We start from the raw sequence: 64827 nt of genomic DNA, 5'->3' as shown, positions 1-64827 counted from the left end.
AACTTCTGTTTTCCTCAAATTCCTTGCTTTAAAATGGGAGTTAATAATACTTGCAATACTTGTTCTACTTAGCCACAAAGCTGTCTTGGCTATTAAAGGAAATAACATACATAAAGATGTTTCAAAAATAGTACAAGTCTAAACAATGGTGAAATATTATTATCATCATGGCTGTTTAAAATCACTATTTTAACTGTATATAAAGTTATGCCAAGGAATCTTATTTTTTCATATTCTTTGCACATGGCATACCCCATTTTGAAAAACAATATCCAAATAACTCATGTATTTTTTCTTCAAAATGTAATAGGAAGAATTGTAGAGAATAGGCATGTTTTCCCAGTATTGAGCTTGTTTTCTCATTCTCCCACATGGAAGCCCTGGGTCTTCTAAAATGGAGGCAGTTGTCTCTGCTATTTACCTCTCAATCTGCATTAGTCCCACAAGGACCCACCATAAGGGACAAGTAAACACAGCGAAAGAGAAAACGCCATAGAAGCTAAATTTTGTCAATATTGCTGAAAGGAGGCTTGTTTTAAAACACATAAACACCCTCCTTCCACACACACAAAAAAATCAAAACCAATTAAGACACAATGTAATATAGTTTTACATTAATCTTTTCTAAAATCTTAACTATTGAACTTGGCCACATGAAATAATGCTAACAATTTTTATACAAAAACTTTGATTTCAAACACAGAAATTAATTAATCCAGGATGCTATAATAATTCCAGAAATTTAAAAAAATCCAATGCAGATTGAATCCACTAAAGACACCTCACTAGCAGTCCTCTTACACATCAGGAATCTGGCCACTGACAGACAGTACATCAAACAAGCCATCTATAAAACAGAACTGAACTTACCGATACATCATGTACAGGAGGAAGAATATGATCTTGCAGGTCTGCACCCACTGAACTCAACTTTCTAATCAACTATGTGACATCTCTAGATGTATTAGAAGTCTACGGCTCAAAGAAATAAGGAAACAAATTATAAGTAGTTGAAATGAAACTAGTTTGACAAGTCTGAACAGAGAAGTTTCAACCCATAGAAGGCCTTGAAGAAAGCCAGAGACAGCATAGTCCCAACAAGAAAGCAATATTTTTTTTAGTATGGACTAATTTTGTTAAAGGAGGAGAAACTGGTTACAAAGATTAGAATGAGAAATACCTTAGGAATGTACTAGAATTAAGAGTTTAAAGAAGATTGTGGTAAGTATATAAGTATCTTTAAAAAACTGTCACATAAAAGCTCTAGATAAAAACAAACAGATCTTAAAATCTAAATATATAATAAAAATATAACTCAAGAAATATTCCGTAAATTCATGTTGAACAGCAGGTATCTTACAGAAGCATAGTGAATTTACTAGTACATAATAAATTTTTAAATACTTCTGAGAATACAGGCAAATAAATTAATATAAAACTATATGTTTCCCCAAATGACTTAATGTGATAAAACATTGAGAGACATTTATCAGAATGAAAAAAAGAGAAGAAATAAACATTTTCAATTAGACAAACAACATATTAATACATGTTCTTTGTAAAAAATGAGACTAAAACCATGTTTGACCATGTCCTACTCTTGGTCCCTTTCCTTCTCCCTCAGAAGCACCTAGTGTTAGGAGAAGGGGTGTTAATGCTTATAATGCATAAAAAACATTTATGCATTTTAATTTAAAAGTATCACATTGTATACATTATTGTGCAGTTTGGTTGTATTCGTTTAACATTGTGAATATCATTTTGAGGAAAACAGATCTCCCTTATTCTTTTTATTTTTGGAGACGGGGTCTCCTTCTGTCCCCCAGGCTGGAGTCCAGTGGCCCCATCTCGCCTCACTGCAAGCTCCGCCTCCTGGGTTCATGCCATTCTCCTGCCTCAGCCTCCCAAGTAGCTGGGACTACAGGACCACGCCCGGCTATTTTTTTTTTCTATAGTTTTAGTAGAGACGGGGTTTCACCGTATTACCCAGGATGGTCTCGATTTCCTGACCTGTTGATCCGCCCGCCTCGGCCTCCCAAAGTGCTGGGATTACAGGCGTGAGCCACCGCGCCCGGCCCAGATCTCCCTTATTCTTTTTACCAATTGCATGAAGGACGAAAATATTTAGTGTTTAGCCTTGATCATACCTTATAACCAAATGGTACCCATTTAATGGGGAACACTACTTTAAATAGAGGTTTTCCAAGTCATTGCTTCTAGCACTTGGAGAAAGCACATTTGAAATCTTTTTACACAATACAGCAGAGTGCTTTAAGTGCATAGGCTCTCTAGGAGTGCCAAGGTTCAAATCTCAGAAGTTTCCATGTCTGTAAAATAGGAATAATACTAATTATTATCTTTTAGGGTTTTTGTGAAACATATATGAGTTAATGCTGTGCATGTAAAATGTTTAAAATAGTGCCTCATGCAATGGAAGCACGACAGAAACATCGGCTATTATTATTAGGACTGTATTTCATTTGCATATATTTTCTTACCTAATATTTAACAGATAAAACCTTAGTGAAGGTTATTCTAGTGAACTATACAAGGAACACACTAGGAACATTCTTTCCTTCCTTTTCCTTCCTTTCCCTTCCTTTTCCTTCCTTTCCCTCTTTTTACTCCTTTTCTTCTGGCATAGTGCTTCATGGAATAGTGAATAGGGCATGGACTTAGAATGGAATTCTGACTCTGCTAGTTAATTTGAGCAGGTTGCTTAAATCCCTTGAGCATCATTTTTCTCCTATTTAGAATGGGTTGATGCCATCTATACGCAGGACCTTTGTGAGTATTAAATTGCATAATGTATGTGAAACTGTCTAGCAAAATGGCAATAAAAAACAGCTTCCATTGTGAATGGCAGAAGTCCTCATAGACAGAGCTCTAACTTTGGATAGAGATACACCGACCTGCAAATCCTGGCTTTACTCTGTAGCTGCTGGTTGGCATTTTTGTGTCTTAACTTCCTTGTCCGTAAATGGAATTAATAATAGCTTTCCAGACTATTGTAGGAATTATAGGAAACAATATATGCAAAATGCCCCTCACACTATCTGGTACAAATAAGAAGGGAATCATGGACTACATTAAGGTAAAATGATGACTGCTCTGAATGTCAGTGTGGCAGAACATAAGAATTTTGTTCAGAATCTCTCTGTGCATCCTAATACAATCTGGCTTCTTAGCTTTCTGTGTATTTCATTGCAGGAGTGTAGAAGACTAAATGTCTGAATATCAGCATAAACTCCAGAATTGGCAGTGGGAGTTTAATAAGCTATAGGCCAACAGGAGACAATATGACATAGCAAACAAGAAACATACAACTTTGAAAGAACCAGAACCAAATTTCTGTCTTCTAATAATTATGGATTTGAGTAAATTACCTAACTTTCTGTACTTAATTTTTCTGCTCTAAGAATAGTAATATATGTACAAATTAAATGAGAATAGCTCAATGGTGTTTTGCTGAGTAAAAGAATCCAGATTCAAAAGGTTACATATTGCATAATTCCATTCATATGACATTTCTAGAAAAGGCAATACTGGAAAGACAAAAACAAATTAGAGGTTGCCACAATATGATGATGGCAAAGAGGGCCTTTATGACAAGGAAATTTTTGGGGAGATGAAATTTTTCTGTATCTTGTGGTGTTGGCTTTAAGACTATATGTGCTTGTCAAAACTCATAGAACTATTCACTAAAAGGGTAAATTTTATTTAATGTAAGTTATACCTCAATAAAATTTATATTCAAAATAGTAAAACAAATGAAATTATAATTATTGCAAATAAACAGTACTCATCAAAGGCCAGCCATTGCCATCACTACTTTACATGCATTATCTTATTTAATACTTCACAACAGCCCTTTAATGAGGAATTAACCTCGTTTTACAGAAATAAAAACTGAGGCTCACAGATGTGAAATAATTTGACTAGTCTCATATGTCTGTAAATGATAGAGCCAGCATTTCCTTCCAGGTCTTTCTGACACCAAAGGGTCTCGTCTTTATCATTTAGAATTACTGTGTGAATGGTGCTTGATATAAATCTAGCTCTACAAAATAATAGTTTTTTTTTCCCCATCACCAGCTGATTATGGAAGTTGGCGGTGGCGGGGAATAGCAGACCTTGTCTGCTATTTAAGTCTATCTTTTATGTTGTATCCCCTCAAACAATTACAATGTCCCAGTATAACTTCCCTGATGTGATGGGAACAAAGATGTAAACTAGTATGATTGTCAACAATCACATTTTCAGTATGGAGGTAATTATTTTTTGTTTCCCTTTAGGCATCTACTTGAGTAGCTCTCAATAATTCATAATATGTATAAATCACCTGGACTTGTTTATGCCTAAACCTTACTTGTACAGTTGAAATTTATTGCAGAAAATCCTTCTTAAGATTGTTTTAAATTGTTAATAATGTAAATAGGCATGCTACTCCTTTCCTATTATCTCATATTAATGTGCCATTATAATGAAAAAATACTACAGTGCATAGGAATTATATCATGAGACAATAGCAATATACTTTCCTTGAGGAAGATGTAAGATACTTCTCTGATTGAGATTTTTCTTCAACTGATGTTATTGTCGTCCCTGAAAAGGAGAAATTACAAAACTGACACCAGGTAACAAGTAAGTATTGTCATGTTGTAAATGAAGAAGCGGGAAATAGAACATAGATTAGGAGTCATTGCACATAGTAGCTCAGACCCTATCGTGTTATGGTGTTTCAGAGAAGCCTAATATGGTAAATGTCATGGCATTCCACAGATATTTGTTCAGTTCCTATGATATTCCTATGATATACTTTAAGATTAAGACAGTAAAACAAACATCATTAAGATCTGCTCCTTACATGTATATCATCAACTCTTTTTTTCTTCAACTTTTATTTTATGTTCTGGGGTACATATACAAGATGTGCAGGTTTATTACATAGGTAAATGTGTGCCATGGTGGTTTGATGAACAATCAGCCCATCACCCAGATATTAAGCCTGGCATCCATTAGCCATTCTTCCTGATGCTCTCCTTCCACCCACCACCCCTGACAGGCCCCAGTGTGTGTTTCCCACTATATGTCCATGTGTTCTCATAGTTCCATTCCCACTTATAAGTGATAATATGCAGTGTTTGATTTTTCTGTTCCTGCATTAGTTTGCTGAGGATAATGGCTTCCATCTTCATTCATGTCCCTGCAAAGGAAATTATCTTATTCTTTTTTATGGCTGCATAGTATTCCATGTTATATATGTACCATATTTTTTTTAACCAGTCTATCATTAATGGGTATTTGAGTTGATTCCATGTCTTTGGGCCATTGTGAATAGTGCTGCAATGAACATACACATGCATGTATCTTTATAATTTAATTAAATCCCATTTGTCAATTTTTGCTTTTGTTGCAATTGTTTTTGGAGTTTTTATAATGAAATATTTGCCTGTGCCTATGTCCTGAATGGTATTGCCTAGATTTTCTTCTAAGGTTTTTTATGGTTTAGGGGTTAACATTTAAATCTTTAATCCATCTTGAGTTAATTATTGTATAAGGTGCAAGGAAGGGGCCAGTTTCAATTTTCTGCATATGGTTAGCCAGTTCTCCCAGCACCACTTATTAAGTAGGGAATCCTTTCCCCATTGCTTGTTTTTGTCAGGTTTGTCGAAGATCAGATCTTTGTAAGTATGTAGTCTTATTTCTGAGTTCTCTATTCTGTTCCATTGGTGTGTCTGTTTTTGTACCAATACCATGCTGTTTTGGTTACTGTAGCCATGTACTATAGTTTGAAGTCAGGTGGCATAATGCCTCCAGCTTTGTTCCTTTTGCTTAGGATTGTTTTGGCTATTTGGGCTCTTTTCTGGTTGCCTGTGAATTTTTTTTTTTTTTTTGAGACAGGGTCTCATTCCATCCCCTAGGCTGGAGTACAGTGACATAATATCATCTCACTGCAGCCTCCACTTCCCAGGTTCAAGTGATTCTTCTGCCTCAGCCTCTGAAGTATCTGGGATTATGGACAATCTGGTGGGTGTGATTGATGTCAAATTTTGTTGAAGCGTTTTCTGTGTCAATTGACATGATTATATGTTTTTCCTTCTTTAGCTTGTTAATATGGTGTATTACATTAATTGATTTTCAAATATTGAAACATCCTTGCATACCTGGAATAAATTCCATTTCATCATGGTGTATTCTTCTTTTTATATACTATTGGATTCAATTGGCTAAAGTTTTGTTTAGAATTTTGTGTCTAAATTAATGAGAGATATTTGTCTACTGCTTCCTATTTTTGTTGCTCTGGTTTTAGTATCAGGATAATACTGTCTTCATCAAATGAATTAGAAATTGTTTCCCTTTCATCTGTTTTTTTTTTTTTTTGGAAGGGATCATGTAAAATTGGTGTTAATTATTTGAATATTCTGAAAAATTCTCCAGTGAAACCATTCATGCCTGAATATTTTTAATAGAATTTTAATTACAAATTCAATTTATTTAGTAGTAGGAATATTTAAATTACCTATATTATCTTTGCTGAGTTTTGGTAGTTTGTGGTTTTCAAGGAATTTGTCCATCTCTTTTAAGTTGTTAAATTTATTAATGTAAACTTATTTCTGGTATTCCTTAATTAACATTTGAGGGCTGCTAGCTCTTTTGTAATATTCCATCATTTGATTCCTGATCCTGGTGATTTCAATCTTCTCTATTTTAATCTTTGTCAGTCTTTCCAGAAGTTTATAAGTGTTATTGATTTTCTCTTAAACAGTTTTTTTGTCACTAGTTTTTCTCTGTTGTTTCTTTGTTTGCAAATTTATTAACTGAGGTTTTTATCTTGATTAATTTTGCTTTTTATTATTTCCTTCCTACTCCTACTTTATGTTTATTTTGCTCTCATTTGCTTGTTTCTTGTAGTAGAAACTTAAAGTATTGATTTTTCCCTTTATCTTTCTATAATGGGTTCCCAGTTTTACTCCATTACAGACAGAGAACCTACTTTGTATTATTTTAATTCTTTTAAATATGTTGAGGGTAATTATCCAGAATATGTCTATCTTGAGAACTGTTACATGTGTGCTTGAAAAAAAAAGTGTATCTTGATGTTGAGTGAAGTGTTTTATAAATGTCAATTGGACCCTATTGGTTGATAGTGTTATTTAGATCTGTATCCTTGCTGATTTTCTTCCAGGTAATTCTATCAATTATTGAAATCAGAGGATGTTGAACTTGCCAACCACATTGTACATTTTTCTTTATCTCCTTTTACTTCTCTCAGTTTTTGCTTCATATATTTTGAAGCTCTGTTGTTTGGTGTATGAACATTTAGAATTGCTAAATATCATTGGTGGATTGATCCTTTTAGAAGTACGTATGTGCCTCTTTGGCCCTAGTAAGTTTCTTTGTTTTGAAATTTACATGTTCTGATACCAATACAGCTATTCCTTTTTAAAATGGTTTTTATGATTTATCTTTTTCCATCCTTTTATTTTCAACTTATCTATGTAGCTATATTTGAAATGAGTTTCTTTTTTGTCGATTAAAAAGTAAAACTTTTTTTCTTCAACTTTTAAGTTCAGGGGTAGATGTGCGAGATATGCAGGTTTGTTTCATAGGTAAACATGTGCGATAGTGGTTTGCTGTACAGAACAACCAATTGTCTAGGTATTAAGCCCAGAATCCGTTAGCTATTCTTCCCTCCTTCCATGCCCCACCCTCCAACAGGTCCAAGTGTGTTGTTTCCCCTTATGTGTGTCCATGTGTTCTCATCATTCAGCTCCCACTTATAAGTGAGAACATGCAGTGTTTGGTTTTGTGTTCCTGCATTAGTTTGCTACGAATATGGCTTCCAACTCCATCATTGTTCCTGCAAAGGACATGATATTATTCCTTTTTATGGCTGCATAGTATTCCATGGTGTATATGTACCACATTTTCTTTCTCCACTCTATATTTAATAGGCATTTGGGTTGATTCTGTGTCTTTGCTATTGTGAATAGTGCTGAATGAACATACGTGTATGTGTACCTTTCTAATAGAATGATTTATATTCCTTTGGGTATATACCCAGTAATGGGATTGCTGGGTCAAATTGCATTCCTGCCTCTAGATCCTTGATGAATTGCCACACTGTCTTCCACAATGGTTGAATCAATTTACACTCCAACCAACAGTGTAAAAGCATTCCTTTTTCTCTGCAACCTCACCAGTATCTGTTGTTTCTTGACTTTTTAATAACAGCCATTGTGACTGGCATGAGATGGTATCTCATTGTGGTTTTGATTTGCTTTTCTCTAATGATGGGTGATGTTGAGCTTTTTTTCAAATGTTTGTTGGCTGCATGTATGTCTTCTTCTGAGAAGTGTCTGTTTATGTCCTTTACTCACTTTTTAAGGAGTTGTTTGTTTTTTTTCTTGTACATTTGTTTAAGTTTCTTGTAGACTCTGGATATTAGACCTATGTCAGCTAGATAGATTGCAAAAATTTTCTCCCATTCTGTAGGTTGTCTGTTAGCTCTGATAATACTTTCTTTTGCTGTACAGAAGCTCTTTAGTTCAAGTAGATGCTATTTGTCAATCTTTGCTTTTGTTGCAATCGCTTTTGGCATTTTCATCATGAAATCTTTGCCCGTGCTTATGTCTTGAATGGTATTGCCTATATTTTTCTTCTAGGATTTTTACAGTTTTGGATCTTCCATTTAAGTCTTTAGTCCATCTTGAGTTAATTTTTGTTTATGGTGTAAGGAAGGGGTCCAGTTTCAATTTTTTGCATGTGGCTAGCCAGTTCTCCCAGCACAATTTATTAAGTAGAGAATCCTTTACTCATTGTTTGTTTTTGTTAGGCTTGTCAAAGATCAGATTGTTGTAGATGTGCAGTCTTATTTCTGAAATCTCTATTCTGTTCCATCAGTCTACTGTCTATTTTTGTACAAATACCATGCTGTTTTGATTACTTTAGCCATCTGGTATAGTTTGAAGTCGGGTAACATAATGCCTCCAGCTTTGTTCCTTTTGCTTAGGTTTGTCTTGGCTATTTGGGCTTTTTTTGTTCCATATGAATTTTAAAATAGTTTTTTCTATTTCTGTGAAGAATGTCAGTGGTAATTTAATGGGAATAGCATTGAATGTATAAATTACTTTGGGTAGTATGGCCGTTTTCACAATATTGATTCTTCCTATCCACGAACATGGATTCTTCCTTTCCCCAAGTTTTTCCATTTGTTTGTGTCCTCTCCAATTTCTTTGAGTAGTGGTTTGTAGTTCTCCTTGAAGAGGTCCTTCATTTCCCTTGTTAGCTGTATCCCTAAGTATTTTATTCTTTTTGTAGCAATTGTGAATGAGAGTACATTCATGATTTGGCTCTCTGATTGCCTGCTGTTGGTGTACAGAGATTTTTGCACATTGATTTTGTATCCTGAGACTTTGCCGAAGTTGCTTATCAGCAGAAGCAGCTTTTAGGCTGAGACAATGGGGTTTTCTAGATATAGGGTCATGTCATCTGCAGACAAAGATAATTTGACTTCCTCTCTTCCTATTTGAATATCCTTTATTTCTTTCTCTTGTCTGATTGCCCTGGCCAGAACTTCCAATACTATGTTGAATAGGAGTAGTGAGAGAGGGCATCCTTGTCTTGTGCTGGTTTTCAAAGGGAATCCTTCCAGCTTTTGCCCATTCAATGATATTGACTCTGGGTTTGTCATAAATTGCTGTTATTATTTTACAGTGTGTTCCTTTTTTGTCTTTATTTCTGTTTATGTGATGAATCGCATTGATTGATTTGTGTATGTTGAAACTCCTTTGCATCCTGGGGATGAAATGAACTTGATCATGGTGGATAAACTTTTTGATGTGATGCTAGATTCAGTTTGCCAGTACTTTATTGATGATTTTTGTACCTATGTTCATCAGGGATATTGACCTGAAATTTTCTTTTTTGGGGTATCAAAAAAAGTGAAGGCTTTGGTATCAGGATGATGCTGGGCTTTTAGAATAATTTCAGTATAATTGGTACCAGCTCTTCTTTTTACCTCTGGTGGAATTCAGCTGTGAACCTGTCTGGTTCTGGGCTTTTTTTTGGTTGGCAGGCTATTTCTTACTGCCTCAATTTCAGAACTCATTACTAGTCCATTCAGTGACTCAACTTCTTCCTGATTCAGTCTTAGGAGGGTGTATGTGTCCAGGAATTTATTCATTTCTTCTAGAGTTTCTAGTTTATGTCCATAGAGATATTTATAGTATTCTCTGATGGTTGTATTTCTAAAGGTCAGTGGTAATATCCCCCTTATCATTTCTGATTGTGTCTATTTGATTATTCTCTCTTTTCTTCTTTATTGGTCTAGCTAGTGTTCTACCTATTTTATTATTTTCTTCAAAAACACAGCCCTTGGACTTATTGATTTTTTTGTGGGTTTTCTTTGTGTCTCTATTGCCTTCAGTTTTGCTCTTATCTTGGTTATTTCTTATCTTCTGTTAGCTTTGGGATTGTTTGCTCTTGGTTCTCAATTTTTTTTTTTTTTTTATTGAGATGGAGTCTTACTCTGTCACTCAGGCTGGAGTGCAGTGGCACAATCTTTGCTCACTGCAACCTCTGCCTCCCAGGTAAAAGTGATTTTCCTGCCTCAGCCTCCCGAGTAGCTGGAATTACAGGTGCATGCCACCAAACAGAGCTAATTTTTTTTTGTTTTAATTTTTAGTACAGGAGGAGTTTCACTGCATTGGTGAAAACATGGTCTCCAACTCCTGACCTCAAGTGGTTTTGCCTGCCTTGGCCTCCCAAAGTGCAGGGATTACAGGTGTGAGCAAATACACATGGCTGATTCTCTATTTCTTTCAGTTGTGATGTCAGGTTGTTGATTTAAGATCTTTCTAGGTTTTTGATGTGGACATTTTAGTGTTATAAATTTCCCTCTTAACACTGCTTTAACTGTGTCCCAGAGATTCTGGTATGCTGTGACTTGGTACTCATTGGTTTCAAAGAACTTCTTGATTTCTGCCTTAATTTCATTATTTGTCTAGGAGTCATTCAGGAGCAGATTGTTCAATTTTCATAGAGTTGTGTGGTTTTGAGTGAGTTTCTTAATCTTGAACTTTCATTTGATTGTGCTGTGGTCTGAGAGACTGTTATGATTTCAGTTATTTTTCATTTGCTGAGGAGTCCTTTACTTCTGATTATGTGGTTAATTTTAGTGTAAGTGCCATGTAGTGATTAGATGAATGTATATTCTGGTTTTGTTTAGTTTGTGTGTGTGTGTGTGTGTGGAGAGTTTCTGTAGATATCTATAAGGTTCACTTGACCCAGAGCTGAGTTCAGGTCCTGAATATCTTTGTTAATTTTCTGTCTCAATTATCTGTCTAATATTGTCAGTGGGGTGATAAACTCTACTATTATTGTGTGGGAGTCTAAGTCTCTTTGTAGGTCTCTAAGGATTTGCTTTATGAATCTGGGTGCTCCTATTTTGGGTGCATATATATTTAGGATAGTTAGCTCTTCTTGTTGAATTGAATCCTTTACCATTATGTAATGTCGTTTGTCTTTTCTGATCTTTGTTGGCTTGAAGTCTGTTTTGTCAGAAACTAAGATTGAAACCCCTGCTTTTTTCTATTTTCCATTTGTTTGGTAAATTTTCCTTCATCCCTTTGAGTCTATGTGTGTCTTTGCATGTGAGATGGGTCTCTTGAAGACAGCATACTGCTTTTTCTTGACTCTATCCAGCTTGCCATTCTGTGTCTTTTAAATGGGGCATTTAGCCTGTTTACATTTAAGGTTGATGTTGTTATTTGTGAATTTTATCCTGTCATCATGATGTTAGCTGTTTATTTTGCGGACTTGTGTATGTGGTTATTTCATAGTGTCACTGGTCTGTGTAGTTCAGTGTGTTTTTATAGTGGCTGGTAATGGTTTTTCCTTTCCATATTTAGTGCTTTCTTCTGGAGCTTTTGCCAGGAAGGCCTAATGGTGACAAATTCCCTCCAACATTTGCTTGCCTGAAAAGAATTCTATTTCTCCTTCGCTTATGAAGCTTAGTTTAGCAGGACATGAAATTCTGGGTTGGAATTTTTTTCTTTAATACTGTTGAATATTGGTCCCCAATCTCTTCCGGCTTACAGGGTTTCTGCTCAGAGGTCCACTGTTAGTCTGATGGACTTCCCTTTTTAGGTGACCTGGCCTTTCTGTCTGGCTGCCCTTAACATTTTTTCTTTCATTTCGACCTTGGTGAATCTGATGATTGTGTCTTGGGTTGATCTTCTCATAGAATATCTTACTGGGGTTCTCTGGCTTTCCTGAATTTGAATGTTGGCCTGTCCTTCTAGGTTGGGGAAGTTCTCCTAGATGATATCCTGAAGTATGTTTGCCCACTTGGTTCTGTTCTCCCTGTCTCTTTCAGGTACCCCAATTAGTTGTAGGTTCAGTCCTTTGTTTTACATAATCCCATATTTTTTGCAGTTATTATTTGTTTCTTTTCATTCTTTTTTCTCTATTCTTGGCTGCCTGTCTTATCTCAGAAAGCTAGTCTTCAAGCTCTGAGATTCTTTCCTCAACTTGGTCATTCTGATACTGAAACTTGTGATTGCATAGTATAGTTCATGTATTGTGTCCATCAGGTTCATTATGTTCCTCTTTAAACTGGCTATTTTTGTTATCACCTCCTGTATTGTTTTATTATTCTTCTTAGCTTCTTTGCATTGGGTTAGGACATGCTCCTTTAGCTAAGTGAAGTTTGTTATTACCCACCTTCTGAAGACTACTTCTGTCAGTTTAGCCATCTTAGCCTCAGCCCAGTTCTGTGCCCTTGCTGTAGAAGTGTTGTGGTCACCTGGAGAAGAAGCACTCTGGCTTTTTTAGTTTTCAGCATTTTTGTGTCATTTTTTTCTCATCTTTGTGGGCTTATCTACCTTCGATCTTTGAGGTGGCTGACCTTTAAACATAATTTTTGTGAGATCTTTTCTGTTGATATTGTTGTTGTTGCTTTCTGTTTGTTTTGTTTTGGGCTTTTGGGGTTTTTTTGGAGAGGGAGTCTCACTCTGTCACCAGTCTGGAGTACAGTGGCACAATCTCGGCTCACTGCAACCTCTGCCTCCCCAGTTCAAGCAGTTCTCCTACCTCAGCCTCCTGAGTAGCTAGGACTACAGGCATGCGCCACCATGCCCAACTAATTTTTGTATTTTTATATACTCCAGACACTAGTTGCCTTGGTCCCTCCCACACCTGAAGGTATCACTAGTAAAGGCTGAAAAACAGCAAAGATTGAAGACTGCTCCTTCCTCTGGCAGCTCCATCCCAGAGGGCCACCAACCTGATGCCAGCTGAATGCTCCTGTTGGAGGTGTCTGGAGACCCATGTTGGGAGGTCCCACCCAGTCAGAAGGAAATAGATCAGAGACCTGCTTAAAGAAACAGTCTGGCTGCTCCTTGGCAGAGCAGGTGTGCTGCACTAATTGCCTAGCCTCTCCAGAGCCAGCAGCCTGGAAAGGTGAAGTCAGCTGAACCACAGAGATGGCAGCTGACCTTCCCCTGGGGCTCTGTTTCAGAGAGACCTCAGAGTTCTGTACATATCCCACAGGGAGGCCCCGCACATAAGGAGGGATGGTTCCCAGTCCCACTTAAAGAATCTGTCTGGCCACGATCTGCAGGGGAATAGTCCATCTCAGGCGGTCTCCAGCTGGCTGCTGCTGGCCAGCTCGAATTCCAAGCCAGTGGGTCTTAACTTGTGAGGTGCCGTGGGAGTTGGGCCTGCAGAACTATGCCACTTGGCTCCCTGTATTCACCCCTTCCTAGGGGAATGCATGTATGGATCTCTCACCTTGCCATAATTCCTGGGTCTGGAACATGCAAAACTCCTGGATCTCTGTGAGTGCCAGTTAGTGCAGTTAGTTACAAGTATTTATTATAAATATGAGATTTATTTACATTAAAGGTTTAATGTTCAAAGCCTATCTCTTTATATTGCCTGCAACTCTGAGAAATGAAATTATGTTGGATATTTTGGAAAGAATGCTAAGGTAATTTTTTACTGCCTACTCCAACACTCTTGAGATGTTTATTCAGGGTGAGGAAACCTCTCTTCTTCCTTCAACAATTAAATACAAAGATAGATCATTGATTCTAGTCTAATCTGAAGAAAATGTACTGGAATACAATCTGAAAGTGACTTAGTACATGATATTGGGTGTCGCAGAATTCCTGGGTCATAGAGCATACGTTTATGTAATTCGACTAAAATGTACTGCCACTACTAGCATTCTGTGAAGGTTCCACATCCTTGCCTACACTCGACTTACTCCCTTGGTTTATTAGGTGTAAAGTGATGCCTTAGTTTTGTTTTAATTGTATTTCTCTGAATACTAGTTATTTGAGCATTTTTATATGCTTGCTAGCTTTTTGTTTTTGTAAATTTCCTTTTCATGTGCTTTACTCATGTTTCTACTGAGATTACTGTTTTCCTAGTTGATTTGCAGGATTATTTTGTATATTGTAGATATCAGTACATTGTCAGTTTTAGATATTTTAAGTATCTTCCTCAATTCTATCCTTAGTGTTAGTTTGTTAGTTGCATAACAGAAATAGTCAAATATGTCTTATTTTTGCCTTACATTTAATACTGTCTATGCTTTGCTGTAACAATCTATTCCTTATCCTACGTTGCAAAGATATTCTTCCTTTTTTAATATTAACATGATCAGTTTTTCCCTTCTTACTTAGGTCTCTAATCCATTTTTGGAGTCTACCTTTGTGCATAGTTTTAGGTAAGGTTCTATTGTTGTGGTGATCCTGAAAATGTGTCTCTTAGAATATTATTGACGGGTGGCTCAACTTCTGTGCTTTGAGCCCAAAGCTGCACTCACACTGCAGCCACATTTCCCATGAGCTCCTCCCAGCCTGTGACTAAGCACAGGAAGGTTTTTAAGGTAAGCCCATTTCTGGGAGATGTGAAATTCCTTTGATGAGTAACTTTGACGTGAGGACTCCCCAAAGGCTTGGCCAAATCTTCTTAAAACTGCACTGCAATGTGGAACTCTTCCTACACAACTCTTTTTACCTCCGTCTGTACTACACAAGGATCAGAGCTGCATGGCATTCTGAAGTGTCTCTATGACTCTTCCAACAAGCTTACTATTTTCTTCACATATGTTTTCCTTAATAATTATCTTGCACCTCAGATTCCATCTTGAGGTCTGATAGAGTGTTCTTAGAAAATTTGGAACTGATTAGCTCACCTCAGTGTGTGTTGGGCAGAGGATGCCATGCTGAATGGCTGCAGGGCACAGATAATCCCAGGCATAAGGTGGCAGGTGCATTGTTAAAGATTTCACGAGCAGTAGCCCAGGAAAACTTTTTGGTGCTTCCCGATAGAGGGGAAACCATTGCAGGTGATAGTTCAGGCGACTGAAAGATAGGAGGGAAGAATGCCTCTTACAAAGATATTGGAGTAGGCTGGTTACTGTTAAATTGCATCATTGTCCTACATAGGGATAAGGAGAAACTGAAGGTCATTTAAAATATGTTAAAAGCTAAGCATGAGAACCAGTTACAGAAAAGCTTTTATTTCATGCAGAGGAAGAGTAGACACAGCCAAGCAGCAGGCTAAAGGTCTAATAGTTAGATACACAGAGTTTGAATGCTTAGTCAAAGCTGATCTGCTATGCTTTGGTCAGGGTCCTAATTGGAAGAACCCAGGAACTTGAAATATAAGATGGGTCAACTGGATTGATGTCTTTCAGGATGTTGGTTCTGCAGACTCCCTGAAACCTCGGAGTTTATAGAAGTAATCACTGTCTCCTTAGTAAGAACCAGCTCTTCTCCCCTGCTGAAAGTTGCTATAGAGCTGTTTCGCCCACAAGGCAACAGGTGCTCCTCAAGAGCTATTCTTACCTCCTCAACTGACAACCAGGCCAATGGCTCAGCTAGTAACATACTGGGCTTGAAAATATAGAAAAAGAGACTACGTTCTAAAAGAATTGTAAGAACTGGTGCGTATCTATTGGCTCCTGACATTAGGTTTTGAGGGTGGTGGATCATGGAGGGGTGAATGAAAGACTGGATAAGTAAGAATTCATTGGCTTAGGAGCACTTTCTCAAGACATGGAATTTGACAACCTAGCAAAAACCCAAGGAGCAAACCTGCTAGGGTGGCTCTTAGCATCCTGGAAGAAGCCATATCCAGGATTGAATACAGGTGAAATGTCCCAGTTGCCCTAGAAGACAGCGGAGAAAGAAATAAAGAGGCTGAGGGAAGTGGGCATGTTGAAATGGATATATTATGTGAGGCCAGAAGACCCACCAGGGCATATGTTTCATCGGGAAGCCCAGAGGACATATCATTTATGAAAGTCACTACAAATGGGGTTCTGAGAGGAGCTTGAGAATAACTAAGAAGTTCAATGATGGCTCTCTGTTGCAGATGGAGGCTGCAATAAGGGAAGCACCTACAGTCCTGAGATTGTCCATAGGAATGATGGAGTCCTGAAGTAATAGATGCAAAGTATCAGTGCTTAACTGCCAAAGCCAGGAACCCACAGTGAGCTTTAACAAATGGCAAGGTTGGAGGGACAGCTATGAAAGTTTTTCCCACAAAGAATTGTGGAGACAGTTCAAAGAGTATGGTGTTTTTAGGGGAAAATAAACACGCAGCTAGCCAGGGTGCTGATTAACATCTACAACCAAAGAAGAATAAAATGCAGAAATGGAAGATCAGGAGGCTCTAGGTGATCACCCCAATAGAAAGCTATGATCCCTTTCTTAGTTCTTAGACTTGAGGCAATATTCAGATCCAGAATCCATTGGCTGAAGAGGTGGCTAAGTCCCTAGGAGGAAGAACCCTGTTACACCATGATAATTATACACAGTGATGATTCCCTAAGTGCTTCTCCAAAGGGACCTATAAACTTTTACTTACTGTGTGACTATACAAAAGGCAAAGGGAGTACCCAGATATTTCAAAATCTATTAGAAACAGGATCTGAGTTGATACTGATACCGGAGACATATAGCATCATTATAGCTCCTGTAAGTGTGAAGATTTATGGGGGCCAATTATGTCCTGGATATGAGATTCTAGGTATATAGTTCCTTTCCTTTAATACTTTAAAAATATTACCTCAGTGACATCTCATATCTAGTATTGCTGCTGAGAAAACTGATGTCATATGCTTCTTGTTTCTTTATAGGTGAACTGCTCTTTCTCTCTGGTAGCTTTTATAATGTTTTTAATTTAAAATCCACTTTAACATATTAAGGTATGGGTTTTTCCTTATTTCTTCTATTTGGAACTCTATAAGCCTTTTTTATATACAGTTTTTAAATTTTCTTTTATTATTAAAATCTTACCTTCATTAGTTTTTAAAATATTTCCTCATCTCAATTTTTAATTTTTTTTCTCCATTTGAGAATCTTGTAATTGGGATATTGGCATCTCTACTTCTCTATCCTTCATATCTCTAAATTTTTTAAATTTATTTTTATATTTTTATCCTGCCCTTCTTCCTTTCTGAGAGAGTTCTTCAATTTGAACTTGCAATTCATCAATTTATTTTTCCGTTGTAACTACCCTATTATCTATCTAATCAACTGTGCTTTTGTATTTCAAGTCTTATATTTTCCATGTCTAATATTTTCATTCTGTTTTTATGCATGCTTCTTCTTGTTTCAGATGATTAATGTGAGCAATGACAAATAGCTCATATCTTCCCTTATATCTTTAAGTACTGATATAATATGTATTTTACATCCTTTGTTTATACTAATGCTTCTGTTTCAGAGGCTGTATGTTTTCTTGTCTATTGTCTTTCTTCTGAAGAAGTTGTACCATTTGGAGTTTATTTATTTTAGACTATGATTTCATGTTTCTCCAGGAGCATCAGCTGCTTTATCAGACAGCATGGGCTGTGGAAGGGTCAAAGGGCAGGTGTTTACTTGTGTCAGTCAAAGTGAATTTAGGGAACAGATTGGGGATGAATCCTAGGGTAGAGAGTCCCGGAGCCCACAATACCTATTATTGATCATTCTCACTCATTGACTTTCTATCGGTTGACTTTTCCAGTGGGAATTTAACTGACAAATTCTCAAGAGTGAAGCAGCACTAGAAGGAAGCAGGTTCTTTTAATTTTAATGCAACAGGCCTGGAGATCTGGAGGGGTAAGGTGAGAAGACAGTACCTGAAAGCAGCTGATTAGTGCTACCTTTTCCAGAAACTTCTCTCCTCAGCAGGCTTTTTCTCCCATCCTTTCAAAATTGGTGGTCTGAATTGCTAAGACTAATTTCTGGTATGATAAGAAGGTAAACATTGTCTAAAAGCAATGTAGGGAAATACATGGTGTTGGGAGATGTAAGAGAAAAACTTAAAAAGCCTTTCTCTTAACTATCCTTTCATTCTACTCTAGACTTCAGCCACCTACCTCCCTACACACTCTACCTAGTTCAAGATATCTCCAGTCTCCTAGTTCTGGCCTAGAATCCAGGTTTACTTCTTTCATCTGTAGTGTGTCTAGGGTTGATTTGGAGAAAGGAACAAGTGTCTTATGCTAGTACACCATTTTTATAGACGCGAAAGCCTATGTGTGTGTGCATATGTATGTACTTACCAAATGATCTTATTTTTGAAATGAAAAGTGTATAAACCCTTTGTTAGTGAAGATATATATTTATTTATTTAATAAGCCCTTCATTAGTGAATAGATATATTTATTCATGTTTGTATAAATGTAAATAATGTAAATGGATATACAAAAGTTTAAACTTTGATTTGCTTAGGAGAAAATCAGGGAGAGATTGTTAGATTTTTCTTTGTATTACTCTATGTTGGGAAACAGCTCACATAACTTTGTAGCTTGAATTACAGTTGACCCTTGGACAACATGGGGGTTAGGGTTGATGACCCCACATAGTCAAAAATTTGTGTATAACTCTTGACTCTCTCAAAACTTAACTATGCATAGCCTACTGTTGAATGGAAGTCTTTTTGATAAGATAAAGAGTTGATTGACATATATATTTTATGTTATGTGTATTATATACTGTATTCTCACAATACAGTAAGAGAAAAGAAAATGTTATTAAAATCATAACGAAGAAACAATATATTTACTATTCATTATGTGGAAGTGAATCATCATAAAGGTCTTCATCCTCATTGTCTTCCCATTGAGCAGGCTGAGGAGGAGGAAGAAGAGAAGGGATTGGTCTTACTGTCTCAGGGGTGCCAGCGGTGGAAAAAAATCCACATATAAGTAGCCCTGATATGGTTTGGCTCTGTCCCCACCCAAATCTCATCTTGAATTGTAATTCCTATAATACCCATGTGTCGTGGATGGACCCAGTGGGAGGTAATTGAATCATGGGGGAAGATCTTTCCCATGCTGTTCTCATGGTAGCAAATAAGTCTCATGAGACCTGATGGTTTTATAAAGGGCAGTTCCCCTGCACAAGCTCTCTTGCCTGCCACCATGTAACACGTGCCTTTGTTCCTCCTTGCCTTACACCATGATTGTGAGGCCTCCCCAGCCATGTGGAACTGTGAGTCCATTAAACCTCTTTCCTTTATAAATTACCCAGTCTCCGGTATGTCTTTATTGGAACATGAGAACAGACTAATATAGGTCCTGTGCAGTTCAAATCCATGTTGTTCAAAGGTGAACTGTAAAATAAACTATATTTTAAAAATAACATGGACCAGAGGCCGGGCGCGGTGGCTCACACCTATAATCCCAGCACTTTGGGAGGCCGAGGCGGGCGGATCACGAGATCAGGAGATCGAGACCATCTTGGCTAACACGGTGAAACCCTGTCTCTACCAAAAATTCAAAAAATTAGCCGGGCGCGGTAGCCGGCGCCTGTGATCCCAGCTACTCTGGAGGCTGAGGCAGGAGAATGGCATGAACCTGGGAGGCGGAGCTTGCAGTGAGCCGAGACAGCGCCACTGCAGTCCGGCCTGGGCGACAGAGCGAGACTCCGTCTCAAAAAAAAAAAAAAATGATAACACGGACCAGCAGATGGCAGCACACTGTAACACATTTGGTCAAACTTTATTGCTTTTCCTGAACAACGTGGGTCCTAGTGACCTGCTATTTCCACGTTTGCTTGATTTAACAACAATAAAATGACATTAATGGATTATGCAATCCAATTCTTGTTGTATTTGGGTTGGCTGCTTGCTTAGTCGTGTGTGGTTTTTAATCTGTGTGACTAAGTCATTCTCATGCTCTTCCATTAGTTGTTGTTACTCTCACTTGGTTGCCATTAGCATATCTTCCTGGCTTAGAAGAAATACTGTCTTGATTTTAAAAACAACAAAACCTCTTTTTGATTCTTTAATATCCTATTAATTAGAGAGGTTATTTCATCTTTTTCTAAGGTCAGTTGAAAATCCAGTTTCTGACCATTTCAGCCTCAACCATGAGTCTCTGGTGGCCCCTTTTCCACTAGTGGACTGGCGCCACTAGAGGAAGAAGGGTCTAAAAATAATGCTATGCTTGGCCAAACACAGGCCCAAAAGAGTATGCTACTTTAGACAGCAGCTATCAAAAACACTTTATGTGGTTTTGAGAATGGAGACTTACATATGATTGTATATTCAACGGCTAGAATACTCAATACCTGACACATAGAGGTTTAAGAAATGCTTGTTAGGTGAATAAGTAATTAGGTAAGTTGGCGCCTTGAATATTTTAGGTCAGTGATGTCCAATACAACTTTTTTTTTTTTTTTTATACTTTAGGTTTTATGGTACATGTGCACAATGTGCCGGTTAGTTACACATGTTTACATGTGCCATGCTGGTGCGCTGCACCCACCAACTCGTCATCTAGCATTAGGTATATCTCCCAATGCTATCCCTCCCCCCTCCCCCCACCCCACAACAGTCCCCGAAGTGTGATGTTCCCCTTCCTGTGTCCATGTGTTCTCATTTTTCAATTCCCACCTATGAGTGAGAATATGCGGTGTTTGGTTTTTTGTTCCTGCAATAGTTTACTGAGAATGATGATTTCCAATTTCATCCATGTCCCTACAAAGGACATGAACTCATCATTTTTTATGGCTGCATAGTATTCCATGGTGTATATGTGCCACATTTTCTTAATCCAGTCTATCATTGTTGGACATTTGGGTTGGTTCCAAGTCTGCTATTGTCAATAATGCCGCAATAAACATACGTGTGCATGTGTCTTTATAGCAGCATGATTTATAGTCCTTTGGGTATATACCCAGTAATGGGATGGCTGGGTCGAATGGAATTTCTAGTTCTAGATCCCTGAGGAATCGCCACACTGACTTCCACAATGGTTGAACTAGTTTACAGTCCCACCAACAGTGTAAAAGTGTTCCTATTTCTCCACATCCTCTCCAGCACCTGTTGTTTCCTGACTTTTGAATGATTGCCATTCTAACTGGTGTGAGATGGTATCTCATTGTGGTTTTGATTTGCATTTCTCTGATGGCCAGTGATGGTAGCATTTCTTCATGTGTTTTTTGGCTGCATAAATGTCTTCTTTTGAGAAGTGTGTGTTCATGTCCTTCACTCACTTTTTGATGGGGTTGTTTGTTTTATTCTTGTAAATTTGTTGGAGTTCATTGTAGATTCTGGATATTAGCCCTTTGTCAGATGAGTAGGTTGCGAAAATTTTCTCCCATTCTGTAGGTTGCCTGTTCACTCTGATGGTAGTTTCTTTTGCTGTGCAGAAGCTCTTTAGTTTCATTAGATCCCATTTGTCAATTTTGGGTTTTGTTGCCATTGCTTTTGGTGTTTTAGACATGAAGTCCTTGCCCATGCCTATGTCCTGAATGGTAATGCCTATGTTTTCTTCCAGGGTTTTTATGGTTTTAGGTCTAATGTTTAAGTCTTTAATCCATCTTGAATTGATTTTTGTATAAGGTGTAAGGAAGGGATCCAGTTTCAGCTTTCTACATATGGCTAGCCAGTTTTCCCAGCACCATTTATTAAATAGGGAAACCTTTCCCCATTTCTTGTTTTTCTCAGGTTTGTCAAAGATCAGATAGTTGTAGATATGTGGTGTTATTTCTGACGGCTCTGTTCTGTTCCATTGATCTATATCTCTGTTTTGGTACCAGTAGCATGCTGTTTTGGTTACTGTAGCCTTGTAGTATAGTTTGAAGTGAGGTAGCGTGATGCCTCCAGCTTTGTTCTTTTGGCTTAGGATTGACTTGGCAATGCGGGCTCTTTTTTGGTTCCATATGAACTTTAAAGTAGTTTTTTCCAATTCTGTGAAGAAAGTCATTGGTAGCTTGATGGGGATGGCACTGAATCTGTAAATTACCTTGGGCAGTATGGCCATTTTCATGATATTGATTCTTCCTACCCATGAGCATGGAATGTTCTTCCATTTGTTTGTATCCTCTTTTATTTCCTTGAGCAGTGGTTTGTAGGTCTCCTTAAAGAGGTCCTTCACATCCCTTGTAAGTTGGATTCCTAGGTATTTGATTCTCTTTGAAGCAATTGTGAATGGGAGTTCACTCATGATTTGGCTCTTTGTTTGTCTGTTATTGGTGTATAAGAATGCTTGTGATTTTTGCACATTGATTTTGTATCCTGAGACTTTGCTGAAGTTGCCTATCAGCTTAAGGAGATTTTGGGCTGAGACAATGGGGTTTTCTAGATATACAATCATGTCATCTGCAAACAGGGACAATTTGACTTCCTCTTTTCCTAATTGAATACCCTTTATTTCCTACTCCTGCCTGATTGCCCTGGCCAGAACATCCAACACTATGTTGAATAGGAGTGGTGAGAGAGGGCATCCCTGTCTTGTGCCAGTTTTCAAAGGGAATACTTCCAGTTTTTGCCCATTCAGTATGATATTGGCTCTGGGTCTGTCATAGATAGCTCTTATTATTTTGAGATACGTCCCATCAATACCTAATTTATTGAGAGTTTTTAGCATGAAGGGTTGTTGAATTTTGTCAAAGACCTTTTCTGCATCTATTGAGATAATCATGTGGTTTTTGTCTTTGGTTCTGTTTATATGCTGGATTACATTTATTGATTTGAGTATATTGAACGAGACTTGCATCCCAGGGATGAAGCCCACTTGATCATGGTGGATAAGCTTTTTGATGTGCTGCTGGATTCTGTTTGCCAGTATTCTATTGAGGATTTTTGCATCAATGTTCATCAAGGATATTGGTCTAAAATTCTCTTTTTTGGTTGTGTCTCTGCCCGGCTTTGGTATCAGGATGATGCTGGCCTCATAAAATGAGTTAGGGAGGATTCCCTCTTTTTCTATTGATTGGAATAGTTTCAGAAGGAATGGTACCAGTTCCTCCTTGTACCTCTGGTAGAATTCGGCTGTGAACCCATCTGGTCCTGGACTTTTTTTTGGCTGGTAAGCTATTGATTATTGCCACAATTTCAGCTCCTGTTATTGGTCTATTCAGAGATTCAACTTCTTCCTGGTTTAGTCTTGGGAGGGTGTATGTGTTGAGGAATTTATCCATTTCTTCTAGATTTTCTAGTTTATTTGCATAGAGGTGTTTGTAGTATTCTCTGATGGTAGTTTGTATTTCTGTGGGATCGGTGGTAATATCCCCTTTATCATTTTTTATTGCATCTATTGATTCTTCTCTCTTTTTTCTTTATTAATCTTGCTAGCGGTCTATCAATTTTGTTGATCCTTTCAAAAAACCAGCTCCTGGATTCATTCATTTTTTGAAGGGTTTTTTGTGTCTCTATTTCCTTCAGTTCTGCTCTGATTTTAGTTATTTCTTGCCTTCTGCTAGCTTTTGAATGTGTTTGCTCTTGCTTTTCTAGTTCTTTTAATTGTGATGTTAGGGTGTCAATTTTGGATCTTTCCTGCTTTCTCTTATGGGCATTTAGTGCTGTAAATTTCCCTCTACACACTGCTTTGAATGCATCCCAGAGATTCTGGTATGTTGTGTCTTGTTTCTCGTTGGTTTCAAAGAACATCTTTATTTCTGCCTTCATTTCGTTATGTACCCAGTAGTCATTCAGGAGCAGTTTGTTCAGTTTCCATGTAGTTGAGCGGTTTTGAATGAGATTCTTAATCCTGAGTTCTAGCTTGATTGCACTGTGATCTGAGAGATAGTTTGTTATAATTTCTGTTCTTTTACATTTACTGAGGAGAGCTTTACTTCCAAGTATGTGGTCAATTTTGGAATAGGTGTGGTGTGGTGCTGAAAAAAATGTATATGCTGTTGATTTGGGGTGGAGAGTTCTGTAGATGTCTATTAGGTCTGCTTGGTGCAGAGCTGAGTTCAATTCCTGGGTATCCTTGTTGACTTTCTGTCTCGTTGATCTGTCTAATGTTGACAGTGGGGTGTTAAAGTCTCCCATTATTAATGTGTGGGAGTCTAAGTCTCTTTGTAGGTTACTCAGGACTTGCTTTATGAATCTGGGTGCTCCTGTATTGGGTGCATATATATTTAGGATAGTTAGCTCTTCCTGTTGAATTAATCCCTTTACCATTATGTAATGGCCTTCTTTGTCTCTTTTGATCTTTGTTGGTTTAAAGTCTGTTTTATCAGAGACTAGGATTGCAACCCCTGCCTTTTTTTGTTTTCCATTTGCTTGGTAGATCTTCCTCCATCCTTTTATTTTGAGCCTATGTGTGTCTCTGTACGTGAGATGGGTTTCCTGAATATAGCACACTGATGGGTCTTGAGTCTTTATCCAATTTGCCAGTCTGTGTCTTTTAATTGGAGCATTTAGTCCATTTCCATTTAAAGTTAATATTGTTATGTGTGAATTTGATCCTGCCATTATGATGTTAGCTGGATATTTTGCTCGTTAGTTGATGCAGTCTCTTCCTAGTCTCGATGGTCTTTACATTTTGGCATGATTTTGCAGCGGCTGGTACCGGTTGTGCCTTTCCATGTTTAGCGCTTCCTTCAGGAGCTCTTTTAGGGTAGGCCTGGTGGTGACAAAATCTCTCAGCATTTGCTTGCCTGTAAAGTATTTTATTTCTCCTTCACTTATGAAGCTTAGTTTGGCTGGATATGAAATTCTGGGTTGAAAATTCTTTTCTTTAAGAATGTTGAATATTGGCCCCCACTCTCTTCTGCCTTGTAGGGTTTCTGCTGAGAGACCCGCTGTTAGTCTGATGGGCTTCCCTTTGATGGTAACCCAACCTTTCTCTCTGGCTGCCCTTAACATTTTTTCCTTCATTTCAACTTTGGTGAATCTGACAATTATGTGTCTTGGAGTTGCTCTTCTCGAGGAGTATCTTTGTGGTGTTCTCTGTATTTCCTGAATCTGAATGTTGGCCTGCCTTGCTAGATTGGGGAAGTTCTCCTGGATAATATCCTGCAGAGTGTTTTCCAACTTGGTTCCATTCTCCCCGTCACTTTCAGGTACACCAATCAGACGTAGATTTGGTCTTTTCACATAGTCCCACATTTCTTGGAGGCTTTGCTCGTTTCTTTTTATTCTTTTTTCTCTAAACTTCCCTTCTCGCTTCATTTCATTTATTTCATCTTCCATGGCTGATACCCTTTCTTCCATTTGATCGCATTGGCTCCTGAGGCTTCTGCATTCTTCACATAGTTCTCGAGCCTTGGTTTTCAGCTCCATCAGCTCTTTTAAGCACTTCTCTGTATTGGTTATTCTAGTTATACATTCTTCTAAATTTTTTTCAAAGTTTTCAACTTCTTTGCCTTTGGTTTGAATATCCTCCTGTAGCTCGGAGTAATTTGATCATCTGAAGCCTTCTTCTCTCAGCTCGTCAAAGTCATTCTCCATCCAGCTTTGTTCCGTTGCTGGTGAGGAACTGCGTTCCTTTGGAGGAGGAGAGGCACTTTGCTTTTAGAGTTTCCAGTTTTTCTGCTCTGTTTTTTCCCCATCTTTGTGGTTTTATCTACTTTTGGTCTTTGATGATGGTGATGTACAGATGGGTTTTTGGTGTGGATGTCCTTTCTGTTTGTTAGTTTTCCTTGTAACAGACAGGACCCTCAGCTGCAGGTCTGTTGGAGTACCCGGCCGGCCGTGTGAGGTGTCAGTCTGCCCCTGCTGGGGGGTGCCTCCCAGTTAGGCTGCTTGGGGGTCAGGGGTCAGGGACCCACTTGAGGCAGTCTGCCTGTTCTCAGATCTCCAGCTGCGTGCTGGGAGAGCCACTGCTCTCCTCAAAGCTGTCAGACAGGGACATTTAAGTCTGCAGAGGTTACTGCTGTCTTTTTGTTTTTCTGTGCCCTGCCACCAGAGGTGGAGCCTACAGAGGCAGGCAGGCCTCTTTGAGCTGTGGTGGGCTCCACCCAGTTCAAGCTTCCCGGCAGCTTTGTTTGCCTAAGCGAGCCTGGGCAATGGCGGGCGCCCCTCCCCCAGCCTCGCTGCTGCCTTGCTGTTTGATCTCAGACTGCTGTGCTAGCAATCAGCGAGACTCCCTGGGCGTAGGACCCTCTGAGCCAGGTGTGGGCTATAATCTCCCAGTGCACTGTTTCCTAAGCCCGTCGGAGAAGCACAGTATTCGGGTGGGAGTGGCCCGATTTTCTGTCACCCCTGGAAAGGGAACTCCCTGACCCCTTGCACTTCCCGAGTGAGGCAATGCCTCGCCCCTGCTTCGGCTGGCACACGGTATGCTCATCCACTGACCTGCGCCCACTGTCTGGCACTCCCTAGTGAGATGAACCCGGTACCTCAGATGGAAATGCAGAAATCACCCGTCTTCTGCGTCGCTCACGCTGGGAGCTGTAGAACGGAGCTGTTCCTATTCGGCCATCTTGGCTCCTCCCCCCAATACAACTTTTTTTTTTAATGATGGAAATGTTCCATATCTGTGCTGCCCAAAATAGAAGCCACTAGGCCCATGTGACTATTTTGTGCTTAAAATGTGATTAGTATGACAGTAATGACAAAATGTGATCCGTATGAGGAAATACATTTTTATTTTATTTTATTTTATTTTAATCTAAATAGCTTCATCTGGCTAGTGGCTCACACATTGGATAGTGTAGCTTTTAGTGCTTAGTGATGTTACGCAATTTTGTGTGCTCCACTGTTAAGTGTTAATGGATGATGATGGGCTGACAGCTGAATACATAAGCCCCCTTTTTGAATAGTGTCTGTCTAAGCATTCTGAAGATATTAAATAGAGTACACTTGGTGCAATTATTCAAGATTTAGGCATTTGACAGATAACTCCCTATATATTCATGTATATTTGCCTGTAGGAGCTCAGCCTTCAAACAGTCTTCTTTCTCTAACTTTCTCTAATCAGGAATATCAGTTTCCAGATGATCCTAATTTGGCTAGGATGGTATAAATATGAGTGTGGTCATACCAGGCTTTTTTTCCCCTAGCATTTTCAATGCATCAGTATTATAAAAGAGAGAGAAGAAAAAAATTTCCAAACTCATATAAGGAAATTGTGAGTGCATGGTTTTTAACACTGATTTTTTTTCCTATTATTATCAATCCTATAGCAGTATTTCTTAACTGGGGGTGATTTTGCTCCCCTAGGGACATTTGGCATTGTCTGCAGTAACTTTTGGTTGTTGCAACTTGGTAGGGGAGTACTACTGGAACCTAATATGTAGAGTTAAGGAATGTTGTTAATATCACAATGCATAGGACAATCCCTTCCCCTCCCCCAATAAAGAATTAATTGTGACAAAATGTCAATAGCACTGAGATTGTGAAATCCTGCATTGTAGTGATGACTCAAACAGATGAATTTGAGTTTGTTGCCATATATATATATATATATATATATATAAACATACACAATATCCTATTATGTGGAGCAAGATAGACTCAATATAAAACCCCTCAAAAGATGTTAGCACAGCAATTATCTCATTAACTAAATTAATTTTAAAAGGGAGGTGGGAATAAAGGTTTAGACACGCAAAGTGTGAGTTTTGTTAAATACTAGTCCACAGTCATGTACAGTACTATAAAATATGCAATTAAATACATATAAAAATGACTTTAACATAATAATTAAGCAATTCAAAAGATGTTTTCTTGAATATCTAAATATTTTCTATAAATAGTAATCTGCAAAAAAAATGCTGGCCACCTTTTTGTAGTAAATGTAAATATTACACAATAAGGTCTTTACCAAAATCTTGTTATCAAATTGTTTGTGAATGTCTAATTTTATAATGGCTTCTCATGTAAGTTGTTTATAAATATCTAATTTATATTGATTTCCCATTCTGCAGATCCCTTAATTGTTCTGAAGTTTGTTGAAAATTGTTTAAATAAAATACATTGAGATAATTTAAAAAGTGAAAAGTTTACACAAAGATTGAAACTTCTCTCATTTTAAAAATGAAACTGAAAGTAGCTCTTTCTCACTGAATCCTTGCCTTTTTTCCTTTCAACTTAAAAATGCCAAAAAGGCTGCCTTTAATTTATGAGTACATAAAGCCATTTTTACATAGTTCAGAGCAGAATCCTGTGCAAAGCAATATTGCCAGTTCTCTTGCTGTCTGATCCAAGGATTTATTAATTGCTCCAAAATAAACATCAGTGTAATTGTTTAAAGAGACTAAAATATACATTACTGAGTGTAAATATAAATGTCAATCTTTTTCAAGTTTCTAAGAGAAGTTAAATGCATATCTGAGGGCAAAGGGGAATAGACTCACAATAGTGCCATCTCTTAAGTCCTAGTTTCATGCCTAGTGTCCCTTCCATCATTTGTGTTAACGTTGGTGAAAATTAATAACCTTGACTTATCTAGTCCAGTGAACCCACGCATTCTTAATGGGGAATATTTGACGAGAGAGACTAAAGCTGTGGAGCCATCAGGTATGGGAGGTGTGCTGTTTCAGCGAAAAAGTAGAGAATGCTTAGCCAATTGGTACTTATCTGATTAAACTGCTGGCTCACTCTGAAAGGAATATTGTATGTCTTAGGAAAAGAAAAATGAATAAATCAGAGACACTTAGCAGCAATGGTAGATCTTTGTGTAGTGGTAGATCTTTGTGTAGTTGAAATATCTTCTGTGCTCACAGGAGCAAAGCACTTCAGACGATGTGAAAGAAAGCCTGCCTTCTTCATATTTAAGGGGAAAGTCACCAGATCACACTTTTTTGGATTTTGAACTCGATGATAATATACATGGCTGCACATGCTAAACACAATTTTCTAGAGACCACACATGACATTTATAGTTTGGATTTGAGATGATTGTTGCATTAGATGTTAGTTTTAGATTTAATCCAGTCCCGATAATGAGTCACTTTGGTATAAACTCCTGGCTTGTTTTCTTTTCCACAGTCTATTCCCCAGCTTACTATTCCAACAAGGTAACCAGGCATTTCTATCATGTGCAATAACCAGAGGACCTCCAGAATCACCCTGAAAAAGAAGAAGAAAACAATATGGTCAATGTGATAAATAAAGGGATGTCAGAAATGGGTTAATTAGCATCTGAATGTCTAATAAACTAACACTTTGGATTGAAATATGTAAAATCATTCTATTTTACTTACCATTAGTGTCAATATGATAATTGAGCTTATTACTTACTCCCTGTTAATGCCTTCAGGTAGAAGGTAATGTGATAAAGCTAAGATTTCAGTTTTATCCTTGTAAAATTTTTAGTTTTGCTGTCTAAAATTTTTAGTGTTAGTTTAGACAGAGCAAAACTAAATTCTATGACACTAGGCATGAGACTAGGAAGGCTTAACTAAGACACAGGACTATGTTCTATGTCTTACATAAATGATAAACTCAAGACTCAACAAACAAGTCATCTCGTCCATAAGCCTCTCCCAGATTCATGCCTAGTGTCTCTTCCATCATTGTTTCTGTTAGCTAGAGGGAGTCTCTGGCTGTAAATTTGAATCTCATCTTTTTCCACTCACATTAATTGAAAGGAAAGTGTCCTGGATATCATATCACTATGTCTCAGTAGGTTTGAGAGGAGCAACATATGCAAAGGGCACTCAATGCAAATGTGCGCTATTTACTGCTGAAAGTATTCTGCTCCCAAACTAAGGTGGAATCCCTAGCCCTAGTGGACTGGTCTAAAGTCATGAGGACTTCCCTCTTATCTTTAAACCTTGGTTTAGACAAATTATTTTAAATTGATCTTTTAACAATGTACCTATTCATTCAAAAGAACACTATGTGGAAGTCCATTATAGAGTTTTTAAACAAGAGAAAAAATCCTGTTTGAAGAAGACATGGGCTTCCAGAGTCTTGTGCCTTTACCTCCCTTCCCTTCCATTTTCTTGACATACTTCTTGATCTCCTACAGTGTCGGTGGACAGAGCGTGAAAACCTTGGTCTACCAAAAGAACTCCTCCTTAGCTCCTTTTCCTTAGGCCCACATCCTAATTTAGGTCCTTGGTATTTTACTATGCTAGCAGCAAAAGGAAGCAAGGGTATATGAACCAGTGGAAAGAGAGATCTGCTTTTACGTAGATTTATTTGTGTTTCTCTTTTAAACCGTGTGATCTAGTTATATCCTGGACCACCCACATTGCTTCTCCTTCCCCTCATGAAGGGAAGTGAGTGGAGGCAGACCATGTATTCTAGAACATGTAGCCAAACCCTTGCCTTTCATTTGTTTGTTTTAATTATTTGTGTGCTATATTATTAGATTGTAAATTCATTGTGGATTCATTGTGATTTTAACAAATGCTTATGTTTCCTTCAGTAACTGCTACAGTATCTTGCAGTTGACAAAAAGTGGAATGAATAAATGAATGTTTATTACCATCACAAGACAGACAGCCAATGGCAGCTCAACAGCGGCACCTTTGCATGTAAGAAAAGAGCACATATATATCAAATTCTCAAAGCCATTCTTAATTCTTCAAAAAATCACTAAACTGTTCCCAGTTTCAAATCCTACAAGTTAAAACTTTTATTATTTTATTTGCTTATTTTTAGTCCTTTACATAGCCAGAATTTAAAACTTTTATTCTCCTAAAATGTTTAATGCTTATATTATTTATTTAATTAGTTTCTAAATGTGATCTGTGAGGTAACACTTTACTATGAACAAGTGTAGATAAATATGTACTTTTTTGTTTTGTTGCTAATAGCATAATTATGTCTGGAAGTATGTTGTTTAAAGTCAATGGTTTAGGTACCTGTGGGACGCCGCTTCACTGGCCATAGATGTAGCTGCAGGTCCCATCTTGCAGTGCCTTGCAATTAGTAGGGATTAGATACCTAACTGTTGTTATGATTGTGGCTTGAAGCAATGATTGTATGGCTTCCTGACTTGGTTTCTACTATCCGCTTCCAGTACGTTTCTCTAATGAGAGTCCTAATTTGTAGCTGGTGACCATGTTTTAGGGATAGTTCTCCTCAACAGGGTGTTAAATGAGAATTAGGTCTTATGATTATTTCACTCCCTCATTTTACACTCTCCTCCACAGGCTAATTTCATGCAGTCATGTGAAATGATATTGTTCTACAGTCAGTAAGGCCATTCCTACTAAACAGTCATTTTTGTGGATTTGAATCTATTCTTACCTTACAGGCATCTAGTTTTCCTGACAAGAATCCAGCACATATCATTCCTGATGATACAGCACCACCATACACATGAACTTGATTACGTATATCATTACTTATGATCTCTACCTCAACTTCTCGCAGCATATTGGGAAAGGGACCTGAAAGAAAAAAAATAAATAGATGAAGAACTTCTACATTGCTGCCATGATAGTTAATTGTGTCTTACAAAGAACGGACCAGTGATAAAACCTAAGTCTTGAAGTTGTAAGATTCTGGACTGAATGACAGTGCTCAGAATCAAGTTACATTTATTGGGTGGCTTCTATTTACTAGGTACCATATTTGGTTTGTTTACTTCTGCTACCTTATTTAATCCTTGCAGCAGCCACCAAAGAAAGATATAAATATTCTCTTTTTCAGTTGAGGAAACCAAAGCTTACCTGGTTAGGAGTCTTGTCATGATCACACAGTTAAGGAATAATGTTAGAAGCTTTTTAACTTGATGTGATCTTTGTAAAACCAGAGTATTTCTTACCACCTGGGAGAATATGCTACAGCTTGCCTTAACCTTACTCAGAAATCTTCATTACTTTACAAAGGACACAGCTATTTTGGGAACCATGAATCCTGAGGAAAAGCAACATAGAACACCACCGTACTACCAGATTTAACTTTAATACAGATGCAATGCTATTGCTTCATAGGAAAAACCATGCTTACTCTGATAATAGCTTAACTTGCTATCCAAAACAAATACCAGAGTAAGTAACATATAAAGATAGCTTATATTTTATTAATTAACCACACACTTATTGATTGCATGTAACATTGTTTTAACTACTATATTCTTCTCATTTGTTTAAAATAGGAGTAACTTCTATTTTAAAGACTGTACTAATCTTTCATATAAAGACGGATGCTTTGTTTACAACAGGGTCAAAGACAATTGAGAGGATGAGAGAGGGCAGTAGTATTGATTTGAGAAATGAATTAGCTTAATTATGTGCTTAAGGGCCTTGAATTTAGAAGGAGCAGATATAAGTTTGAACACTATTTGCACAATTTACAAGCTATATGTGACTTTGGGAAAGTCACTAAGCATCATTTAACTCACCTGTGAAAAGAGGACAATAATGCCTTGCTCAGACGTTTGTAAGTTAAAAACAATGAATATAATCAGTTATGACAGTACCTTGCCTCATATTCAGTTCTTAATAAATGGACGCTATTAGAGTAAATTGTAGAGATTAGGGTATATACTTAAGATCCTCAGGGTCTTAAAGCTGCACTTTAATGTTTATGTTGGATGGAGAGAAAGTTAGAGCTTTTATAAGGAGAGATCTAGGTTTCTAGGGATTTGGCCATTCGCTGTCAAGAAAACTAATTGTTTTAAAATGAGTAAATTCACTCACCTAAGATTGCCAGTCTTGCTGAGAAACTAAGTCCAGATTCTCTACAGTCATTAAAGATTTTGTAGGGTCTTGTGAATTTTTCCATCTCAGTCATCATCTTTAAAAGGGTCATTGTATGGCCATTTTCTCTTTTATCTCTAATTCTGCTTGAAATGTTCCCAGTGAGGCAGTCTGCTCACCAACTGCTCTTTATATAGATTTTATGCAATCTATTTATTTGTGTAAATGCCTTAGCAATATTCAATACTATCTATTTTGTTGTGTATAATGTCATTAAAATTTTTAAGATATTCTCAAGTTTTAATCAATTGTATTCTATTTGTAATTTCTGTGTGCAAATTTTCATTTTAGCTAATTGGTCTAAAATGCTTAGTCTCAATTTTCAAATGCTTACAATCTTTTAATCTCAGCTTAAAAAAATAAATTCAAGTGTTGACAATATAACAAAATACTTTACATTACCAATTATTTAAAGAAGAAACTGTCCAGAGCATAGAATGTTTCTGTTTTGCAAGCTGTCTGGTAACAAGATTTCTTTTCTTTTTTAAAAAAATTATTTTAGATTCAGGGGTAAACTAGTGTCTCAGGGTTTGTTGTATAGGTTATTTCATCACCCAAATATTAAGGTTAGTACCCAATAGTTGATTTTTTATGCTCCTCTCCCTCCTCCCATCCTCCACCCTCAATTAAGCCCCAGTGTCTGTTGTTCCCTTCTTTGTGGTAACAAGATTTCTAATTAGATATGATTGACTAAATCTTGGGAGGTAGGAGAAGAGAACCTGACTAGGTCCTTGTCTCCATTTCAAAGTGCAGGAAAATAAAAAAACACAATCAAATATCTATTAATTTAGTTTGATGCCTTACAAATCCATAATAATATTGTGAAATGTATTCAACTTATGAGAGTAGACAGCTCATTGCACAGTATTCTGCACACTATTGGGCTTTGAATGATTCATGATGAAGTACCAAATCACTCCCAAACTCTGGGAGTAGGAGATGTTAAGTTTAGTTAGATTATAGAAGTAAGCGTAATGGTGATACTCAAGTAGTAGATGTTTTCCTTTTCTACTTTTATCAGGAAGTGGCTTTAAGTCTTAAAGGATTTAATTCCGCTTTATACTCATCACCATTTCCTACAGAACAATCCAGATCCCTCAGAGATGAGGAAAATTTGATTATATAATCTGAGATTATAACGATAGTGTATCAACCTAGACTCAACATCAGAATTTATAGTGTATATTGGAGGGAAGCCGACTTCTATAAAAATTAACTGATTAGACTCATATGACTTCATAATAAGAGCTTGAAACAAAAATTAGAAATTTGAGGGCAGATTAAACTCTCATATGTAAGAAGTCAACCAATAGACATAAAAATGGGGAAGTCATACCAGGATCTAAACATCTATGTTTGTAGTTTATTGTCAAATTTATAAAGTTTCAGGTTGAAGAACAGCTCCATAGATACATGGATCAGAGGGACCCCATTTAATATTTCAGGCCAAGTAAAGAATAGTCATTCAGTTTATTCATTTAAGGCTGTTTCTGTTTAGTTGCATGACGCATTGCAAAAGCTTATCATTACTAGTGCTTGCAAATTATATACTTTATGAATCAAGCAGCCATAGCAGAAACTACACATATGAAAGACAGCATTTGAAAGACAAAAAATGATGTAAAAATATGCTTTAATAAATTTGGAAAACAAAGCTCTAGCCAGTTTCCAAAATAGTCCATATAAAGACAATAAACATAGGTACTGTGTAATAGTAATGGTGCTAAAGTTTTTGAAATTCACCACGTCTGTTTCTTATTTGTTTGTTTTTTCCATATTTATAATGGGACATCTGATTTCATCTCTTATTTATTTTGATTTTGTATTTTATTTCATATCTCTGTTCAAATGAAGGATAGGTTTATATTTTTTGCTTTGTTGTTTTACTGAGATACTCACCATCTAATTTAAGTGCTCCCCATCCAGTGACAAACACTTTACTCTTAGGCAAGGCTTCAAAAGTAGCTTCTGGAAGACAGACTCTGTGCACCTCATTGGAAAATATGATGGGGGTGGAGAGCTTCACTACAGCGATATCATCCTCGTGTTTATGGGTGGCATAGTTCTCATGAATAATAATTGACTCCACCTTTCTTCTCATTAGTGAGGGACTCAGGGTTATTCCAAAACTAGCCGTCCACAGTTTGGGATTTTTCTCACTGATCACAGAGTAAAAGGAGTACAGTTGGTTCATTTCTAATTTAAATTTGCCCAGGACTCTGGATGGGCAGGGGACATAAACGTGGGAGAAGGGCACATTTTTTAAGGTAATAGCTGATTGGGACCATCCCACCTTGTTATCTGAGGCTTCTCTCCTAAGACTGCTTTGCTTTCATCTACTTGATAACAAACCCCCATTCCAAGGTAGCTTAAATTACTCTCCTTGAGGGAAGCTTGTATTTTTATATTATTCTACATTATTCTATATTATTGACATTTTTGATTATAAAAATACAAATTAATTTAAGAAAACATAAATAATTATAAAGTAGACCTACATACACATAGATTCACATATACACTCACATCAAGGCACGATCATATAAATGTGTGTATAGTTATAAAGAGAAAGAAAGAAAGGTAAAATTGGAGTGATATTTTATATATTTATATTGTTTCCTCATGCTTTTTATTTAGCATCTTATCCAGAATATTCTCCCATTTTATATAAATTTTACTAGGGTTACTGTATCTCTTTATTTCCAAGTGTTCTATATGTTAAATTATCAAAAAACACAAAGAATAAAAGCACAGAACCAAAGATATTCATGTGGGATCATCAGATATAACCTGTAGTTTAGGATACTACTAACAAAGCTTTTTTTTTTTTTTTTTTTTAATCTAAAATATCTCTCAGGAGAACTGGTGAGCGTGTATAATTTTTGACAGTGCTGGCTTGTTCCTAGTTAAAATTGAGATTGTTGGAGAGTATATTTTCAGTTGGAACTGAAGATATTCTCTATTATTTTTTCTACTATTCTTCAGTTAACTGTCATTTATTCCCAGGCCTGCTGGACAATCGTAAGTGGCACTGGGAGGCCTAAGATGTGTTCTTTTTTGGGTTTTTGTTTGTTTTTTGAGACGGAGTCTCACTCTGTCATTCAGGCTGAAGTGCAATGGTGTGATCTCAGCTCACTGCAACCTCTGCCTCCTGGGTTCAAGAGATTCTCCTACCTCAGCCTCATGAGTTGCTGGGACTACGGGCACATGTCACCATGTCCGGCTAATTTTTGTATTTTTAGTAGAGACGGGTGTCACCATGTTGGCCAGGCTGGAGCCTAAGATGTTAATAAAGGAAATGTAAAAGAAGAGAACTATAGGATGTGAAGAGATGAAAAAGATGAAGCCAGTGATCCCATGGGTATAGACTGGGAACTCACAAGTCAAAACAGTGAGCCGCAGTCAGGAGCCACTCTTCACTGATCAAAGATGCGCCACACAAATGGATCCCCTCCACCTGCAGGCTAGCTTGCCAGGGCCAATCACCTTTTCTTGCAATCCGACCATCAGCAATTCTTTCCACGGATGGAAACTCCTTCCCTAAACCACAACCTGTGAGAAGGGAATAAGATGGCTAATTCCAGAGTTATAAACATGTGTAGGTACATTTGGCACATAGTTAAGGGTAGAAATATCTACAAATGTGTCTTACCTTAAAACAATTATTGAAATTAATGCTAAATAAAGTAATGGTAATACACATTGATAAAATGTGATTATTCACACTTTAAATAAGTATTAACATTTAAAAAATTAACACTTTCTCTGGTGAATTTAAAACAACATTTGGCTTTTCACATTTTTCTGGGTCATGCTCTTATGTGCGGCAGTTTACCCTAATAATATTTTTTGAGTGCCAAGTGTACACTATTTATTGCAGAAAATAACATATGTAGTCTTTTAAAATACATGCCTAATATTACAACCAAAATACTACTATAGCATAAACATCAAAGTTTCTATATTAAAGTTTTTGGGTGTCATTTAACCCTAAGCAAAATTTACTACTTTAGCAAAGGAGGCCAAATAAAAATAAATAATGAAATACAATGAAATAAAAGAAATTGTTAAAGAAGACATTAGCGAAACTTTCTGTGAGGAACAGCAAAAATTTTCAAGGAATACATATAGATATTCTCAATTATGACTAGTAATTTTTCCCTTGAGGAGAATCAAATCACATATCCATCTAGAGATACTGTATACTTTTGAGAAAGAGTAAACATGGAAAAAGAGAAATGCTAAATGTGTTGAATTTTGTTCTTCGATTTATAAACATCTCAGTGACATTCTTGAACTTACAGCTGTTCAGAATGTGTTCTGCTTGTGCTGCATTCATATCTGAAAAAAAAACACAGGAGATGCTCAGTGATGAAATTATTATAACTTAAAATACTATTCCTACATGATATGACTTTTTCTGGTTGAGAGGAACTGCATCAGTCAGGAAATTTTTAATTCAAAGGCAATAGAATAAAATCCTGCATAAAGGAGAAGCCTAGATGTAAACTGAATTCTTCTGACTGTATGTGGACTCCAGGAAAATCCTGGTTTATGGTTTCCTTCTGTCGCCTTTAATGCATCTTAGAAGTCTGGCAATCTACACTTGGTCCACGGATGCTCCCTGTGGAGTCAAAATTCACCAATGTGCTAAGAAAATCTCAAAATATGCTATCTTGTTAGCCATTTTTTTCAAAATGTGAAATAAAGAAAACCATAATCAGTGACTGTCCCCCCAAATTATTTGAATTGTTCTGTATCCTAGTTAGTATAATGAGCAATCTAGCCCCACATTTTATTAACATGAAAGCCAATGTGGAGTTTTGGTGAGCCTGAAAACTGATGAGTCTTCAATTTAGGTCAGACTCTAAAGCAGTACATTAAGTTCATCTGCAGGAAAGTATGCTTAAGAAGTTTATTAGAGTAAATCCATTAGAACTAAATTTTGCCACTAATGGCTTCCCTGGCTTCTAGAATAAACAAGACTTTCTACCTGGACCTACGTGATATGGTCCATACTTATGTCTTTGACGGCAAGTTGCCCTGCTATTGCTCTTAGTCATTACTCAATGGCCACCTTGGCCTTCCTGTTTCTTAACTGTGCAAAGGTATTCCTGCCTGCAATCTTTGGTCTAGCTGCTCCTTTTGCCAGGAATGCTTATTTCCCTTGGCCTTTTTATGGTTGGTTTCCCCTTGTCACTCAGATCTCAGCTTTAAAATCCTCTTCTCTTTTGAGAAGTGTCTGTTGATATTCTTCACCCACCTTTTGATGGGGTTGTTTGTTTTTCTCTTGTAAATTTGTTTAAGTTCTTTGTAGATTATGGATATTAGCCCTTTGTTAGATGGATAGATTGCAAAAATTTTCTCCCATTCTTTAGGTTGCCCTCTGCTGATAGTTTCTTTTGCTGTGCAGAAGCTCTTTAGTTTAATTAGATCTCATTTGTCTATTTTGGCTTTTGTTGCCATTGCTTTTGGTGTTTTAGTCATGAAGTCTTTGTTGACATTTATGCAGCCAACAAACATGAAAAAAAAGCTCATCATCACTGGTCATTAGAGAAATGCAAATCAAAACCACAATGAGATACCATCTCACACCAGTTAGAATGGCGATCATTAAAAAGTCAGGAAACAACAGATGCTGGAGAGGATGTGGAGAAATAGGAACACTTTTATACTGTTGGTGGGAGTGTAAATTAGTTCAACCATTGTGGAAGACAGTGTGGCGGTGATTTCTCAAGGATCTAGAACTATAAATACCTTTGACCCAGCAATCCCATTACTGGGTATATACCCAAAGAATTATAAATCATGCTACTATAAAGACACATGCACATGTATGTTTGTTGCAGCACTATTCACAATAGCAAAGACTTGGAACCAACTCAAATGCCCATCAATGATAGACTAGATAAAGAAAATGTGGCAGATATGCACCATGGTATACTATGCAGCCATAAAAAAGGATGAGTTCATGTCCTTTGCAGGGACATGGATGAAGCTGGAAACCATCATTCTCAGCAGACTAACACAAGAACAGAAAACCAAACACTGCATGTTCTCACTCATAAGTGGGAGTTGAACAATGAGAACACATGGATACAGGGAAGGGAGCATCACACATGAGGGCCTGTCAGAGGGTGGGAAGCTAGGGGAGGGAGAGCATTAGGAGAAATACCTAATGTAGATGATGGGTTGATGGGTGGAGCAAACCACCATGGCATGTGTATACCTATGTAACAAACCTGCCCGTTCTGCACATGTACCCCAGAACTTAAAGTATAAAAGAAAATCCTCTCCTCAGAGAGAACTTCCATTACAACAAAAATTTAGAGTATCTTTTTACTCTCTCTGTTCTCTGCATGGAGTTTCAAATTATCTGATATTACCTTGTTTATTTTTTAATCTAGTTATTATTTTTCTTACCCCAATTAGAATATTAGTTCTATGATGCAGAGACCTTAATTTTTGGCACAAATAGGCTCTCCATAAATACTTGCTGAGTGAAAAAATAAATGGTAATCATAACTAATAATTTACTAAGCCTCGTATATTAGGTTCTGGGACAAACATTTATTTGCTTATTATATCCTGACAATAATATTATGAGGGAAGTTTATTAATAACATGATTTATTTTTATTTTTATTTTTTTAGAGACAAAGTCTCACTCTGTTGCCCAGGGTGGAGTGCAGCGGTACAATCATAACTCACTGCAGCCTCAAACTCCTGGCTGCAAGCAATTCTCCTGCCTTGGCCTTCCAAAGTTGTGGGATTATAGGAGTGAGCTGCCATGCCCAGCCAGGACATAACTTAATAATTCTTGAGGCCAAAGCTTGTCCTGCATACGTTTCACTGTAACATCAATTATAGTTTAGCACCATTCTCTGTAGGTTATGGAGCAGTGGCAGACGGGTAGAATTACAGTTAGCTCACAGCTAAGTTTAGCTTAATACTAATCTCATCTCCATTTATGTAGAAACTATTGATGAACTTCCATGGTGGTGCTATATATCACAGGTGAGCATTATGTAATATATGTGTTCCATCTGCAGGATAAAAGAGGTTGAATACCTCCAGTTCTATAACAAGATTGTGTAGGCTCACTTTTCCCTGCTCTTCTCCTTTAAATACAACTAAATAATCTAAAAATTATTCATCAGATAACAATAAAAGAACTCTGAAAGCTGGAAGGAAGAAGACAGAATGGCTAGAAACTTCAGAATTTGAGGAAGGACAAGTGGTGTGTTTTCCTGAATTTTCTTTTTATTTCACATATACGGTGGACTGGGGACTAGAAAGACCCGCAGTTTGTAATCATCAACAGGAATAGACAAAATGATCCCAATACAAGTCTGTTCTCTCTATCCAAAGTACTGGGAAAGGGAAAGCACAACAGACAGCTAATGGGAAACGCAAACCTTCTGCTTCGCAGCCAAGGTCTGGCAGTCCATTCTGCCAGCAGCAGTGACAGCAGACAACCCTTGACCATCCCAATCCACACTTCAAAACCAGGGACTACCTGGCAGACTGACACACCCACAAAGACAGTGGCAGCAGAGACCTGCATCTACTCAGAAACATAAGGAGGCTCAGGCCCAGTGCACCCCTCCACAAAGGGTGGCCCACTGATTCAAGGCAGCCCAGGGTAGCATGTTCTACTCCCACAAAAGGCAAGGGAAACAGTAATTAAGAGGAAGTGCAGAATAGTATTGCAAGGATATGAAAACTAAATTGTCATTGAAACAACAAAAGTAAGTAAGAATCTGTACTCTAAACCTAAACAGGTTGCCTATCTGTTAAAGTAGAAGAATTAAATAGAATCAGAAGTCTTCCAATGTAACTAAAATGTTCAGAATACAAAGAAAAATTTCTCCCATCCCCCAAAACAGGAAAACTATAATCTAAATGAAAAAAGACACTCAACCAATGCCAGTCTTGAGACGAATAAGATGTTGGATGTCTCTGATGTGTATTTTAAAGGCCTGCCATAAAAGTGATTTAGAAGTAAAGTATAAATTATCTTGAAACAAAACAAAATTAGAAAATCTCAGCAAAGAAATAGAAATTATAAAAAAGGACCAAATGAAAGATTGCAGGACTAAATGATACAACAAGCAAAATAACAACAATAATAATAATGAAGCAATCTGATGGATAGTGCTAATAGGAGAGTAGAAAAGATGGAGAATGAAGTTAGTAAACTTGAATATAAGTCAGTAGAATTTACTCAGTCTGAAGACAGTATAAATGGATTGAAAAAAATGAACGAAGCCTCTGGGATCAGTGGGACAGTAACAAAAGATCTAACATTGGTATCATCAGATTTTCAGAAGGAGAGGAAAAGAAGAGTGAGGCTGAAAAATATTCAAAAAATTAGTTATTGAAAACTCCCCAAATTTGGCCAAAGGTAGAGACCAACAGAATCAAGAAGATGAGTAAATCCCAAAGAGTATGAACTGCAAGAATCCATACCAAGACCCATTATAATTAAACTACTAAAAATGAAAGAAAAAAATCTTAAAAGCATACAGAGAAAAATGATGCATTACCTGGAGCAGAACACCAATTCAATAACAGTGGTTCTCATCTGAAACCACGAAGGCCAAATGAAAGTGGCACAGCATTTTTCAAGTTCTGAAAAAAAAAAGAACTATCAACCCTGAATCCTATACCCTATGAAACTATCCTTGAGATATATAGAAGAAATAAGTATATTCTCAGATGAAGAGAAACAAAAAGAATTTGTTTCTAACAAAAAATAATGACTAAACAACAGCATCCAAACAGAAAGCAAATGATTACAGGAGGCTAGAATGTGCAGAAAGAAAAGAAAGATGCAGAATGGGTAAAAATAAAAGTAAACAAAACAGACTATCTTTCACTTAATGAGTTTCTTAAAGAAATATATTTTATGATTGAAGAAAAAAATATGACACCAACTGAAGTTGTGCTGAATGTATGTTGAAGAAATATTTAAGATAAGTATACTTTAAAAGTGGGTAGGTTAAAAAGACCCAAACTGAAGTAAAGTTTCTACATTTCATTTGAAGCGGTAAAATGTCCACACCACCAGGCTGTGATTAGTTATGTATATATATGATAATACTCACAATAGCCTCTAAGATGACTACACAAATTGATAAATTTTAAAAAGCTAAAAATAAATCAAAATAAAATTATAAAAAAGTATTCAAGTTACTCACAAAAGGATAAGAAAAAAAGCAACAGAGAAATAAGACACATCAAACAGAAAACAAATTATAAAATGAAAGCCTTAAACCCTAATATATCAATAATTAGTATGTAAATGGTTTAAGCACAACAATTAAAAGACAAGGGTTGGCAGAATGGATTTTAAAAACATAACTCAACAATGTGGTTTATAAGAAACTCGGTGCTCACTTCGGCAGCACATATACTAAAATTGGAACAATACAGAGAAGACTATCCTGGCCCCTACACAAGGATGACACAAAAATTTATGAAGCATCCCATAATATTCCACTACAAGCACAATGAAGTACACACTCCAATGACACTAGGAAGCAGCACACAAACAAGTCTGCAAAATAAGCAGCTAGCATCATGATGACAGGATCAAATCCATATATAACAATATTAACCTTAAATATAAATAGGCTAAATACCCCAGTTAAAAGACACAGAATGGCCAGCTGAATAAAGAGTCAAGAGCCACCAGTATGCATCTTCAATGGACCCATCTCATGTGCAAAGACAGACAGGCTCAAAACAAAGGGATGAAGGAAAATTTACCAAGCAAGTGGAAAACAGAAAAAAGCAGGGGTTGCAATCCTAGTTTCTGACACAACGGATTTTAAACAAAGATAAAAACAGACAAAGAAGGGCATCACATAAAGGTAAAGGGTTCAATTCAAGAAGAAGAGCTAACTCTCCTAAATACATATGCACCCAATACAGGAGCAGATTCATAAAGCAAATTCTTAGAGGCCTACAAAGAGACTTATATTCACACACAATAATAGTGAAAAGACTTTATTACCTCACTGACAATGTTAGACAGGTCATTGAGACAGAAAAATTAACAAAGATATTCAGGACCTGAACTCAGCTCTGGATCAAGCAGACCTCATATATATCTACAGAAATCTCCAGCCAAAACAACAGAATATACATTCTTCACATCGCCACATGGCACTAACTCTAAAATTGATCACATAGTTGGAAGAACTGAAATTATAACAAGCAGTCTCACAGACCACCGTGCAATAAAATTAGAACTCAAGATTAAGAAACTCACTCAAAACCACACAACTACATGGAAATTGAACAACCTGCTCCTGAATGACTCCTGGGTAAATAATGAAATTAAGGCAGAAATCAATAACTTCTTTGAAATTAATGAGAACAAAAAGACAATTTACCAGAGTCTCTGGCATTCAGCTAAAGTAGTGTTAAGAGGGAAACTTATAACACTAAATGCCCACATCAAAAAACTAGAAAGATCTCAAATCAACAACCTAACATTACAACTAAAAGAATTAGAGAATCAAGAGCAAATAAACCCCAAAGCTAGCAGATGACAAGAAATAACTAAGATCAGAGTACAACTGAAGGAGATAGAGACACGAAAAACCCTTTAAATAATCAACAAATCCAGGAGCTGTTTGCTTTTAAATAATAAAATAGATAGATGGCCAGCTAGACTAATAAAGAAGAAAAGAGAGAAGACTCAAATAGACACAATCAGAAATGATAAGGGGGATATCACCACTGACCCCACAGAAATATAAACAACCATCAGAGAGTACTGTAAACATGTCTATGCACATACACTAGAAAATCTAGAAGAAATGGATAAATTCCTGGACACATACACCCAACCAAGACTGAAACAAAAAGAAATTGAATCCCTGAACAGACCCGTAATGGGTTCTGAAGTTAAGGCAGTAATAAATAGCCTATTAACCAAAAAAAGCCCAGGAGCAGACAGATTCAAAACTGAATTCTGCCAGAGGTACAAAGAAGACCTTCAAACAATACTACAAGGCTATAGTAACCAAAACAACATGGTACCGGTACAAAAACAGTCACATAGTCCAATGGAACCAAATAGATATCTCAGAAATAAGACTACACATCTACAACCGTCTGATCTTGGAAAAACCTGACAAAAACAAGCAATTGGGAAAGGATTCCCTATTCAATAAATGAATTGAGAGAACTTGTTGGGAGAACTGGCTAGTCATATGCAGAAAGTTGAAACTGGACCCCTTCTTTACATCGTATACAAAAATTAACCCTTGGGAGGCCGAGGCAGGCAGGTCATGAGGTCAAGAGATCGAGACCATCCTGGCCAACATGGTGAAACCCCGTCTCTACTAAAAATACAAAAATTAGCTGGGCATGTTGGCGCATGCCTGTAGTCCCAGCTACTCAAGAGGCTGAGGCAGGAGAATCACTTGAACCGGGAGGTGGAGGTTGCAATGAGCCGAGATCGCACCACTTCACTCTAGCCTGGTGATAGAGCAAGATTCCATCTCAAAAATAAAATAAAATAAAATAAAATAAAATAAAATAAAATAAAATAACACAAGATGGATTAAAGACTTAAATGTAAAACCCACAACTATAAAAACCCTAGAAGAAAATTTAGGCAATACCATTCAAGACATAGAAATGGGCAAATATTTCATGACTAAAATGGCAAAAGTGATTGCAACAAAAGCAAAAATTGACAAATGGGATTTAATTAAACTAAAGAGCTTCTGCACAGCAAAAGAAACTATCATCAGGGTGAGCAGAAACCTACAGAATGAGAGAAAATTTTTACAGCGTATCCATCTGACAAATGTCTAATATCCTGAGTCTACAAGGAACTTAAACAAATGTACAAGAAAAAACAATTTCAATAAAAAGTGGGCAAACAACATGAACAGACACTTCTCAAAAGAAGACATACATGTAGCCAAGAAACATACGAATAAGAGCTCAACATCACTGATCATTAGAGAAAAGCAAATCAAAACCGCAATGAGACACCATCTCACACCAGTCAGAATGGCTACTATCAAAAAGTCACAAAACAACAGATGCTGGCAAGGATGTGGAGAAAAAGGAATGCTTTTACACTGGTGGTGGGAATGTAAATTAGTTCAACCATTGTGGAACACAGTGTGGTGATTCCTGAAAGATCTAGAGGCAGAAATACCATTTGACCCAGCAATCCCATTACTGGGTCAAAGGAATAGAAACTATTCTATTACAAGGATACACACATGCATATGCTCATTGCAACGCTATTCACAATAACAAAGACACAGAATCAACCCAAATGCCCATCAATAATAGCCTGAATAAAGAAAATGTGGTGCATATACACCATGGAATACATGCAGCCATAAAAAGGAATGAAATAATGTCCTTTGCAGGGACATGGATGGAGTGGGAAGCCATTATCCTCAGCAAACTAACACAAGAACAGAAAACCAAACATCACATATTCCCATTTATAAGTGAGAGCTGAATGATGAGAACACATAGACACATGAAGGGGAACAACACTGTGGCCTGTTGGAAGGTGGGTGGTGGGAGGAGGGAGAGCATCAGAAAGAACAGCTAATGGATGCTGGGCTTAATACCTAGGTGATAGGTTGATCTGTATAGTAAACCACCATAGCACATGTTTACCTATTAACAAAACTGCATATCCTGCACATGTACCCCTCAACTTAAAATAAAAGTTGAAGAAAAAAAGTTTTTTTAATGTTTTTTTTTTAATTGACAAAAAAGAAACTCATTTCAAACATAGCTACATAGATAAACTGAAAGTAAAAGAATGGAAAATATAAATCATAAAAACAATTTTAAAGAGGAGTAGTTGTATTGGTATCAGATCATGTAAATTTCAAAGCATGGAAAATTACTAGGGCCAAAGAGGCACATCATGTAATGATAAAGGATCAATCCATCAAGAACTAGAGTAGCCAAAACAATTTTGGTAGAGGAGAATAAAGTGGGATAAATCATTTTTACCAATGTTAAGGATTAATATACTGTTGCAGTAATCAAGAAAGTATGGTACCAATGAAAGGATAGACCTAAATCAGTGGAAAAGAATGGAGAACCCAAAAGTAGATTCATACAAATATGCCCGATATGCCTAATTAGTTTTTGACAAAGGAGCAAAAGTAACTTAATGGAAGATGAATAACTTTTTTATAAATGGTACTGGAACAATGGAACATAAATTAAAAAATTTTTTTAAAAAGCCTCTACCTAAATCTCACAGCATAGAAAAATTAGTTCAAAATGGGTTATAGACCTAAATGTAAAATATAATGTAATGTAAAACTATGAAACTTCCAGAAAAAATGTAAAATGTAGAAAAAGTATAAGTTTAAAATGTAAAACTATAAAACTTATAGAAAAGAGCCTAGATACCTGAGAAAGTCCATGAAATAATACATGAAATTCATTTAGTTTTTCTTAGTAATTTTGAAAGCATTTTTACACCTTCCTACAGAGTAAGTTCAACATTTATTATCTCAATTTTGCAAAACAGGAACTGATGCACAAAGTTTCAGCAACTTTTGCAAGGCTGGACTACTGTCATTATTGCTAGAATACAGGTCTTCTGAGTCCTAGACTAGCGTTCTCTATACCATCATCTGTAGTCTCTCTGAATGCATTCCACGCATTTTTTCTTTATATTCTTTATATTTAAATGATGTTTCTTATCTTATAAAATTCAACTCTAGTTTTAAAATTTTGAAATATCCAACCTCTCACTTTTTCCCCCTATACAGTTCTAAAACTCCATGTGGAAAGAGAAATGATTTTAAAGCCTTCAGTTTTCTGTTGTATTATTACTTTTAGAAGTTCCCTCTTTTTTCCTGCCCACTTTCAAGAGATTGAGTTATTTTATAGAGTTAAAGATAAAACATCTCACAAATACCATGATCATGTCCTGTGTTGAGCTCAATGCTAACGTTGGGGATGTGCTTGTGACTACAGCAGGCTTATTTCGTGTGTTCAAAAAGTTATATCTTTTGGAGAGAAACATGAAATAAAAAATATACAAATCAAAGCAACTCCCAAGCATCCTTGTGAAGTACATAAGTATAAGGAATTACCACTATAAGGAAGGCTTCGGTTGGGAATGAGGATCGTCTCAACAATAACTTGCTTAGACAAGCAACTGAGTATCTGGTGATGAGTGATGCATCACCAGTAGATGCCCACACAAACCAATAATGAGACCTAAATCACCCCCTCCCCCGCCCCCATCCAGCAACACTGTGAAAAGATCTAAGTCCCTCTAGCACTATAAAGTGGATGCCAGGGTAAGAGTGAGGGATGGATCCAGAAATAATGAGTTTGAGATTTTAACATTTGACTTAAAAGTAAAGTTACACTTGACAGATACCTATACCTCCTCAACAAAACATTTCCTTCAGGAAGTCTTGTCTCTGCTATCTATAGTCCAGTGCTTTGAATTCAGAGTCTATTCAGTCTTGTCTGCATAACTAATTGAAATGAATGTTGGGTATTACTCACAGATACTACTCATTCTTATCTTCAAGCTATTTTTTCTACTTTCTGACTTTGGTAAAATCTATAATATAATTTTCTTTCCTGTTAACATACTATAATGTATATGCTCTAGCCTCCCGGAATAGTTCTGGGAAAACGTACTGAGTGAAGATTTACCAATAATTTGTAATTTTCTATCAACCTTATAATCTCATTGCAAAAGTTAAACAAGTTCTGGTAAAACAAGACAACTTCAAAGCTAATTCCTGAGAGGCAGCTAGTAGTTTTAGAATTATAATTAACTTGATTTAATTTCATATCCTGAACATTTATCAATCAGTTCTTTGTGTCTGTGTTGCAAATAAGATGGTGTCTTTATGTCTGAGACAGATACTATCCGAGTCTGATGTCTTTCTTGTCATTCTGCCCACTCCATGTCCTGGGCCAGTCCTATCCTGTGTGCTGTAGAGAGGGTATGAGAGTGTATCCTACAATGCCAGGCCTCTTTCCTCCTTCCTCCCATATTTTGTTTGTGCCCTACATATTGTGGTTCGTGCGTCCATACCACTTTCACATTCTGGATTCAGACTGGAAAGAGTATTTCAAGAGAGTCAGACACTATAGATTACTCCTGTATATCAACAGCAGAGTGCTGGTTTTTATCCTAGGTATGCTGCATTAATACAAACAATTCCACTGAGATCTTTTTTCAAAAGGAAGAAATGCTATTATACTTGGATTATCATACAATTCTTATTTTATAATTATTTCCATACTAGCCAAAAGAAGATAATCTTGCTTATCACAATCAAAAGATTTGTTCATTATCAAGTAAACAAGAGACTTGAAATGAAAAGTAGTTTTCTTTATGGTGAAATAAAGAAGCTCTCTCTGTAGATGAGAAGATTATTAAAATGAGTAACTATAATATGAAAGAAAAATAGTATCCCTTGCCTCTAAGATAAGGTAATGAAGTGTCTATCTTCAAGAAGCTTTCATTTGATTTCAACTTCTGATGCAAAATGTTATCAGCTTGCATTTTTTTTGCATTCTCATTGTTAGGAATAAACTGAAATTTAAGCAATACATCTGCTTTCAAATTATCATTACTTGGCCTGAAAAACAAAATAACCAGAATGTATGAGGCCACAGCCACAGTAATTATTATGTCATACTTTATTACTTAAATATTAGTTATATCTTCAAGAAAATACAACATAAATATTTTATACACTTTATTGTCATAGTTTTTCTCCCTTTGTCTCACACAGGTATTAATACCTAAATTATTCCCTGCTTGTAAAACTTGATCATATTTAGGGAGGGGAGAGTATCTGACAGTTCTAGAATTATTTTTTCTAAAAAAGAAATCAAAAGCACTTGTTACGTCCACCAACTTTGTGTGTGTATATATATATATATATATTAAACTATATATGGTAATATATATTCCTGTGATTCAAAAATTCATAATAGCTGTTTATTATTTTCTAAAGTCAGTAAAATTGAGAGCAGTAGTTAATAATTGTAAGAATCTTCCATATGAAATGCAAAAGACTTTAAAAGGACAACCAATAGAATATATTTCATCACTACTCAAGAAACTCTCTCACTACAGGAACTCTATACAGGAGGAATAACAAATGTATTAATATTAAACTATTTTTGCTCTTGATATATCTAAGATCTTTAGACCTGTTTACAAAGCAAATAATTGAAGAATAACTATATAATACAAAGCTGCCTTTTATAGTCATACAAATTAATTAACGGTGATTACCTAAAGTTGACAACTTGACACTTGATGTAATGATGGTTTAAATTGGATCTCTGAAATATCTTATCTATCTGAGAAAAGAAAAAAATACAACAAATTAGAGCTTTGTTAAATATGAATTTCACACATTTCAATATATCACCAAAATGCTTACATAAAGCTTGCTGTGATACAAATAACATTTACTTCAATGTTTATTTACGGTTATCCCCCCAAACCTCATTTGAGCATAATCCCGCCATCATAAAGAGTATCTCTATAATTGGATGATGATACTTGAACAACTTGTCACATGGTCAAAGATGACTATCTAAAGAGTTGACTTAATGCAGTATTTCAACCTCTATTATAAAATATACATGGTGCAGGAGGCACAGAGATTTGAAAATTTGATATATATGGACACATCACTCACTCATCACTCAGTATCATTCCAGCTCAGTTATCATCCTCATGGATGTGATTGAAAGATCAGCTTTTTAGGCTCTCAATAAACTTTTTTGGACAGATTTTGATGCTGTGGCAAATGGGAGAAAGGAAGAGAATATATATTATTGAACACCTCTCTAGAATCATCGTACTTACTAATAAAAATGCAGGAAAGGATTACTTAGAATAAGATAAGACTGTAAATGCCACTGGTGTCATTTTAGAGTTCCTACATAGGATAATTTATCTGTGGTATAAATACCTAGGTCAAATTATTTCTTAATAAAACCACAGCTTGTTACAAAATATGTGGTCTTATAAGCCTGTTTATAGACTCATCAAGCTGACTTGTCAGAAAAAAGACTGACTATATATTGAACCTTAAGTGAACCTGAGTCTGCATAGTGAGTTTCACAAACCACAAGAGAAGAGCTGCTAAGCTGTGAAACTGGGTGTATGTCAGATAAGTGCTTTTCATTCATCTGACTTGATTTATGAAATTTCTTTGGTGAAATGCCATGTAATATCATCTTGAATAGCCTGGTGAGCACAAGTTCATTAATAAATCAATAGTTACTCAAAACAAATGGCTATGTGTTTTTCTTCTAACTATGAAGCGAAATTTGTTTTTGAAGAATATATTTTTATATACACATGCACATTTATATGACAAAACTAATACATATTTATTGTTAAAAAATTTTAAAGTAAGCAATATAGAAAATGTATTGGAAAGCATTAAAGTCATTTTTAAATCACTGTATAGAGAATTCGTTATTTACATTTTGGTATATATGCTTCCAGATTTTATATTTACATGTTTATATATACATAAAATATATTCTCTCTATATATACAAATATAGATGTTTATATAATATCTATATGTTTTCTGCCTGCCTCCTTCCATTCTCTTTCCAATTTAATAATTTTTTTCTAGGTAAATCACAGCTTCATGAGTCATGTATCATCCATGGAAATTGAGCACATAAACGGTCCAGATTATTGAACTCCTCAAGAAAGTACAAAATGCATTTTAGGTACAGGTTTTCATCTTTTCTTTTAAGAATATGTTTGCTATAACTGTAATTCAGCTCTACAAGGATTGGCAAACTATAGCCTGTACACAAAATCGAACTTGCTACCTGTGTTTATGTTGCTTATGATCTAAGGATGGTCTTCATGCCTTTTTAATAGTTGAAAAAAAGAATAAGAAGGGTATTTTTGATATCCAAAAATTTTACAAAATTCAAGTTTCAGTACTCATAATAAATTTTTATTGAAACGTTGTCACACCTATTTGTTTATGTATTGTCTATGGCTGCTTTAACACTACAATAACAGCTGTGAGTAGTTGCACAGACACTGTGTGTCCTGCAAAGTTGAAAATATTTGCTATCTTGCATTTTATAAAAAAAGTTTGCATTTACCTCTGGTCTAAATTGCTGCATTGCCTTTCTTTATATGTTATCTCCATTTATGCATTAAGGACCAATATTAGTAAATTGATCATTTATTTACTAGTCATCTCCTTGATGAGTATTTATATGGGCCTACCATGTACAAACACTGTGAAAGGCACAAGAAATATAAGAAGAAATGGAGTTAGCTCCACCACAAATTAATTCACAAGTTAAAAGGGGGCATAGACATATAATGTTTTCATAATTTATGATCAGTGCTTTAGAAAAGGTATAGAAAAAGTTCTGTGAGAGCATTGGAAAGAGATGCTAACATTTATTAGGCTATTACCTTTCATGCTTTGTATTCACTACATCTAGCAATCCTTAAAATAACACTGGGAGTTGGGTGAAATTATCCCCATTTTGTAGTGTAAACTTTTAGGGGTCAAGCAACTTTTTGAAAGTTATTAGAATGACAAAGGATAAAAGTGGGATATCCTTTGTGGCATCTAGATGTCTATGACTTCGAAGTTTGGACTGTCTCTAATTCAATATCTTAATTCCTGTAACAAAATATTCTTTACACTGGCCTGCTTTTTTCCCCTCTCAATGAAAATTTCCTTAAGAAGTATTTTTGAAAAGGCATACCCACTCCACTCAGTAGCATTCTTCAAACCATTTCATCAGCTTCTGGTTTGGGTTGTGAAATGGCTGAAGAAATATGTCTGAACGTGGTAAGAGTGATCTGCCTTCTTTGATTAGTGAATGCTGGGCTCAGTAGTGGCTGTGAATACAACTGAAGTCTTCAGAGGAAGAGCTAGTCTGTGTGTTTCTGTGGTATATTTTCAAGAGCAGCCTAATAGGACATATATCAGGGTCATCCATACTTAATACATGGTATGTGGTAATGTTATTTGTGCCTGAATGATCGAGTTAAGATTTTAGATAACTGTAATCATTGGTTTTGTATTTGCCTTTTAATTTTTCTGTTGGGGCCAGGCACAGTGGCTCACACCTGTAATCCCAGAACTTTGGGAGCCCGAGGCGGGTGGATCACCTGAGGTCAGGAGTTCGAGACCAGCCTGGCCAATATGGTGAAACCCTGTCTCTACTAAAAATACAAAAATTAGCCGGGTGTGGTGGCAGGCACCTGTAATCCCAGCTACCCAGGAGGCTGAAGCAGGAGATTCGCTTGAACCCAGTAGGTGGAGGTTGCAGGGAGCCAAGATCACACCACTGCACTCCAGCCTGGGTGACACAGGCAAGACTCCCTCTCAAAAAAAAAAAAAAAAAAAAAAAAAAGAAAATTCTGTTGGGCTTATGTTGTTCAGTCTCTGGTGCCATTATCGTTTGTCTAGTATATTTTTCTAGGTGTCCTGAGATGATGTTGGTGATAGGTTTTAGCTGTGTCCCCACCCAAGTCTCATCTTGAATTGTAGCTCCCACAATTCCCAGGTGTCATGGGAAGAACTCAGTGGGAGGTAGTTGAATCATAGGGGCAGGTGTTTCCTGTGCTGTTCTCATGATAGTGAATAAGTCTCAGTAGATCTGATGGTTTTATAAAAGGGAATTCCCCTACACAAGCTCTCTTTTGCCTGCAGCCATGTAAGACACCCCTTGATCTTCCACCATGATTGTGAGGTCTCCCCAGCCATGTGGAACTGTGAGTCAATTATCTTCTCTTTATAATCTTTAATAATCCTTAACAATCTTTCCTTTATAAATTACCCAGTCTCAGGTATGTCTTTATTAGCAGTGTGAGAACAGACTAACACAGTGGTTACAGTTTCCAGAATTAGCAAATAAAAATACAGTTAAACTTGAATTTCAGATAAGCAATGAATGATTTTTTAGCAGAAGTAAGTTTCAAATACTGCATGAAGATATTTTCAGGATGATCTGAAATTACAGTTGAACTGGGCATTCTGTTTTTTTAAGGAAATTCTAATGTACGTGCAAAAAGCAGTGCTTTCAACTCACCATTTACCTTAATTTTCATGAAGTATTGTCAGGATAGGAATGATGCCAGCCAAGATTTAGCTTACCTCGTTACTGACTTTTTGTTTCAGGTCGGTGCTAAGTTTTGAGTGTTCTACTGAAAAATCAGGATTATATTCAATACTGGGGATCTGGAAAGAGGTCTGGTAATAGTAAAACTTCTGGCCTGGAAGGGAAAGCAGACAGGGATAGTTTCTGTTTAGTAAATTTGAGTTGTATAATTATGAGTAGAGGGGTTGAAAACAAAAAATGATACAATTAGTGAACTCCCAAGAGTTAAAAATGCTATACCTGTAGTCTATACCTCCCTCTAACTCTCTTTTAGGATCACACATTTTCATAGTCACCATGGTTGTCAGTTATGTCATAACACAATTATCACCTGTTAGTGATAATTCATAAATTTAAGCTGTAAATTAAGTAATCGTAGAATGTACGATATTCTCGTAAGTTGACCTCAAATTTAGAATTTCTACTAAAATAACTTTTTACTCTTAGCATATTAACTAATATTATATCACAAAATTACATAGGATATATTTATTGCACTGTTCAAGAAATAATATTATACAAACCACATCAAAATTTAAACTCTAGACATAATTTTTATACATAAGAGATTATTTTCCCAACTGTATATAAATTTATTCAAATGGAAATTGCATTCTAAAATACTAGAAAATATTAAAGTTTTAAAATAAGTTAAGTGGGTCTTCAAATATTCAAAATAAAACAATGAATAGATACTTACCATATGCCAAAAAATAAACAAGGAGACCAATCAGTATCACCAGAATCAACACAACAGCTATGACAATAAGGGCAACCATCCATGGTTTCAGTGAACTCACTCTTCTACCCAGTGTCAATGGCCTTTTGAGAAAGAATTGTGTGTTAAAAATGAATAGGATTTTAAGACTAAATGTTCCTTTTTCTGTAGAATTTTTTTCTGGAATTCATATTTAGCTCATATTGAATTTGGTAACACTTAAATATATTTTCCATGAAATTTTTTTAAATGCTATAAAAATATGATTGACATTTAACATTATATTTTCCTTTTTTAAAGTCAGCAGTATTTTACCATTCACTATCTTTTCATATACTTCCTGGTCCATTATACCATATGCTCTAATTTTTTTATTTGTAAATGAACTAATAATATATATTTGATTCATGTGTTTCAAATCACAGTGAACCTAAGAAAACAAGAGTATTTGGGTCACTCTTCTCATTCTAACATTAAGACGCAGAGATTCAGAGATTACCAAAACCTCAAAGTTGGATATTAGGGAAGCCAGAAACAGGACTTGGGCTGTTTGGGCTCCTTTTACACCTCTATACTTAAAAAACCTACTACACCGTTTACAGTTCATGCAACTCATAGTGCATATGAAGAGCATCTATAATAAGGCTGATTGAAAAAAATATGAGAATTATAAGGAAAAAATAATTATCCAAACAAGAAGAGATCATTAATATGATGAACAAGCAAATCAATAGTGGTAGCTCAGGACTTTAGACCCAGGAACTCTGTGTTGTGATAAATATCTATTTCATAGGGTCATAAGACGTCAAACCTGTGATTTCAATAGGTGATATTGTTTACCATAAAGCCAAATTTATTTGAATAAATTACAAAAAAATCAATTTTAAGAAAATATCAAGGCAATAATAGTGCCAGTATGCAAATACGGCAAAAGCATAAAAGTGGTATGCAAATGACTGACATTTGGGAATCCCTTGTGTAAGCAGGAAAACGTGGCAAAGCTCTCTCCTCATCCCAGTGCCGGAGCCCACAGTCTAAAGACAAAATCTGAACAGTTACAGAGTTGAGGCAGGCTAAGATAACACCAACATGGGTTGTTTAAAGAGATTTAATCCATAAGGAGACTGGACAAGAATATGGTTCTGAGAAGGGTGCTTGTCCTGTCTGTTAAAATTACACATGGTTCTTGTCCTGTCTGTTAAAATTACACATGGAAAGGAAAATGAGGGAATTACCTTTCCTGAGATTGGTACCTGATGGTAGTAAAGTGGATAGCAGGCCTCAGGTTATAACTGAAGATATCAGTTGACTTTCCTCTTCTGGCATCACTGAACTGAAAGGAGTTCCCCTGATATTCTTGGGTCTGGGCAAAGGAGTACATAGACGCAATTTCTCCATCCCAGACTCATCAACCTGAGCTCTGTTAAGTATTCAAGTAGCACTAATTCTGAGTTCAGCTGGTATTCTAGAAGGATCTTGTTACTCTGTCCTGTTACTCTTAGGTGGGTAGCAAAAGAAAAGCATTGCAATCTGGAAATATCTGAAGTGTCTCTAGAATCACTGAGTTGGAGCTGGAGCACAGGCAAGAGCTGATGAACATATCCGTCACCTTCACTAATAGAAGACCATGGAGAATCATGAGCCCATTCTCAACACTCACTGAGTTTCTTCTGTGTGCCAATGAAACACTTCTAGAGATTAAGACATAGTCTCTTCTCTTAAAAGATGTGTAATCTAGAGACACATAAAGTAACTAGTATAATACAAGTCTCAAAATGCTATTAGAGATGAATGGATATAAATGGTTTTGCCTTAGAGAAGGTGTTCTTAGAACTACGTCCTAAAGGCTGAGAAGGAATTGGCAAGGGTTATGTGTGCATCAGGAAGAGAACACCATAAGCAAAGACAAGAAAACTTGAGAACCAAGGATATACTTGAGAAAACCGTATATTAATGAGAGTAGAGGTAAACTTAATTAATGCATTTCTGCGTTAGTTAACTCAGCAGTTATTTTATTCAGGATTACTATGTACAAAACAGAGGAATGTAAAGACTCTTCAACAGATCTTTCTTTTGAGGAACTTATAGTCTGATAAAGGAGGAACACAGTAGACACAAATTGCTATCAGAATTGCAGAAAATTTAGACGAGAATTTCAAAGAAGGGCTAACAATTCCTCTTCGGAGGAAATAATGGCTGAAATAAGGATACAGTTTTTTTTAAGCTTAAAAAGGGTGGACACATCTTCTCACTATTTTCCTCTCTGAGACAGACACAGAAAACAATTCATAAAGAGGAGTTTCTTTTGCAACAGAATTCTCATCTAAAACATGTGGTTACCTGTTGAATTATTCTACTTCTAACACCAGAACCATCATTGTGACTGAATTAAAGTCTTATATGTCAAAGTGAGAAGTTGTTTCAGTTTATTTCCTTCCAGACATTCCCTGAAATATTTATTCTTCAATGTTGTTTAAAAAATAACATTTTTCTCTCTATTTCTTTTAGTATTAACCTAATTTTAGCTTAAACATTGAAGAATTTCCATGGCTATTCTAGACAGGTGGGGCGCTTGCTTCATAGAAGTACTTGGTAATTATTTGTCTACTGAATGAAATAATTTATCATAAAGTAGTAGACAACTCTAAACCATTTGCAGAACAAACAACTATTTTTAGCAAAGAGTATTGCTACACCTGCACTGCTTTTTCCGTGGCAGGAATGGAAATGAGATTAAGCATTTACCTGGAATCAAGATACAATTTAAAATTTTGTACAAAATTTATACTTAATAATCATTCAAGGGTAATTCTCTCTTCATCTTTCTTTCTTGGCTTCTCCCTATCCGTAATCCTTCCAATTCAAGGAATTTAGCTTTCATACGACTATCCCAGAGAGACTACTAAACAAGTTCACTACAGTGCAGGAAAATCCAGCTTTGGAGAAACCTCTGATGAGCAAACCAAAGAAAAACGTAAGTGACTTCACCCTTGAGGAATACCTGAGGCAGGGTTGTTTTTAAAGAAAAAAAAGGTTTGTTTGGCTCACGGTTCTGCAGGCTATACAAGAAACATGGTGCTGGAATCTGCTGGGCTTCTGATGAGGGCTAAAGACTGCTTCCACTTGGAACCAACCCAAATGTCCAACAATGATAGACTGGATTAAGAAAATGTAGCACATATACACCATGGAATACTATGCAGCCACAAAAAATGATGAGTTCATGTCGTTTGTAGGGACATGGATGAAATTGGAAATCATCATTCTCAGCAAACTATTGCAAGGACAAAAAACCAAACACCGCATGTTCTCACTCATAGATGAGAATTGAACAATGAGAACACATGGACACAGGAAGGGGAACATCACACTCTGGGGACTGTTGTGGGATGTGGGGAGTGGGGAGGGATAGCACTAGGAGATATACCTAATGCTAAATGACGAGTTAATGGGTGCAGCACACCAGCATGGCACATGTATACATATGTAACTAACCTGCACATTGTGCACATGTACCCTAAAACTTAAAGTATAATAATAAATGAATAAACAAATAAATAAATAAATAAACAAATTAAAAGATGGTACAACCATAAAAAAAAAAAAGACTGCTTCCAGTCAGGGAAGAAGGCAGATTGGAGCCAGAGTGTGCACACAGCACACAACCAGAGAGGAGGAAGATGGGGTGCCAGGTTTTGTTTTGTTTTGTTTTGTTTTTTTGTTTAACAATTAGCTCTTGTGGGAAGTAATATAGTGAAAACTCACTCATCTTAGGAAGGGCATTAATCTATTCTTGAGGGATCTGCCCTGATGACCCAAACACCTCCCCTAAGACCCCACCTCCAACATTGGTGTCAAATTTCAGGATGAGGTTTGGAGGGTCAAATATCCAAACCCTAGCACCCATATTATGTGGGATCATAGCAATGACTGAGTTAATATATATGTAAGAGTACTTCAAACAGTAGTTGAAACATGGTAAGGATTTAGGAGGTTGGGTTATTTTATTACTATTATTATCCAGGCCATACTAAAAATAACATCAAGTTTTTCAAAAGCAACTAGGAAAGGATACTGAGGAGTCTGTGAATAGACGGAGTGGAGTGAGCTAGTAGATGGTGAAGGCACTGCTCACTAAAGAAACAGAGGTGGTGCCCAGGACTTCAGAATCCGAGTGACGACACTGGACACAAACTACTCACTGACTGGAGAGCAGCTGAGTAGCCTAGCAAATCCTGGCTTATCCCCCGAGAATGTTCCAGCAGGTAAGAGATTCTAAGCTTGGGGGACGGGGGAGCCTACAGGAGAAACCACAGGTTCAAAAGTAGGCATTATATGGTGAGCACATTTTGAAGTGTCCACAGGGAAAGAATTACTTGTTGAAGATAATGAATATGGGAAATTTTAGAACAAGATGGGTGAATTATCAATTAGAATTTTACTTCATTTCCTAGGTAAAACACAGTAACTCTGGAATAAAGTCATTGTCATGCAAATACCAGGAGGTGGTGGTGTTACTATTCATAATCACAATGGCTTAGTAATAATGATGATGATCATTCTAATTGTCCCACCAGAAACAATGAGACTCATAAAATCGGTAATGTGGACAGAAATACTGAAAGTTGTGTAAAAGATTAAATGAGGTTTGTGCTTTCTTTTACGTTTCATGTTCTGACAAGCTGTGTGTCTTGTTTCCGTAATCCCACATTACACAAATAAGAAAGACATAATGTTTCATAACTGGAAAGTTGATTGATATCATAATTAAAATTATTAAAATAACTGATGTTTTAGTAGATAAGAGTTCAAAAGGGGATAATCAATGTCAAGAGTGCTACCCTTCAAAGTTCTGTTCATAAATGTAAATTTACATGGGGAAGTTCCATGAGAAATTATTCCTTGAAGGAATTGAGATAATTAAAACCTGGTAAGAATAAAAAAGAATTCATAGGCCATTGACCTGAGCTATTGAAAACAATGTGACTGGCCAGAGCAGTACTTTCCAACCATTTTTGTCAATATTGCTTCATATCTGGAGGGGGTACATTTTTCTGCTTTCTTACCAATGTCTTCAATTAAGCATCATTCATCCTTAGTCATTTCTCTTCCTACTGTTACTTGATAACAAATTTTGACCTCCACAAGAAAGCAGGTATTGTTTTGAAAGTTGTAACATGCACAAAGACATTATTTGCGAATCTTTTCTAATGAACAAGTCTTACTGTCACTGTATCTGACCATTGGGAAATAGTTTTTCTTTAAAAAATAAAAGATGAGGCCGGGCATTGTGGCTCACGCCTGTAATCCCAGCACTTTGGGAGGCCAAGGTGGGCGGATCACCTGAGGTCAGTAGCTTGAGACCAGCATGGCCAACATGGTGAAACCCTGTCTCTACTAAAAATATAAAATTAGCCAGGCATGGTGGCACAAGCCTGTAGTCTCAGCTACTCGGGAGGCTGAGGCAGGAGAATCGCTTGAACCTGGGAGGCAGAGGTTACGGTGAGCTGAGATCACGCCATTGTACTCCAGCCTGGGTGACAGAGTGAGACTCCATCTCAGAAAAAAAAAAAAAAAAAAAAAAGGATGAAGTTTGAAAAGAAAATCAACTAAGGTCTTCCTTGAGTCAGAAAGAACAATTTAAAGAACTATTTGAGAAGTCATGTAAGTCACAGCTGAAGTCACATAAGTGCTAAAGAGGAGGGATAATGATAGAGTATGACTTTGACACTTCAGTGAATAATAGCTGTGGGAGCTTCTATATTGAATGAAGACACACTTTTGAGTTTCCAGAGCCTTTTGATCTCTTCTTTGCTGTCTTTATTTTTCTTTCCCTTCTTTATTTTTCTTTCCTTCCCTCCCTTTTATTCTTTTTTTTCTCTAACTTTATGGAGATATAATTCATATATCATACTGGTCACCAATTTAAAGTGTGCAACTCAACGCTTTTCAGTATATTCATAAAGTGCAATCATCCTATTTTCTAATGTTCTGTCATCCCAAATAGAACTCTCAAAATGAACAAATCAAAGAATAAGTTTTGTCGTTAAACACATTAGAGAGTGATTGCAGGTTGAGGGACAGGGGTGACGATTACTTAATTAAGCAGCAGTGATTTGTCACTGAAGAAAAGCTATTTGGGCTGAGAGGTGAATCACAAGGAAACAATTTCAAGATGTGGGGAGACAGCAACGAGGTGGCAGCAAGTTCTGAGAACTGGAACAAGAGTGAACTTGTTGAGTCACTGGAGGAACTGAGGTCAGGGTGGTTGGATTGCAGTGAGTCCCAGGAAGGGTGGAGAAGGTTAGCCGGAGAGGCAGACAAGGATCACATCATGGGGTGTCTGTAGGCCATAGTGAGGTGTCACTAAATCTAAGGGTTATAGGAATCCACTGGACAATTTTAAATGTGTGAAAAACATGATATAATTTACTTTTTTTTCATTGAGACAATGTCTTTCTCTGTCACCCAGGCTGGAGTGCAGTGTCATGATCTCAGCTCACTGCAGCCTCAACCTCCCATGCTCAAGCCATCCTCCCACTTCAGCCTTTCCAGTAGCTAGGACTACTAGCCTGCACCACCACACCTGGCTAATTTTTGTAGTTTTTGTAGAAATGGAGTTTTGCCATGTTGCCCACGCTAGTCTGGAACTCCTGAGCTCGAGCGATCCACCTGCCTCACCCTCCCAAAATGCTGAGATTACAGGTGCAAGCCACTGTGCTTGGCTGATATGATTTACATTAAAAAAAAATAGCCTTCCATATATTGAGTCAAACTTACTTTTGCACTCTGAAGGTATAGTACTTCTCTTCACGTGTGCTGTTCTGTTCCTTACATTCACCCACTCCTTTGTTTTGCTAGTAACACCTCCTCTACCTAAAACGTCCTCTCTACGTCCCTTTTCCCAGCCACTAGCATTTCCATTTCTGGAAATCTTTCAGTGTGCTGCTGTATACCTTTTCCCTCCTTTAAGAACCAGTTCCATTCACTGCTATCCCCCACCCAGTTAGCAGCTCTCTTGAAATTTCCTATCCAGTTTTGTTGCTAACTGTTTTGTTGCACTGGCCATGTTCTATCTTCTATCTCTTTGCACCAATAACCTTGCCCTTCTCCCTACTTTTGCTGCCCACTCCCATAATTCATGCTCTATATCTTGTCATCACCAACAGCTGCAATTTCATCATAATCTAAATTTTGTAACAGTCCCAACTGTTTAACTACTACCACCCATTTTCCCAGCTCACTTCCTTGGTACCCTGACTTCAGTCCCACTGGGGACCATAATCCGCTGATCCTCCCACTTGCTCACTGACTCCCATCACCCTCAGCTTGCATTGCTCTCCTTCCTTAGCCTACATCCCATGATCCCTCATCATATTCATTCCCTAGCATACACGCTCAGACCTGTAACTCTACCTCACTTGGTCCTAATCATCTAGGAAAACCCAATCCCTGATTAAATACAACTTTCTGCCTATTTTGTGTTACACAAATGTGGCTGGGAAAAAAATAAAATCATTTTAAAACCAGGACCACTATCCTGAAGTTTTCCCTCAGTGATTCCTGACCATCATACTATTTAGTTACTCTTTCTCCTAATGTGAGAAATAGTCAATTATTTTATATCTTCTCTTTTCAAAGCTTCAATACCTTCTCTGTAATCATCATTCTCAGCCAATTACATTGATTTCATTGCATAGAAAAAATATAAATAACCAGAACAGAACACACACAAGCTCTCACTAACACATCTGCCACAGTGTTATGCTTTTCTTACATCTCATTTCTGGGCCAGTGTTCTCTCTGTTTCCTTTTGACACTACACTAATGTTTAGCATAGTGGTTGGCTCAAAGTGGGCAATACATTCTGTTTTCTGCAGAGACCATGCAATTTCAGTGAAGGGGATATGAGATAGGGAGTGAAAAGAGAGATAGGGACTGGGTTCTAGTTTTCTCCTCCTACCATTGGTCAGAATCACTTTGAAAAGGGGAAAACAAGAATTAAGATAATTATCTAGATAATTAACAGGAAAAAACTCTCATGTTCTCTTAATATCCAAGATGGTTTTCTCAATATTCCACTGATCTGTACAATCTTGTCTGTATGTGACTTATCACATTTTTAGGTTACTGTTGGCTAATAAGCAAGAATGAGGCTGACAGCTGTCTATTTACTAGTTTGCATCTTTTTCCCCCTGAGCTTTATTAAGATATAATTGACAAATAAAAAAATATAAGCTAGTAGTGGTGGCTCCTGCCTGTAATCATAACCCTTTGCGAGGCCGAGGCAGGAGGATCTCTTGAGTTCAGGAGTTTGAGACCAGCTGGGCAACACAGGGAGACCCTGTCTCATAAAAAAAAAAAAAAAAAAAAAAAAATTCCCAGTCTACAGGCATGGTGGTGTGTGCCTGTGGTTCTAGCTACTTGGGAAGCTGAGCTACATCCCTTGAACCCGGGAATTTGAGCCTACAGTGGGCCATGATCAGCCAACTGCACTCCAGCCTGGGTGGCAGAACAAGACCCTGACTCACAAAAAATGTATATATTTAAGGTGTTTAACATGATAATTGATAATACATATACATTGTGAAGTTACTACTACAACCAAACTAACATATCTATCACTTCACATATTTACCATTTGTGTGTGTGTATGGTGAGAACGTTTAATAGCTACATTCTTAGCAAATTTCAAATATACAATAAAGTATTATTAACTATAGTTACCATGCTGTACATTAGATTTACTGGGTTGCAGGATGGATGAGGTGGCTAATGCCTGTAATCCCAGCACTTTGGGATGGTGAGGCATGTGGATCACCTGAGGTCAGGAGTTTGAGATCAGCCTGGCCAACATGGTGAAACCCTGACTCTACTAAAATTCCAAAAATTAGCTGGGTGTGGTGGTGCACACCTGTAATCCCAGCTACTCAGGAGGCTAAGGCAGGAGAATGACTTGAACCCAGGAGGCGGAAGTTGCAGTGAGCTGAGATCACGCCATTGTACTCCAGCCTGGGTGACAAAAGCAAAACTCTGTCTCAAAATAAAATAAAATAAAATAAAAATATTTACTGGATTGCATCTTCATGTGTACATTGAACACTATCCTGAGTCAGGCATATAAGAAAGATGTTTGAAGATAATGCAGTGATATACTATTTTATGCGTCAATAGAATTTGGGAAAAAGAAATGCATTTTTACGTGATATTTCACCTCTTCCAGCCAATTCTGCATATCTCACATTACTGAATGGAAAATAAACAACATTTCTCCCACATTTACCTTTTAAGAGTTTGGTCACAGCAGCCTCACCAACTCTCTGAATAGAGATTGCATGTGTGGTAGAAAAAGCCTGGACTGTTTCAGACAGAATTCCTCGGCACTCACAAGTTATATGGCCTGGCATCACATACTGGAGCCTGAGTTTATTGATCTGTAAAATAGAGATGGTATCTACAGTGGTATTATGAGAAAGAAAAGATTGGAAGTACTCATTCAACGTTAGCTCTTATTAAACTTGATTAAAGAAGTGGCTGTGAGTGATTGATCTGGCTGAACAAAACTAGATGGTTTGGAAAGTGTAAGCAGTTGATAGCTGCTCTGACCAAAGCAGTTGAGACACCACATAGAAGTCATGCTTACTGTGGACGTTCCTGACCACACTGTAATGAAGGAATTTCTACCCAGATAGTTCTCATCTCCACTTTTCTTTTACTCATCATCACATTTTAGTGACAAAATACCTGCCACAGGGTGGCTTTAGCTAAATATACACATAAAAATATAGATAGAATTTGCAAATGTCTGATAAGCTATCTTAATTGTTGGAGTTCTTTCTGCTTGTGTCTGATACATTTGCATAGTGTAAGCAGTCTTATGAAGGTGGTGTTAGAAAGTTGTAAGGCCCCTGAAAAGGTAGGGCGTGGTCCTTTACTTATGGTTGCCCTACCTTATTCCAGACACATTTGGGAGAACAAAGGGTGAGGCATAAGGATGAAGCACATGTCACTCTAACTATAATGAGGATAATAACTTTTATGTATCACTTTACAGTTATAAAGATCTTTAACATATCCTACAACAGTTGATCCACCCAACATCTATATAAAGTTTATATGGTAAATACAATTATGCCCACTTTTCAATTGAGGCAACTGAGGCTAAAAGGGTTTACCCCAAAACATAAAAGTAGTAATTAGTTTTGCCCACCTAAATTTCTTGTCTTCTATTAATTAACATTTTCCTCTGTACAGTCATTATAGGTTCTAATACAGAATTCACATCACAATAACCAATGTGGCATGTGAGAAAAATAGAAGCTTGAAAACAGAGAGCAAAAATACTAAGAAATAATTTTATTATTTTCATCCAAGATCCAGGAATCTGAAAGAGCCCCAAAACTCATAAAAGTAGTGTGTAGCAGTGCAATTAGGAACTTTTAGTACTATGTGGAATAGCCATGGAGAAATGCCACTTGCAGTGGAGTCACCCAGCAGACCACGAGGGAGAGATATGCCTGAGTTACGTGATACATGTCTCAAGATAGTGAGGCCACCAAGTATCTGGGCTGCGACCCAAGGTAGAGACCAGAAAATAATTATTCCTCTTGGAGAGACCTAAAACTCTTTGGTGAAAATAATCATTTGCTTACAAATAGGACACAATAAACCATTCTATTGGATCTGTTCTCAGGTACCTGAATAGGAATTCAAGGAAAAAAAGGACAGTAAACCCCTAAAAAGTAAATGGGCCATTTGTTCCATAGGTGCCTCTGGCACAAGGGTTATGATCAAACTCTACATTAATATACAAAACTCTCTTTTCAATGGATCCTCCATTGGGTCCATTAGCAATGAAAACCTTTTATTGTTTTGTAGTTATCATTGTATTTATCCTGGGTACTAATACAGAGCTAGAAACAGGTTCACAGAAGTCTTGGGTCTGGTCTAATGACACATAGCTATTAACTAGAGAAGTCTTGATTTAAAATCAGGAGTTCTGACCCCACACCCAGTGTGTTTTTCCATGTTGTCTGCTCAAAACTGCTATCTATTTCCTAATGGGAGCATTTCAGTAATCAGGA

The 64827-nt window shown here is 36.8% G+C and overlaps 1 protein-coding gene and 1 non-coding gene across 2 annotated transcripts; one reads left to right on the top strand and one right to left on the bottom strand.

The window, feature by feature from the left end:
- Positions 1-28391: 28391 nt before the first annotated feature.
- Positions 28392-55124, bottom strand: LOC100436991 (transmembrane protease serine 11G-like). Its single transcript, XM_063723836.1, is given in 11 exon segments — positions 28392-29216; positions 29218-29265; positions 31399-31541; positions 34755-35014; positions 36236-36407; positions 37158-37196; positions 48323-48483; positions 49149-49216; positions 53022-53140; positions 53726-53847; positions 54979-55124. Coding segments are annotated over 11 exon segments (1392 nt in total). The 3' UTR covers positions 28392-29102.
- Positions 42249-42355, top strand: LOC112133187 (U6 spliceosomal RNA). The gene has a single exon (XR_002914873.2). It is a non-coding gene; the product is annotated as a U6 spliceosomal RNA (small nuclear RNA).
- Positions 55125-64827: the final 9703 nt, after the last annotated feature.

The sequence above is a fragment of the Pongo abelii genome, chromosome 3 (assembly GCF_028885655.2).
Source record: "Pongo abelii isolate AG06213 chromosome 3, NHGRI_mPonAbe1-v2.0_pri, whole genome shotgun sequence".
Taxonomy (NCBI): Eukaryota; Metazoa; Chordata; class Mammalia; order Primates; family Hominidae; genus Pongo; species Pongo abelii.
The sequence above is the reverse complement of the archived record's forward strand: the minus strand, read 5'-3'. Positions and strand labels throughout refer to the sequence as shown.